The 72089-nt window shown below is 43.8% G+C and overlaps 2 protein-coding genes and 2 pseudogenes across 2 annotated transcripts; 1 reads left to right on the forward strand and 3 right to left on the reverse strand.

Moving 5' to 3' along the window:
- Nucleotides 1-19328: 19328 nt before the first annotated feature.
- LOC135886164 (olfactory receptor 5V1-like) lies at nt 19329-20261 on the forward strand. Its single transcript, XM_065414023.1, has one exon. It carries the CDS (start codon nt 19329-19331, stop codon nt 20259-20261), a length of 933 nt encoding a protein of 310 aa, XP_065270095.1.
- An 8083-nt stretch (nt 20262-28344) lies between these two features.
- On the reverse strand, nt 28345-38083 carry LOC135886165 (olfactory receptor 11A1-like). Its single transcript, XM_065414024.1, has 3 exons — nt 37144-38083; nt 34923-34996; nt 28345-28641 (listed from the first exon to the last, which is right to left on the reverse strand). The coding sequence occupies exons 1-3, from the start codon at nt 38081-38083 to the stop codon at nt 28345-28347; spliced, it is 1311 nt and encodes a 436-aa protein (XP_065270096.1).
- A 9095-nt stretch (nt 38084-47178) lies between these two features.
- LOC135886167 (olfactory receptor 6C4-like) lies at nt 47179-48186 on the reverse strand (annotated as a pseudogene).
- An 8154-nt stretch (nt 48187-56340) lies between these two features.
- Nucleotides 56341-57768, reverse strand: LOC135886606 (olfactory receptor 11A1-like; annotated as a pseudogene).
- Between the last annotated feature and the right edge of the window lie 14321 nt (nt 57769-72089).

The raw sequence follows: 72089 nt of genomic DNA on the forward strand, positions 1-72089 counted from the left end.
CCCTGACTGCCCCCTCCCGGGACCCCTGGCCCTAACCACCCCCCGGGACCTCACCCCCTATCCAACCCCCCCACCGATACTTGTCCCCTGACTTCCCCAACCCTATCCACACCCCTGCCCCCCTGGAACTCCCACGCCTATCCAATGCCCCCTGTTCCCTGTCCCCTGACTGCCCCCCTGAACCTCTGCCCCATCCAACCCCCCCTTCTCCCTGCCCCCCGGGATCCTCTGCCCCTTACCCAACCCCTCACCCCCTTACCATGCTGCTTAGAGCAGCAGGAGCTCGCATTCCCGCCACCTGGACGGAGCCAGCCATGCAGCCAGCGCACTGAGGCACTGAGGCTGCGGGGGAGGGGAGACAGCAGGAGTGGGGCGGGGGCTGTTGGGTATTGTTGGCTGAATACCTCTCAATTTCTCCTATACAAGCTGTTCCATTTTGTATGAAATAATTAAATATACACTGAGCAAGAAAGAGAGTGAGAACAAGTCTATAGTGCAGCGGTTTGAGCCCCCAACAGAGAGCTATCCTTGGGTAAATCCCCTTCCCTTCATCAGGGCAAAGGGCGAATTAAACTGGATTCATCCATATCCTGGATCACTACACTAGCCACTTGACTGAAGGTTGAAAGGGAGACCTCCTCACCCAACTGCTAAACCCTTTAGCCTAAACTCATGTGGTGCCTACATTCTCCATGTAAATGTTCCCCAGGTGCCTCTGTGTATGCCTCTGGGTATGTGCAGTGCAGTCTCACTTGGGGATCCATACATCTGCTTAAGCCCCAGCACAGATTCATGAGCAAAGATGGGTGTTCCTCTGTCTCACTCACTTGCAGGGCCTGATCTGGTAGGTGTGCTCAGAGCAGGCCTAAATCCATATATGGGAGAGGCAGGAGCAGGGGCTCACTTATAACTTTTAGCCTAGCGGTGGAGATATCCCTGGTTGAAGGCCCATGTCCCTCTTGGGGGGTGGGGGAAGAGGAGGAAGCTGAACAGGAAGCTGCCACCTCTCCAGTGAGTGCCTGAACCACTGGTCTATTGGGCATTCAGTTCTCGAGCTCCCTCAGTCTCTCCCATTGAGGCTGTTCCACTTTGGATAAATTGAAGGAATCATATGGACTCCTTCCAATGGAGGGGGCATTGTGAAATCCCATGGGGACTTGTGTGAAGGTGAACTGTTTTCCCCTAAACTGAAATGCAAAGCGGTTCTGGGAGGCAGGGGTAAGGGGCAAGGCAAAAAAGCAATTAGCCAGGTTAATAACTGAAAACCATTTGTTCTGCAGCTGTACATGGAGCAAGACCTCAGGCATCGAGGCAACCACCGGTGCCATCATGGGGGTGCTTTGGTTTACTTTTTGGTAGTCTACAGTAAGGCGCCAGGCCTGCCCTCCCGCCTTTAATACCAGAAAGACCAGGCTATTAAAAGGGCTATTGGTAGTTTGAAGTACCCCTTGTTTTTCCAAGTTGGCAATCACCCCTACGATGCCCTCCTCCACTGCTTTGGAATAAGGATATTGTTGTTGTGGGGGAACAGGGGACCCCACCACCTTCACCAGCGCCGTCTTATGCCTACCACATTTAGATGGATACTCTTGCACTGTCTGCCTTCAATATGCTTTCTTTTCTGCGGTTAGCGCAGCCACTGCAGTGGTGGCCAAACTTATCCCCTCGTCCCTAGGCAGGGGCATACGCCACTCCTGCCACAACGTTCCCCCTTGGTTGTAAGGATTGACTCACAGCCCCTGTTCTAGCATCCATGGCATTTCCAAAATTACCGTCTTCATAGAGGAGTGGTTAATAGTAAATGAGGCATGTAAAACTGTTCCTAGAATGGTCACTGGGATTTGGTTATGGGTCTGTCACTGTTGCGGCCCCAAATTGAAGGCAGAGACCTGCGTGGGGGACCCAGGGTTGCCCTTAACAGGGGTGAAATTTAACACAGTTATACCCTCCCCAGTGTCTAGTAGAGCCATACAGGGGTGCTCAGTGACTACAATGGCTATTTTGGGGCATCGGTTAGAGTCCCACATTGCCTTACCCCAATACTGCCAGCGGGACCCCTGGCCGGCAATGGGGCCACCCTAGTCGGAGCCCTCCCTGGGGCCCCCGGTCTGTGGGAGCTGATTGTGGGGCTGGCGGTACTTTTCCACCAGAGGGGCGGAAGGGGTGGCTACCGCCATGGGTCGGGGTGGGGGTGGCTGACTGCCCGCTGTGTGAGCCTAGGTTTTGCGGATACTGGTGGCCCGTTCACCCTGCCAGGCCAAGAGGACCAATAGCCGTTCTACCAACAGGACAGTGGGTTTTTTATCCCACCAGCTTATATCCTCCCCCCGAGCCCAGAGGGAGCGCCAAATTTGCTTATAAACCTCCATCTTTGTTTTATTTACATTTTCTTTAGTTAACGGTGAAAACCTGCCCTTCTGGGGGTGCCGGGTTGACCGGCCCTCGGCTGTCCCCTTTTCCCCTTCTGTTGGTACCCAACTGGTATACGCGGGGGTGCCTCCCGGCCCCGAGCTGGAGGACAGTCACATTTACGCATTTGATTTGCTTTCAAATTGCTTAGCAATTTGCATGATTTTACCCTTTAACGCTTCCCAATTTGCGGGTTCATCCTTGGCCCATAGTCCCAATTTATTCCTCCACCAATTATTTATTTTTTCCATAATCTTCCATAACTGAGCCACAGTCCACGGAAGCTGGCCCAAAAGGTGCTATTCCACGTCCGCCGGCCGGATTTGTTCCAAGACAACCACAATTAAACTTTGCTGGTAAAAGTAATTCAACCCGGTTTGCCCCAGGGCCTGATCTAGGTTGGACAGGAACTTTCGCTTCTCTTGAGCAGAGAAAAGGATGTTCACCACAGCTTGAACAATAAGCAACCGCTCTCCCTGCAAGTGGGCCACCGCGGTTTTCAGAGTGGAGGCCAGCTTCGGGTTGGCAGCAGTAAGCACCCACTTGATTTTTTGCTGGGACAAATTGTTTATGTGTATAATATTTTAGAGGGAAAGGAGCCAGGTAGTGGCCTTTTCTGTTTTAAAGGGGCCGAGCTCATGAGCCAACATGGAGATGTTGGCCGGGCCCAGCAGACTCTGGATTTTGGCTAAAATACGCTGAGTCTCGACCCAATTCCCATCCTGGAGTTGTTCTGTGGACCTCTTCTTAGTCTTAATGAGGGCCGCTATCGGGGTTCAACAAGGTTTCGCCCATGATTGGGGATTCTCGCCAAGGGAGAGATTAAAGCCCTCACAAGGGTCACCCGAATCATTCCCCATGAGGCTCGCCACCTGGATAGAACGCACAGCCAATTGGCGTTTCAACTGCTTAATTTTTTTTTATGGTGAGCACATTGCCATTGAGGCGTATTCTGGGTATGAATGGCCAAATCTTTGACAAGTTTCTGAAAGACTGGTACTTGCTTTGCCAGTACTTCCAGGCGGGTGCATTTTGCCTTTTTCGCCTGGTAGTTTTGTCTTAAGGCCTGCAACTTATTCTGGGCAAAGGCTTGGGTTGCTGCCTGGTTAGTAATTTGCACTTTTAGTTGCTTAATTTTCACTAGCTGTCGGGTACACATCTCATCCCTTCTCCCCAACTCCTCTTTCTGTCCCGACAACATTTGATACCACATGGCCGCCACAGTTCATATTAATTCCACAGCTGCCCCTAGATTTTTACCCTTTTGCTTTTTATACTCGGCATACAGGTTTAACAAATTCTGCCAAGTATGCACGCTTTTCTGTAGCTCTGCCACAGAGCCCCAGGGATTGTATCCCACTTTAGTGAGAGCCCTCTCCAACCGGGAGAGGTCCTCACTCCCCTTTGACAGAGGCAGCAGGGTTCTGTCTCTCTTTGCTGCCTCCCCTGTAGCATGGGCATCCAGTTTTCCAGCCACCAGTGACCCCAGCGGGCCGGGTAGCCAGACTCCCATGTCCGTGCTCCTTAATGCCCATGCGTCCAGCCGTGAACCCATTGATGATGCCATTGCCCATGACTGTGGGACTCCCGAGTCTGCAGCTGTACCCTTCTGTTTCCTAAACATGTTGTTACAATTCATTAGTATAACTTCTAAGATTTTTTTCAGTCACTTGAAATTTTACGCTGCCCACGCTGGCACCGGGGCTTACAATGTTTACCCCCTGGGCTGGAGGGAGAGACGCTAAGACTCCCTCTGTATTACTTGGTCCTCTACCACCGAGGGTCCATACACCAAATCCAAAAGCCCTTCTCGGGCAGAGCGAGAAACCCTACGTTTTTGTTTTATACTCAGTCATGCTATGACTGAGGGTGTATACACCGAGGATTATTTCTTTCACTTGGAGCAAGGGTCTCTAAGCCCTTCTCCTACTGCCCGGCACTTTTACGGCTGGGGTAGACCCACCTGCACCCTTCCCCCGCCGACTGGGGTGGAGAGAGGAATGCTAAACCTCCCTCCATTTCTCAGTCATACTACGAATGAGGGTGGGGCACACCTTTAATCATAAAATCCTTAACATGAAATACCAACCGTGCTGGGCAGAGCAAACATGAAACACCAAGGGCAGACCAGTTGGTGCACTCTGCAGCCCCCCCCCCACCCCGTCCACAATTCTCCACTAAAACTGTGACAGATTTATGTTACCAATCTGTTTGAGGCGTCAGGTGATCGGGCTCAACGGGTAGATGAATAAGCCCACCAATTTAAAACAATTGCGCATCATTTTGGGTGGAGGGGGGGCTTAATTTTATTCGGAATCATAATCCTGACTTTGCCACCCTTGCTCGCCCCTTATGGGCGTTGCTCAAAAAGAAGGTGCAGTGATGCTGGGGAGAGCTGCAGAAAACCACCTTTAAAGTATTAAAGTGAGCTGCCTTGCAAGCCCCGGCCCTCGCTTTTCCAAACACTGCCAAACCTTTTTACCTTTGGCTGTCATGCGGTCCGGAGGTGCCGGGGGGCGTCCTCTTCCAGAGAAATGCGGAGGGTCGGCTCATCCCAGTTGCATATAATTCCCGCATATAATCCCCGCTGCAACAGCCGGAGGTACAATATAGCCCCTGTAAAAAGGAGTGCTTGGCGGCAGTGTGGGCGGTTCAGGCTTTCCAAGCATACACCAAAGGGGTGCCAATAATACTGCAAACCCCCCTCCCAATTATATCTTAACTGGGTCCAAAATAAGTTTGGTCTCAAACACCCGCTTGGTACAGTGAACCCTGTTCCTCTACCAAAGGGGGGTGGCATTGGAGACTCTGCAGTCCCCGGACCTGCTCAGCGTGGCTCTGGTGGAGCAGGGCACCGAGCATTCCTGTAAGGTAGCAGAGCGGGAACGTACAGCTGCCCCAAAATGGAACCCCCTTTTAATTCTTCAAAATCAAACCCAAACTAATCACTTATGGTTTACAGATCAATCCTGCTTTTTCCACCAAGGAAATCGGTACGTCCAGTGGGCAGCCTTAAGTGGGGGGAAAGTAAGCCTCACCAAAAACCTGGCACGTGGTTCAGCACAAAATGCCAAAATAAAGGCAGTGCTGCAGGTTCTAAAATATGAGAGTCAGCTGGGGGAGGACTTTGCGGTATATCTAGTAGCAAACAATAAGTATGTTGTACAGGGGGTATCAATGTACATGTTCTATTAAAAAAATAATTAAAACACTGCAAACCATAAGCCCATCAAACATCAAAAAAAGTGGCAAAAAATAATGGCGTTGTATAAAGCACAAAAGGTGGAGGTCTACATTGCTTGGGTAAAATCGCATGCCCATAAAAACAATAAATTACTCCATAAATAAAATGAACAAGTAAATAAACTAACTCAGATTCGTTCGAGTAAGGTAGCAGCATTGGTCACAGAACTAGCCACCACCGAGCAGGAGGACATTGTTCAAAAATTGCATAAGTGGGCACATAAGGGGGTGAAAAAAAAACCTGTTCAAAGTCAAGCAGGTGGCACAGTGGCGAAAACAAAAACAAATGGTGCAAGAAATCATGAAGGATGTCTTCAGTGCACTCAGGTAAAACGAGGAGCTCAGCTCCCCATTTTACAGGGGCAAAAACCCCAGGGGGTATGGCACCATCTGCAAATAAATTGTTTTAATCTGCTACCAACAACAAAAAAAGGTTATAAATAAAGAGTTCCCAACCCAGGTTAATACGGTGGTCATGGCAGCCAAAAAAATCTTCTGCCAATACGGCACACCCCAAATTATTGGCTCGGACCTAGGGGGGGTGGTCTTTTGTGGAAGAGGTTCTTAAATCCTTGCTTGCTGCCCTAAACATCAAGCAACAAATACACATCAATTATCGGCCACAAAGCAGCGGCACTGTAAAAAGGCAAAACCAAAACCATAAAAACGCCCTCCGTAAAATGTGCTCTGCTTCAAAAACGAATTGACCCCAAAAGCTGCCAACTATTTTGGCAGGCTTATGTAATTCTAACCGCCTATGTACCAAATACACCCCTTATCATATCCTTTTTGGTCGTCCAATAATGTGCGGTAATCTGTGGAAATTGGAGGGGAATTTACTCACCAGTTCACCAAACGGTCGGTATATCGCCCAGCTGAGGGAGGAGCACTGTAAAACTCGCAAAGACTTAAAGGCTGCTTTAAATAAGAAAAGGCCAAATGAAAAGGGCTCGTCATTAAAAACATCCGGGAATGGCAAATTAAAAACAAGGTAATGTTGCAAACGCTGGAAAAAGCGGCCCACACCCTGAACATTAAGTGGGCGGGTCCATACTCCATTGTAAACCACATCTCCCCAGTAGTGTACCAGCTTCAGCTACCCGGTAAACTAAAATGGGTGCATGCCAATCAGCACAAAACATATGTTTCTTCCTAGGTTTCTGGTCATGGCATCGTGGGTCTCAGTTGTGGACCAGCCACCTGCCTGAACCATCCAGGTTTCCATCTGTCCATGGGATTATCTGGATAATTACAATTATGAGAAGGGAAAGTACCTCCAAAGGCTTTCCATGGTTCAAGCTACCGATGGGGCCTGAGCCACAGTGTGGCACAAGGCTGTAGGGGAGGAGCCGTGGGGGCAATGCATAGTCCGGCTAAACACCATAGGGCCACAGCAAACTATATGGTGGGTGGCCCTGAACCTTCCATAAATCCCAAAGGGACAAACCCTGTTTCTCATGCGGTGGCCTGGAGCAAAATAAAAAGCCCTTTGGCAAGCAAAAATCCCTAAACAAAATATTGCTGTTCTAACCTCCTAAACCAGGCAAACAACATCCACAACTAAAACCAGAAAGGACTGTAACAAAACAACTAATAACTTTAAAAGTTTTTATATGTGTCTCAGTTTCCCCAATAAATGCATTTATGTTGTTCTTTTTCTTTCCCTTTTGCTTTGTTAACAAAACAGGCAGTAATAGCAAAAGCCCAGGAACACCCTGAACAGAAGTGGTGGAACCGCTCTTGCTGCTTCAGGCCTGCAAAATTCGTCAGTGTAATACAATGTATGTATGGTGGAACATATCTGTAAAAATCCTCGGGTGTCCAACACTTTTGTCATCCTTTGTTAACTTTACCACTGTTCAAAATTGGCCATGGTAAAAAAAACCAGGTCAATTATCCATTGGCAGGGGGGCAATTGTGGCTTAGCATCCTGAAAATGTGGCATCACGTATTACCTGGGTATTTTTCCAGGGGCAGCCCCCTGCCTAAAGCCCCAGGTCCCCTGGCCCTGCATATCCCTCCCCAATTGAATCCCAAATGGGATTAACCCAAAAGGGCCCCGTACCTCATCAGGCAACACCATGTAGGACAGCACTATGTCCCATCGCTACCTAACCCCCCTCCCAAAAAGTTTGTGTCCACCTAAAAACAATGGCCCTTACCTTAAAAAAAAAAAACTCCATCCATACTGCCAATGCTTACGGTTCCACTGGGAAGGGGAAATCTAAAAAAAAATGGCTCAAGTAAACTACCTATGGGAGGGTACATGGGAAGGTGTTCAATGTCACAAAAAAGTTCAATATGCCATCCAAGTCAATGCTCCACATTGACAGCTGGCATCAAAATGTGGTTGCAGTATTAGTCCCCAAATGGTGTAGGGTTCAACCTAACCCCCACAGTTCCAAATGTTGGTATATCACGTATATCACTCACTCATCCGCACACACGACTCGCCAGTGTGGGGAAGTAAATATTACATGCCCCAAACAATTTCCAGCATCCCTTCTAAATTGTAGCCTCCTCTGCTTAGCCCCTAGTCTTCAAAAAATAATTCTAGAAAAGCACCTCCATATCTCCCCCCACCAGCGATTGTGGCAGCTGTTACCCACCACCAAATGGGAGGCCGCCACTCAACACTAAATCCTCCTAAATGCCACCTTGGGAGCTTTAAACATTTACCTGCCCCTAACACGCTTTCAGGTCCCCACCTTCCTTCCCAATTGTACTGGGGGGCCACCCTCCAACTTGCCCTCCTCACGCAGATGTTGTCCTTGTCCCCCCCAAAAAGGTGAACCTTAGTGGGCTCCTTGTGGAATGAGGCCAATATGGCAGCTAGTATTTAAAATATTCAGCAAGGGTCCATAAAAAACAAAGGGATAAAATAATTTTAAAAGGCCATAAAACTGGTCACAAGTGCAAATCTCACCCACCTTACAGTGGCCACTGCCCTTAAGCAGTATGCCCTTAAACATACTGCCAAATTGGCCCTCCACACGTGGAATACCTTGAGGGACTAATTAAAACCATAATTGAGGCCGGGGACCAACTAGCGTAAAATTCTGTGTGTTCCCAGCTCCGACAATATTTAACCCAACGAGTCCGTAGCATCCAAAAAAATGTGCTCCATAAAGCCTGGTCCGGGAAAATCCATTCCCACTCAGGGATTCCCTGGGAGCAATGGCCTTTTCGCTATTTCTAAAGGCTCACTAACTAAAAGTGCACAGGCATAGCCTGCTCCTTCACGGCCTTTGGTCCCATGAAAGGAGTGTGGGCCCCTGCTATAAAAATCCAACCAGGCCTTTGGGAAGGCTGCCTCTGGGACTGGGTTGTCCATTGCGATGTGTGGGAGGTGGTGCCCCCCAATAACAGAGCTAAGCGGTATGTACTGACTACATCTTCTGACTATCAGCACATATAAATTGCAAAGGGCAACACTTGGCAACTGTGGCCTATAAAGCCCCCTCAAATAATGTGTAAAAAAAGGCAATGCAAGGCCACTTTTATAAGGTGGGTCAGCTCATCTGCTGGGAAGGGGAGGTATCGGGATATGCCCCCACTAAGTCCCATGTGCTTACAATACCTCTGCGTGTGTTTGAAGGACCACCTACACCAGGGTGCCCCTAAATTTGTAGTTACACTCTCAGGCACAAATTTTTGGGGTGCATTGGCCCGCGGTTATGCAAAGTATGGTTAATATCTCTAACTATGTTGTGTTTAATTTTTCATAAATTACACCCAATTTTTTCCTGCCCTTAATGCACACTCAAAAACAACTAACTGTATTCCAAACAAATGCCTCCTCCTTTACAAGTATCAGAGGGGTAGTCGTGTTAGTCTGGATCTATAAAAAGTGACGAGTCCGGTGGCACCTTATAGACTAACAGACGTTTTGGAGCATAAGCTTTCGTGGGTGAATACTCACTTCGTCAGATGCACCTCCTTTACAGTGTTGCAGCACATGTCTAATCTAAAAAAAGCTGCCTTTGTCACAACCATCTGGATGGGGCATCTATGCCAACAAAAAATGTGTTATGCTATGTTACTAATAAAGCCAAAAGCCACTACTGGCTAATGTATGCAATTGTTGCCACCCTAACAATTTTGTTTGTGCTATATTGCTGTTTATGTAAAAAACCAACAGTAACCCTAGCCACCGTGTCAAAGGAAGGGTAAAAACCTAAGTGGTGACGCCTCACAACAAAATGCTGATTTGGGATCAAGGGGGGGAATGTCAAAACCCAGTGGCCCCCTCCCTCAGGGGGTCCCCTGGGGAGGCAAATCAACATTGTATGTTGCTAACGCTGTTGCAGGCATCACAAGGCAGTTTGGGAAGGGTTAAAGGTGTAAGTGTGAAGTAAAAGGTTCCTTTGCAGGTTACAAAAGGCCATAGAGGGAGAAAGGGAAAAGGGAATGGGTTAACTCAATGCTCCAGCTAGGTCCAAAAATAAAACGCTAACTCCAGCCCAAGGCAACCACACAACCAACTCTTGGCTGCCTGCCAAAAAACAACAACGGGGGCCTGAATTCCAACCCCAACCAGCCATAAAAAAAAAGTCAACTAAACAAAACTGCAGGGGCTGCAAAAACTAGTAAAACAGTAAAGGCCAGCAAAAAAAACCCCAACAGTTTTCACATCCCTAAAGCGTTTTAAAAATGCTAAAAAAGCCACAAAAAGCCAGTTCGAACTGGTACTAAAAGCACGGGGGACAAAGGTCCCTAAATAATATGCTCCCCAAACCCCCCCAAACTTAAACCCCTCCTAAAAGCTAAAGCAAATCAAAGATCAACAGTGGACCCTGAACGGCCTGTGCACAAAACAAAACTCTTGTCCATCTTTCCCCTTCTTCTTCTTATATTACACCCAGGCTTGGCCAGCCTTGTGTAGTGCGTGTGTTAGTATAAAAGTGGGTTAGGACACAGGTACTAACGCTTTCTTCCTTCCTTTAAGTAACGTGAAAAGCCCCCGCACTCACCGCTGTTATTTTATTAATAAAGCTTTAAAACTTAAACACTTGGTGTGCTCCTTCATCCCCTCCCCTAACAATCCTGCAGCCTCAGCCTGATCACCTGATGCCTCAGGTAAATTGGTAACATAAATCTGTCACAGTAGGAATAAGGGTGTGTGACTTCAGGGCCAGCTTTAGCAAGAGCAGGGCCCGATTCCTGGGGGCCCAATTCCGGGCCGGACCCGAGCCGAGCCGTGCCGCGGGGGCAGGGCTGGAGCCAAGCCGGCTCGGAGCCGCTGAGGCCGGCGAGCTCGGCCGGAACCGGGGCCGGACTGGGCTGCGCCTTCCCAGAGCCCTTCTCGTGCCCCCCGCCACCCCAGCTTACCTGGTGCTGCCTGCCCGCCCCTGCTTCTTTTCAGACTTCCCGCGAACCTCTGATTCGCAGGAAGCAGGGGAGGGGGAGGAGCAGGGGGTGGAGTGTTCAGGGGAGGGGAGGAGGGGGAAGTGAGCTGGGGGCGGGGTGGAGAGCTGCGGCGCGGGGCCCAATTCAGCCGAATCGGCCTAAAGCCGGCCCTATGTGACTTTTGCGGGGGCTGCTTCAGCTACCTGCATGGATGTTATGGCCGCTCCTTCATAACCTGAGACCCAGGAGAGGGATGCAACAAGGTGACTCTTGGCCTGGGAAGTGAGACAAAGGCCACAGGAGGAGCAATGGGTAGGGCAGGGGCCAGGCAGCTTGAAGCGAGTCAGTCTTGGCTGGCTTGCAGTGCAGGGGGAGGACCAGACCCCTGGCTCTGGGCTCCTCTCCTCCCAAGATGGACTTGGCTGAAAGTCACTGATTTCTGTGATAATAAATTCTGTCCTATGCTCTGTTCCTGTTGACTAATAAACCTTCTGTTTTACCAGCTGCCTGAGTGTCCCCTCTGACTGCCGAGTTTGGGTGCAGGGCCCTCTGGCTTCCCCAGATGCTCCGCCCAGGCAGACTCGCTGCGGGAAGTACATAGTGGGGAACACTCTGAGGTCTGACCCAGGAAGGTTGAAGCTGTGTAAGCTTCTTTCCCTGGAGACAGTATGCTCAGAGAGAGGAGGCATGCTCCACCAGAGTCCAGGCTGGTTTCATATGGAGTAGATCCAGAGCATCACACTGGTGACTCTGTGACTGTCAGTAATGGTGAACCCCTCTGATACTTGAGTAATGGTGAAAAATCACTAAAAATGTGAATTCTTTTTACTTAATTATTCAGATTTTTGGGTGCAATTTTTTCATAATCAATTTTATTTTCTGTTTATTATTCATCATTTCAGTTTAAAAAAATGAATATTTTTGGTTAGCTGTTTAGTCCAATTGAGGGATATTTTAATGAATTTTTTTTTATTTGAGTTTGATTTAAATATTTTTTAAAGAAAATATTTCTTTATAAAATGAGAAATGATAAAAAAAATATTTGTAATAAAATGTCATGAAACGTTTCAGATTTTAAAACTTTTTTGACCAAAAAAGTAAAATAGTAGTTTGAAATTTTTTTATTGGTGCTGATGTCATAGCTCAGTGGTTTGCACATTGGCTTGCTAAACCCAGGGTTGTGAGTTCAATCCTTGAGGGGGCCATTTAGGGATCTGGGGCAAAAATCTGTCTGGGGATTGGTCCTGTTTTGAGCAGGGAGGTGGACTAGATGACCCCCTGAGGTCCCTTCCAACCCTGATATTCTATGATTATCTGTATCAACGTGTCTTTATAGATGAGTATTATCTTGCTCTTATATAGTTTGTCTTTTCTCCATAGACCTCATGGCATTTCATAAAAGAAGAGAAAATCTTTATTCCCATTTGACATATGGGGAAACTGAGGCACCGAGACAGGAAGTGACTTGCCCAAGGTCGCAGACCAGGCCAGAGGCAGAACTGGGAAGACAACCCTGTTTTCTTGAGTCAGGTAGACAGAATTCCTGCCTTTCTATATGGCTAGATGGGAAAGGTGTCCTGAAATGTTTACTGCTGTAACATAGGGTCACAGCCTGGAAAAGATTAAGAATCAATGAGACAGAGAAATACATACACCCATTTGTTTCCCCAGGGTGTTGAATCTTATTTAAATAGATCACAAGGAAACAGGGATGATATGTATCATACACTATTCCCTTTCTCCTTCCTTTTTGTGTGCTGCCATCTAGAGGTAAAAACTACCCCATTAAACATCAGTGTACATTCTCAAAGTTGTTCAGGAAATGCTGTAGCTTCTAGAGCTCACTAAATATTTTGGACATAATAGTTTTCCAGCAGAAAATGCTGCTTGATCAAAATCAAAATGTTTCATGGGCACGTGTCAATTTCAACAATTTTTTAATGGAAAACTGAAACAAATCATTTCAGCTTTCTTGTTTAGTATCCATAAGGTCAGCATGTTTCATTTCAATAAAGTAAAAATATGTAATTTCAACCAAGGGTCATGGTGGATTCCTCATTACGGACCGTTTTAAAATCAAGATTGAATGGTTTTTTTTAAATAAATGCTCTAAGAATTATTTCAGGGAAGTTCTCTGGCTGGTATTTATGCAGGAGCTCAGGCTGCAGGATCACACAGGTCTCTTCTAGCCTAAGAATCTATGAAAAAAAAACCCTTAATTGTTTCATTTTTTGTTTAGACATTTCCTGGGCAAAATCATTGGCATTTTTCAATGGAGAAAGAAAAGTGAAAGCTGTTCCCTCCTCCCTTGAGTTCTTCAGTATACAGGCATCATTTTTGGCAACAAATAAGAATCAGTTTTATGAAAATTGACAATTTGTACTTGAAAGTGAACCAAAAATTGAAATTTTTTTTTTACTGAAAACCAAAAAAAGTTACAAAAAATGGATTACCATTTGTTCAATGTAAATTCAGACGATTTTCATAAAAGCATAGAATCAGAGAACATTAGGGTTGGAAGAGACCTCAGGAGGTCATCTAGTCGAACCCCCTGCTCAAAGCATGACCAAGCCCAACTAAATCATCCCAGCCATTGCTTTGTCCAGCTGGGCCTTACAAACCTTACAAAACAGATGGAGATTCCACCACTTTTTTGTTTTGGCTAAAAAGCTACTTTCCATCACACAGACACATACAGACTTGTTGAGACAAAAATGTCAGCCAGCACCAGTTACATCAGTGAGAAATGAATCACCCGACTCTGTCAAGGGTTTTAAATGATGGCAACTGGAACCGTATGTCGAGACTCAGATTTTAAAGAAATGAAGGGGATCTGGGCAGCCAAATCTCATTAATTTTCTTGTGAACTGGGCACCCAAATGCCTTAAACTCTGTTGAAAATCTGAACCACATTCTTCATTTGAGTCTCTGAGATCTCACAAGTTAAGCAGGGTTTGGTTGCTTGGTTTTTGGATGAGAAACCACCAAGAATACTTCAGTGAGCAGGCTAGGTAGCTCAGGTTGTGTGTGTGTGTGTGATATCCCCTTGGCCTTAGTGCTGGCTCGGATGCTCCAACCCAGCAGTAGGGGGCACTGTGTTGCAAGGTGGGGGCTCATTAGAGGTACCTCCCCTCAAGTCTGTACTGAACCCAGTTGCTTGGCATGATTCTAAGCGAAAGTTCTATGGCCTTTTGCAGTCACAGCTTTCCAGGATTGTGTCCCCCATCCTGTAAGCATTCTTTGTTCTGAGATGTATACATTTCTGTTTAGCCCTATTAAAACACAAAAGTTCTTCATTGGTTTCTTGGAAGATATTTGCATCTGCTTTGAAAACTAACAGGCTGAGCGTAATTGTCTATGTCTGGGATTTTCAGTGGAGCCCAAGGGAGTTGAGTGCCCAAATCGCACTGAAATTCTCTGATCCTGATTTTTAATCATCTCTGTGCTGCAGCCTTTTGGGAGTGAGACCTTGGGAGTGAGGTGTCTGGATATTCTATATTATAGATCTGCTGATGCGTCACTTCACCCACACTCTGCTTTGAGCAAAGATAGGCTTGGTGTGTGTTTAGGGGTTGGGTTTTTCCATCCTTTAGCAGATGTGGAGAGCGCACCCTGTCTCACTTCGGATAAGCAATGTGGGGCTGAGAAGCAAGTGGAAACAGTACTTATAACCAAGGTAAATGCTTCTTTATGAGCACTGAAGATGTTATCTTATTACAGCAGAGCAGAGAGTTAGATAGGGTCTTAAAGGGCCAGCATCCAGAGTTTCCAAAGGTATTTCAGCACCTAAAGATGCAGCTACTTACCCAATGGGCGTTTCAAAAGCAATTGTTTTCAAGAAGGGAGAGGGAGCCAGTGCTTACGGCATGGTTGTGGTTATGAGTGACCTGTTTTCAATTCCCTGTTCTGCTGCAGATTTCCTGTGTGATTGTGGCTAAGCCAGGTACATAATGGTTTAATTTACATTGGAACCAATAGGATTTAGGCACCTGCTTCCATGCCCTTGAAAATCCCACTAGGTGCCTAGCTGCATTTTTAGGCACCTAAATACCTTTGGAAAATTGGCCTTTGTTTCTCCAGATGTAAATATGGAATTCTTCCAGGCCTCACAAGGATCAATACATTTTAGATTGTGGGGCTTTCAAGTGCTAGGGATATGGAGCTCAGGTAAGTACCTAAGATAGGTAAATAGCTTTGAAAAGCTGGCTCCATGTTCTGATTTTGGTAGCCCTCTATCAACTCTGAAGAGATCCTCCAGATTCACACCGGGGTCACTGAGATCAAAACCTTGCTTTCCAGGGTCTGAGATAGTGGCCCGACTTCTGCAGTCTTTTCTCAGGCAAAAATCTCACTGGCATCAGAAGGAGTTTTGCCTAAATATTAGTGAAAACTGACCCTGCACTCCTTACTCATGTGCGTAGCTACACTGAAGAGAATCCCATATTTCTTGTGGCGTAAGGTATTACTCATCAAGAGTAAGACCTGGTTTATCACAGACTTTCTACCAGTATAACTATTTTAGTTATGACCATGTTTTTTTATCAATATAGTTATACAGTACCAACTCCTCGTGTAGACATAGTTATAGCTTATTCCTAGAACTGGTTTGAAACAATATGCTGTTTTGTCAAGACATATCAGTCTCCATGAAACATTCATCTGGAAGTTTTTTGGGTGCAGGGTACAAAGAAAGAGAGATTCAGTAGCGGTGTGCTTAGGGTAGGAGCTGGGGATGTGAAAAATTGATATTCAATCTGTCCTCTGCCTGAATTGGAATCCTTGGCTGGAAAAAAATTCTGCTGTGACTCATGCAGAATAGGACTCGAAGCTGGGTTTCTCCCATCCCAGACTGCTCACTAACTGCCAGGTGATACCCACCACTCTCTTAACACAGTTCTGTTTTCATTAAAATGTTCTGAAGGTTTTGTTTTCATAGTGTTATAGAAATGAGGCAGGAGTAAATATACTTAGACCATCCCTGATGGGTGTTTCTCTAATCCGTTCTTAAAACTTCCACAACCCCCCTAGATAACTTGTTCCAGAGCTCAACTACCCTTAGAGTTAGAAAGTATTTCCTAATATCTTCATTCCGCAGCATAAACTGATTCCTCCTTGTCCTAGCTTTAGTGGATGTGAACAACTGATTACTGTCCTCTTTATAACAGTCCATAGCTGCAATGATATATAGCACCTTTATATTGCTATAACTGTGTCCACACAAGCAAGAATTGTAATCCCTACATAGTACAACTGAGCATGACTGATTTTTTCCCCATCAAAACCATGTATTTTTCAATGGAAAATGGCTTTTCAATCAAAGGGAATTTTTTTTTTGCAGAAACAATTGTTTTGTCATAAAGTTGAAAAAACTAAAACTATTTTTTGTTTTGTTTTTGGCAAACCAAAAAATGTCCAGTGACAAATTCCAGCAGAAAAGAAAAATGTTCATTTTTGTCAAAACTATTGCAGAATTTTTTTTTTCATGATTCACCTCCAAAATCAAGCCCTAGAGGACAATTTGCATGAATGAGGGTTGTAGAAGTTTGTAACTTCTGGGATTTCTTTGAATCTGATGCTGATTCTCATCTGCAGTGTGCTAAAGGGGGCAGATAAAATGTAAAGTGTTATATAAACTGAACAGATTACGTTATTGATTATCAATTGCTAATCACTAGTATGTAACTGATATTCTTAATAACTACTGTTAATGAGCCATGTAAGCCTAATTTTTGGAGGGCTGATTTCCTTTCTGTGCTGGAAATGTAGGCTGGACTTCTCAAAAACAGCAAAGGGAGTCAAGTGCCCAATCTCATTTCTATTCTTTGTGATTGTGGTGCCTAAATCGCTTAGGTTATTTGGCTCCTGCAAGGCTCTGTTTCAATCTCAGCACTAGAGCTGGTCACGATTTTCCATCTAACACAATTTGGATCAAAAATGTCTTTTTTATCTTTTTTTTTTTTTTTTGCAGGAACATTTTATTTTCTGCAAAAACTGAAAATTTCTCAGTCAAAGCTTTTCTGGTTTAGGTAACATTCATTTTTGAAACATGATTTTTCAACAGAAAGCTGAAAATTTTCACTGAAAAGAGGTTTCTACAATCAATGTATTTTCAACAAAGGTAGTTTTTGGAAAGTGATTTTTTTTCAGGTTTTTATTTTTTTTTTTAAAGAAGGGGGAAGAAAGGAACTCTTTCACAGGAAAAGTCAACAAAAATGAAAATTTGTCAAAATTTCCAGCAAAATATAATCAACCATTTTGAACTAGCTTCACTCAGCATGGAACAGCCCAACCCCGTTGCTTAATGCAAGAACAGCTCGGCTAGCAAGGGAATCAGCACAGCTACATTCACTTATTATAAAGCACTTTAGCTTGATGGGACAGCACCATTAGCTTAATTCTTCTACAGGGAAACTGAGGCACAGATAGGGGAAGTGACTTGTCCATGGTCACACAGCAGGGCAGTGGGAGAACCAAGAATAGAACCTAAGGGTCCTGACTTCTTGCCTTCTTGAAGACCAAGGGATCAGCTTTTCAAAAGAGTTTAAGGCTTAGGAGCAAAATCCCATTGAAAGTCAGTGGGATTTGTGCAACTACATCTCCTAGGGGCTTTTTGAAAACTGCACCCAAGATTATTCCCCTCTTGATACTATTGCTAAGTGCTGCCAAAAGCTATGTCATAACAGTCACTAACAGACTCATCTCCTCCTGCAGCTCTGCACAGCGAGCGGCAGCCCCCGGAGCGAGTCTCAGAGTCTGAGTCGTCCACCTCCCTCACCAGGTTTCAGACCCCAAGCTTCCCTCTGAGCTGCAACATGCACATGGCTAATTTTAGCATCCTATCACGAGCCCTGTGAGACCAAGTCTGTCAACCGGGATCTGAGACTTGCTGCCACTCACAGTATAGATGTACCAGGGAATACCCTTTCATATAATAGTGCAGTGCCAGGGCAATAGATAATCTTTCTATAAGAACATAAGAACAACCACATTGAGTCACAACAATGGTCCATCTAGCCCTGTATCCTCTCTTCCGACAGTGGTTGGTGCCAGATGCTTGAGAGGGAATGAACAGAACAGGGCAATTTCATGTGATCCTGTGATCCTGTCCCCTCTTCTGGCAGTTGGCAGTTTAGGGACACCCGGAGCATAGGGGTGCATTCCTGACTAATATCCATTGAGGAACCTATCCTCCATAAATTTAACTAATGCTTTTTTTAACCCAGTTATACATTTGGCCTTCATAACATCCCCTGGCAATGAGTTCCACAGGTTGACTTGTGAGTGGTGTTAAGAAATACTTCCTTAAGATTGTTTTAAACCTGCTGCCTACTAATTTCGTTGGGTGACTCAAGCTCCTGTGTTATGTGAAGGGGTAAATAACAATTCTCTATCTATCTATCTATCTATCTAGGTAAAGACTAGAAGGGAGGGATAGCTCAGTGGTTTAAACATTGGCCTGATAAACCCAGGGCTCTGAGCTCTATCTTTGAGGGGGCCATTTAGGGATCTAGGGTAAAAAAAATAATAGTTGGGGATTGGTCCTGCTTTGAGTAGCAGGTTGGACTAGATGACTGCCTTCTAACCCTCATATTCTATGATCACTAGATTATGTAATTTGACCTTCTGTGTATCACAGGCCCTTAAATTCCACCCAGTTATGCCCCTGCATTGAGCCCAATAACTTGTGTGTGGCTAAAGGCTATTTTCCAGAATGGCATCCAGTCTGGATCTGAAGTCATCCAGAAATGGAGACTTCATTACTTCCTTTAGTAGTTTGTTACAATGGCTACTCAACCCCCACATCTTCCTTTTACAGGGATCTTAAAGCTCTGAACTCACAGTGAAATAAAGTGGTACTTAGACATCTCACTTCCTTAGATTCTTTTGAAGAGATGAGTCTTTTTAGACAAAAGGACATGTATGTCCAGCCCAGGACAGCTGTCAATATTATTGCATAGAAACAGGCATCGGAATGTGAAATTATATAATCTTGCTATTAACTTATAAAATCCTATAATATTGTATAACAGTAGGGAGGAATGTCGGTGCATTGAATTTTACAACCAGCTCAGGGATGTGTTTTGTATCAATTCTACACTCCAATGAGGGACAACAAATTATTTAATACAAAGGATTCTGATTTTAGTTCTGCAGGAAAAAGGACCATGTGGTGAACTAAGGTATGCTTATGTGGATCCAATTGCATTTATTGGCAATATCTGGATGAAAATTACACCTCTGCAATTTCCAAAAAGGGACTTCCATTGGCAGAAATCAATCACTCAGTCAAGCCGATTGGCCAGCCTTGTAGGATCACGATTATCAGGATGGCAGATGCAAGGAACCAAACAGGTGTGTCCGAGTTTATTCTGCTGGGTTTCTCTGACCACCCTCAGGTGCAGCTGATACTATTTGTCGCCTTTGCATCGGCCTATGCCGCGGCCCTTCTTGGGAACGTCTCCATCATCACAGTCATCTGTTCACAGCCTGGACTCCACACCCCCATGTACTTCTTCCTGGTCAACCTCTCCCTGCTGGACATTGGCTGCGTGACCTCGACCGTGCCACAGATGCTGAAGAACCTGCTGGCCCAAAAGAAGGCCATCTCCTTCCAAGGCTGTCTGGCACAGATGTACTTCTTCACCGCCTTCCTGGCGACGGAGCTGCTGCTGCTGACTGGCATGGCTTTCGACCGCTATGTGGCCATTTGCCACCCCTTGCGCTACTCCCTTGTCATGAGCCGGAGGACCTGCTGCTGCCTGGCCGTAGGGATATGGGCATCGGGCTTCCTAATCTCTCTGCCACATACTCTCTCCTTGCTCCGCTTGTCCTTCTGCGGGCCCAACATTATCAACCACTTCTTCTGTGAGCTACCACCGCTGCTTCAGCTGTCCTGCAGCGACACAGGCTACAACCAAACCTTGGCCCTGGTGACGGATGTGTTCCTGGGCATAGGCTGCTTCCTCCTCACCCTCCTCTCCTATGTCTACATCATCTCTTCTGTCCTGAAAATCCGGTCTGCCGCAGGGAAGCTCAAGGCCTTCTCCACCTGCTCCTCTCATGTGATGGTGGTGACGCTTTTTTATAGCACTGTGATTTACACTTACGTCCGGCCCCCCTCCACTTACCTGGACAGAGACAAAGCCGTGGCTGCTCTGTACACTATGGTCACTCCCCTTGTCAACCCCCTCATCTACAGCTTGCGGAACAAGGAGGTGAAGGAGGCCTTTAAAAAACTTATGGGTGGAAACAAAGGCTGAGATTTTCCACTCCATCAAGGGCAGCATTTCCAAGCATGTCCCTTCTCCTTTAGGAACAGTAATAGAGGGCAGGGAAAGCATGGCCCATTGGGTGGGGTACTGGCTTGGCTCATTGAAGAAGAGGGTTCAGTTCTTGACGCCTACAGCCTTCATGTGTGACCTTGGGTGAGTCAATCAGGGAGATGTTTCCAAAGGCATTTAAGCACCTAATGGGGTTTTCAGAAGTGATTTGATTCCAAAGAGAGTTAGGGACCAGATTTTAAAAGATTATATTAAGTCCATGCATATGACCACCACAGGCACTTCCTACCAAGTGTTACTTACATAGATATAAGCGACCAAATTCAAAATATGCAAGTAACAGGGTACCTTCACCATTAGGCCACCTCCTTGTGGCTGGGTCTGGGGATTAGCTCTCACCTGGGCTGGCATTCCTTCCCGGTGGATGCTTACACCTTGGCCTCTCTCTCTCTGGGAGTTCCCTCTTCATGACATAGACCTCTGTCATGATGGTCAGGTCACTGTTTAGTTTTCCCCTTCCAGGATGTCAAAGTCGCACTGGACAAGTTGTCCGTATGCCATGTCAGGCAGTCTTCCAGTCCACGCCTATGTCTGGAACCACTTTCCTAATTGATGGTAGGGAAACCTGGGCCCACCACTACTCTGGGACGCAGCCCAGGGACTCTATGACCCACAACCACAGTCTGCTCAATCTCAGATCCTGTTGCTGTTACCCTGGGATTGATCCTAATTCACCTTTCTATCTCCTGGCCCACCTCTGGGTTCACCAGTCTGAGCATCCTCCACTCACAGGGGCTACTTCACCCCTCTCAGCTTCTCACCAAACTATGCAGTCCAGGGCTGGATCCTGGGGCTCACTCTCCCCCTAGAACTCCTCCTTGTTCCTAGCCAACTTCCTTTCTCTATGGGGAATAGCTGCAGAGCTCCTCCTACAGCCCCTTCTTGCTCTCAACTTCCTAGATTTGTACATGCCCAGCTTGGCCCTACGCAGCTGGGCTTCATCACCAATTAAATTTTATCTGACCATGACTCTCCTACAGGTGCAGCCTATAAGGTCAATTGGACCTTTTCAACATGCTCAGATCTTATCTGGGGTGACACCCCATCACAATGCAGGAGCACAAAAATCAATCATCATTAAGGCTATGTTTTAGTCATGGGTATTTTTAGTAAAAGTAATGGACAGGTCACAGGCAGTAAACAAAAATTCACGGCCAGTCCTGTCCATGGCTTTTGCTATATACCCCTAACTAAAACTTGGGCTGGGGGTCAGAGGTACTGGAGGGACAGTATTGGGGGTGCTCCTGGGAAGCAGCGACCTCCCTACCCAGCTCCTGGGAAGTGGTGACCTCCAACTCCTAGCTTCACGTGCTGCCTCTGCTCCACCCCAAGCCCCAGGTCTGCAGCTCCCATTGGCTGGGAACAGAGGCAGCACATGGAGCTAGGAGCTGAGTTCCTGTTGCCCTTCCAGGGAGCCCCCCCCCCAGCATCACCCCGCACTCCAACCCCCAGCTCTGAGCCCCTCCCCCACCCAAACTCCGGGTCAGCCGCACAGGCCACTGCAGAAGTCACGGAGGTCATGGCAGGTCACAGAATCATCCATGACCGCCGTGACCTCCATGACAAACCCAGAGCCTTAATCGTCATTAATATCAATAAGTGTTTAGAATTGAATTGTGCTGACAAACCCAACAATGATACTACATAGGGGCTTCCCCAAATAAGACATCTTGTCTGTTCTGGGTCTGTCTTATCAACTGGGAGCTCTTGTGGGGCAGGGGCTGACTTCATGACTCTGATTTCCCACCCGTGAAGTCAGTAAGACTTTGCCATTGAGCTCAGTAAGATTAAACTCCATGTCTGTGTTTCGGGCAAGAGGGAACATGTTGTCAGTGCTAAGGAAATAAGAAAATACAATCAGTACATAAATCATAATGGCACTAACCTAATGATATGAATGACTTTGCATGATATTATATTGATATAGATTTAATAGTAATGCCACTAATAATAATTACCGGGTTGCCAGTATTTTTGTCTAGCTAATATTATTATTCATCTTTTTTTTCTTTAAATTTATAATGTTGTTTAATAATTGATTGGGAAAGAGATATATCCTTGAAAAAAACTTGAATTAAGTTTAAGTAGCTCTGGAATCCCTTGTATAAAAGGTAAAGGTGATGTATTATTTTGGGTATGGGTGATCTAAGGACTATATTGAATGATGTGACAGGCAAGCATAGTCCTTTGGGACAATACGGGTGAAGTAAATTTCCTGGGAAATACTTCAGCAGAGGTGAATACAAATTCCTCCCCCACCCAGTCATGCCAACACCAGCCTCCTGAAGCTCTGACCTGAGGAAACAACCATTGTCTAGTTCTTACATGTTCCATGAATTTAAAGATCAAAGGCCTCTGGTGTGGGCTCAGATCCCACTTCTTACACCATCTATGTCATAGTACACAATACATCTCTGTTTCCCTGCCATGATCCTGCAAGGGCTACCAGCTCCTCAACTGTCCCCTCTTAGAGGCACAGGCCTGCATTTCTGTCCCTCCTGACCAGTGTTTCTCCAGAATAAATATGTATATTCAAGGATTATGAGGAGCATAGATGCTTCAGTAATGGGGTCTAACTGATCAACATGTTCGGGGTCTGGAAGCAATTTTCACCAGGTCCGATTACCAGAGACCCTGGGAGTTTTTTGCCTTCCTCTGTAGCATGCATCACTTGCTGGTCTGAACTAGACACCTAGCTCACATTGAATTTCAATAAAATTTTGGGACTTAATTGCCTTTCCTTTGACAGCCCCAGATTGTGGGAGAATAACCACTGTTTGGTTCACTCAGATTTGGGGAGTCAGATATTTTTCTATTGATCAAAGTGCTGGGGAAGGCTCTGACCTATTTTGTGATGAGCAGTTGAAGAACCATGAAGCCTGCAATCTGGTCTTAGGTCTGACTCTTAGGGTGAGATTTTTGCAAGCTGTCTAGTGCAATAACAATTAAATTAATGAGACTTGTTCTCAGAAGATCTAGGCATCAGTGAAAAATCTGAGCCTGGCTTGGTTTGCTAAGAGCTCAGGCTCTATGACACCAGGATAATGGGTGGGATATACATTAAGGTTTTCCAAAGATGCCTTAGGGAGTTTGATACCCTAATCCATATTCAGCTTAGTCACACAAGCCCTTAGGCCTGAAACAGGTTGCCATGACATGTGGACCAAAAGATAACCCTGTAATTATGAAGTGTACGATTTCAGTGAAAGACGTTAAATCATAGAATCATAGAATATTAGGGTTGGAAGAGACCTCAGGAGGTTATTTAGTCTGATCCTCTGCTCAAAGCAGGACCAACACCAAATAAATCATCCCAGCCACGGATTTGTCAAGCCGGGCCTTAAAAACCTCTATGGATGGAGATTCCACCACCTCCCTAGGTAACCCATTCCAGTCCTTCACCACCCTACTAGTGAAATAGTGTTTCCTAATATCCAACCTAGACGTCCCCCACTGCAACTTGAGACCATTGCTTCATGTTCTGTCATCTGCCACCACTGAGAACAGCCTAGCTCCATCCTTTTTGGAACCCCCTTCAGGTAGTTGAAGTCTGCTATCAAATCCCTCCTCACTCTTCTCTTCTGCAGACCAAATAACCCCAGTTCCCTCAGCCTCTCCTCATAAGTCATGTGACCCGGCCCCCTCATCATTTTCGTTGCACTCTGCTGGACTCTCTCCAATTTGTCCACATCCCTTCTGTAGTGGGGGGACCAAAACTGGACACAATACTCCAGGTGTGGTCTCACCAGTGCCGAATAGAGGGGAATAATCACTTCCCTCGATCTGCTGGCAATGCTCCTACTTATACAGCCCAATATGCTGTTGGCCTTCTTGGCAACAAGGGCACACTGCTGACTCATATCCAGCTTCTCGTCCACTGTAATCCCCAGGTCCTTTTCTGCAGAACTGCTGCTTAGTCAGTCGGTCCCTAGCCTGTAGCAGTGCATGGAATTCTTCCTTCCTAAGTTCAGGACTCTGCACTTGTCCTTGTTGAACCTCATCAGATTTGCTGATGTTCTGGAAACTATGCAGATATTGACTGGAAACTATGCTGCAATGTGCCAGTTAATACCACAAGATGCCCATCAGTAACATTTTGTGGGATTCTGTAATAACATCAAGATGCTATGGGAACTCATTGATGTAGATGCTAGTAAGAAGAAGAGGAACTAAGTGGAATAGCCATTGAGAACTGGAGAACCTTTAAATTAGCGAGGTATGGAAGTATGGATAAGGAAAAAGGGGTTGGAACCCTTATGCATAGTGTGAGCCTTAGCAGGAGTAAGCATAACTCAGGATCAAAAGGTATTGCCCAGCCTATGTGCTGGGGGGAAATGAAAGACGCCAGCATGACAATCACAGTGATGGTGATGACAATGAAGATGACGATGGGGAAGATAATGACTGACACTCCAGGGTCTCCCAGAAGGAGAGGTGAGAAGTGAGTGATTCTGGTCCTAGGGCTAACTACTTTGGACTATCTGTCTATCTTCTGTTGTATTTCAGTGTTTGTGGGATTGTTTATTTGCTTAATGGATTTCCTAATAAAGGGACTTCTGACAAATCACAGTTTTTTCTTGTGTGTACTTAGAGTCTCTCATTCTAATGATACTGATAACAATATCCCTGATACTGTAGCCATCAGGAGACTGAAACTTTCTTGACCGCTGTGCTCTAAGAGATGACTCAATAATCAATATTAATTAATCAATTAATCAATCATCTGTCATCAATCATCAATAAGGCTACAGAGTGTAATTCAAGAAGAAGAATATGTATCAAAAACATGTTCAAACTATGTAACTAGGCAGGGTTGATGAACAAGGTTTTCCCAGACAAAGAAATGTTGGGTTATGTGAGGGAATAGGCCTGGCCGGCCTCCCTTATGTCACTCGGGATACCGGCGAAGGCTCACTATACAGGCCTTTACAGGCCACAGGCCTGAACTAGACTAAGTGACACAGCCTTCTGCCAAGTTCAGTCAAGGGTTATGATCAGAGGAGGGAGGAAGAAAAAACATGAAAAGCCCTAGTAAAATAATAGCTTGTGTGTTTATGGCTAACGAAATATAATAACCACTTGTTGATGAAACATAATAACCGCTTGTATGAAGAAATTGATTCTAGCTAAATGCAAACTTCTCCTGCAGCTCCAGCTAAATGCAAACCTAGCCAATCATATATCTCCTTTGGGCGTCCTGTAAAAAAACCCCGGTACACGGACAGTAACACCCCGGAAGGTACTATACACCCTGCCGAGAATATACCCTAACTGGTGCCAAGTACTGCCCATATTGGAAACCACCAAGAAGCCCTCTACCCTATATGCACCCAATTCTCGGAAAAATAATAAGGAAGGTACCGGGAAAGGGGGCAGACCCTAACTCTTTATTTTTCGTAAATGACGCATAACTTGTACTATGTTTGCGGTTTGTAAGAATAAAAGGAGCCTGCGAGCTCTGATCGGGGATGTAGTTTCTAACTGCAACCCCCAACGCATTGGTATGTATTGCAATAAACTAGCCTCAGGCTTGAGTCTGTGAACTAAAATCAATGCGTGGGTGACTTTTTCCATGACAGTTACCTGTCTGCCTTTGTCTGTGATGCAGCATAAGTAGGATAAATCAGATGGAAGGGGCATTCATCTGCATCTGAAGTCAACAGGAAAAGCAAATTAAGAAGAGAAGAGGATGGACTATAAGGAGGAAAAGGACATTTTGTGGTCCCACACTGAGGGACAAAAAGCACAGTACTTTTTGCATCCATGAAAGTTGAATACTGGTCCTGGTGGCTGGTGATGCTGAGGGCTTGCTTTAGGTGAGCAACTTAATTTTAGGCAGATTTTTAACCTGCTCAAGTCATGTTTAGTCACTTAGAAGCGTGTTATAATTTGTAATCATATCTGTTTCCACTATCCTGACTCAGCATCACTTCAATCTCTACCTTGGTTAATAAACTTCCATTTGTAATGGTAAGCAAAGTGTGAATGCATAGCTGGGCCAAACAACCTTGTGTGCAGTCTTTGGAGGCGGCAGACTTGGTAATTACTGTGTGTCCAGTGACAGGGGCTGAACGCTGCAGGGAGCACTCCAAGGACTCAGAGGTTGGTGTGTACAAAGCACTAGCCTGCACAGGAAGGGTGAGGTCTCAGAGACCTGGAAGGCAAAGCTTGTGGGGCCAAAGGCTGTTGGTTTCAAGGAGCTGAAGCACAATAGTCATAGACAAGATTGCTTCATGCTAAGGGCAGGCAGTGATAAGGTACCTCACAATCTTGAGTCCCCCTGGGAAGTGTTACCCCCTCCCCTCACACAAAGGACAGCTGGGGATTAAACTTTTTGGAAGGATGTCCCATTATACCCAATATCTCAGTGGTTAGAGCACTCAGGACCACAGCCCTGCCTGACTTGGAGCAGGGGCTGGAGCCCATGTCTCCTGTCTACCAGCAGAGTGCCCTAACCACAAGGAACTTGGCTAAAATTGGGTGGGACAGGGTATCTTTCTAGTTTTAGTTTTGTTTATCTGAGAAAAGCCTTACCTGGTGTAGCCCAGCCAATTTGAATTTCACAAGTACCCACAATCATTCAATTTTAGTGCAGGAATGGCGAGTGGTTCCAGTCTCTTTTGACCATGGAACACACACCTGGGGATAATAACACATCAGGTAAATGTGCAAATTGGGACAGTTGTAGATGCCAGTACCTGGAGTTACTCCAGTTTGGAATAAAGATACCACAATGTAGTAAAGCTGCTCAGACTAAAAGCAAACCTTCAAGTTTATTAAGAGGACAATTTGAGAGTTAACAAAGATTCCTCATAAATCTACACACAATCTTTTCATTATAGCAATACAGCAAGTACTATGCAAACAAAACAATAATAGTATGTAACATACAGATTTCTTCAGTACCAAAAGGTACACAAGCAACAAGTCTATGCATTTAAAACATACACCACGGATTTGGCATTAACGTCCCCACACTGTCCTGAGCTGAACAAGCAGCAAGCACCCAGTTCTTTGAATAGGCTGGTATCCTTCTCCTTGGGGTATCTTCTTGCTGCAATTAGTAAAAGCAGGCCTGTGAGATTCAGCCCTCAGGGCAGAGATCTTCACCTCCTCTGTGGTCTGTCTCCCTCCCTCTGGGTCAGTCTGAGCTAACTGAAGAGTTTGGCACCTTTGTTCTTTATTCTTGGGAGTGGAATTGGCCCCCAGCCCTGCACCATTGACTCTGGTGCCTGCTCAGGGACTCTCAAATCTGACTACTTCTTTGATGGTCACAGAGTATTCTCTCCTGATCACTGCAGCTCAGCAGTATGGCTCGCACCTTTGCTTCAGCATGAAGACCCTCACCCAGCTCCAATGCAGCCCTTTAGCTCATCTGCACCTGGTTGCTTGACCTTGGCACCATCTGCCTCTGGCTCAGTACCTGCCCCTTCCATGGACCAACTCCAGATCCCCACTACCACATGTTACAGGCACACAGGAATATGTCTATACTGTTCCCAGTACAGTGATCCTGGCATGGGTCTTGTTCAAGGTCTCTGGGGACCCTTCCAGTACTACATCACCCTGATTCTTCAAGTACTCCAAGTAATCATCTTACTCTGAAGTTGGCTCTCAGGTTTCCCGATACCAAGAGCTTAGAGCTAACTCATAGAATCATAGAATCATAGGACCGGAAGGGACCTCGAAAGGTCATCTAGTCCAGTCCCCTGCACTCATGGCAGGACTAAGAATTATCTAGACCATCCCTGACAGGTGTTTCTCTAACCTGTTCTTAAAAACCTCCAATAAAAGAGATTCCACAACCTCCCTAGGCAATTTATTCCAGTTTTTCCTACTGTGCAGCATAAACCACCCTTGCAGCAATTTAAGCCCCTTACTTCTTTCCCCTGTACTTAGTGGTTACAGAGAACCATTCATCACCTTCCACTTTATAACAACCTTTTACATATTTGAAAATTGTTAACATGTTGCCCCTCAGTCTTCTCTTGTCTAGATGAAACTAACCCATTTTTTTCAACCTTTCCTCGTAGATCACAACAGAAGAGGACCCGGTGGCCGCTGCCATGAGCAGGCACACCTGTGGGCTCATGACCACTGTGTAGCGCAGTGGTTTGCAGATGGCCACACAGCAGTCATGGACCATGACGGCCAGAAGCACGGCTCCAGTGCTGTCCAGGAAGTGGAATAAATGGAGCTGTGCCAGGCAGCTGGTGAAGGAGATGGCCTGGCACCCTGAGAGGAAGCCAGCCAAAATCTTGGGCATGGTGACCATGGAGAAGAAGATGTGCTTGGAATCCTAGAACATTTACAGGAAGCTGCAATGAATAAACCTAATAACAATCCAATTGGATATTTCCCATCACATCTCCTATGATTTGTAATACTGTAGCAATTAGCAGTGCCAACTGAGATTACAGCCCCATTTACACTGTATAGACACATGGTGAGAAATAGCCCTGCCCGAGTCCAGTCAGCTCCAACCTAAGTAAACAGGAGAGACAAAGGGTGTGTGGGAAAGAAAAGAGAGGAAACAATATACCCAAGATCACACAACAGTTGAGTGGCTGAGCTGGGGTAAAATCCAGGTCATTTGAGTCCTAATTTGGCTGCTTGTTTTAAACTGAAATGCTATATGCTATATCTCACATACAAATTATGCAGGAATCATCTGATGTGGTTCTTTGGCACATGTTATACATTTGCTTGGAAGCATTAGTTTTTTGTCAGTAAATGTCGACGAACAGCTATTTCAGTGTACACACACAAACTGATGGAAAAATATTTCCATTGACAATAGATTTTTAGACACAGTAGAAGTTAGAAAAATGCTGCTTGAGAACTTATTAGAGTCCCACCTTAATGTGTATAAAAAGTATTGTAATGAATGCTGCATAATTAGCTTTCTTTCAGTAAATGTCGATTTCACCATACAACACACAAATCAATAAAAAAAATGTTTTGATTGTTAATAGAAATTTACAGCTAGGCAAAGTAAGAAAAATGCTGCTTGAGAACTCATTAGAATTTGGTTTAAAGCTAGTTCTGTTGTATATTTTGATGTGTGACATTGACAAATTTGTGTTTTAAGGGTTATAAAGCTTAAACTTTTTGAATCTCAGTGTCCACTGCCATTACATAATTATTGTCTGACCTCCCCCCCATAAATTTCCCACAACTGTGAAAATTTAAATTGATAAAAATGTTTACAAATTGATATTATCCATCAAAATATATATTAAAAAAATTGAAATCTGCCGAGCCTAGTTATACAGGATATCAGACTAGATGATAATAATTGTCCCTTCTGGCCTTGAAATTCACAAATCTATGCAACCTGACACCTTCTTAACTATGCTGTGCTTTGAAACTCCTAGTCTAGAAGACTACCTTAATTTTCAGAGTAATACCCAAGTTTCCCAAGCACTTGCCTTGCGGAATCAGAAGCTTTACAAAAGGAATCTGAGGCAGTTTGAAAATCTTATCCTTGGTGACTGTTGCATGCTGTTCTCTCACAGCTCAGCCATAGGCCACTCTGGTCTTCCTTGTAATTGAAACAGTAACAATCACTGGAGTCAAAGGGTGCTGAAGAGAAAAAGCAGGAATATCTGTCTGTTCAGAATAGAAGAGAGATGCAGGATCCTATTGACTTGAACTTTTGGATGTCTGTACTGAATCTGTGCAGCAGGTCTGGCTTCTAGGCAGGGGGGCCACAGGGCTTAGCACGCTGCCCCCACCCCGAGCACCAGCTGCACACTCCCATTGTGCGGGAACCAGCTAATGGGAACTGGGGGGGGAGAGTGCCGGCAGGTGAGAGTCACGCGGAACCGCTTGCGCGCCTCTGCCTAGGAGCCAGACCCGCTGCTGGCCGCTTCTGGGGCACAGCGTAGTCCCCGGTGCACCCTGGCTGCGCCACTGACTGGGAGCTGCCAGAGGTAAGTCCACACCCCAACCCCGTGACCCAATCCCCTCATCCCCAGCCCAGAGCCCTGACACTCTCCCGCACCCCAACTCCCTGCCCAGCCCTGAGCCTGCCCCAAACCTGGAGCCCCTCCTGCACCCCAAACCCCTCATCCCCAGCCCCACCCCAGAGCCTGCACCCCCAGCCCTGAGCCCTAACCCCCTCCCACACCCCAACCCCCTGCTCCAGCTCAGAACCCCCTCCCACACCCTGAACCCTCATCCCCAGCTCCATTGGGTTATGGGCATCAGCAATTTTCTTCAACTGGGTCCCCAGAAAAAAAGTTTGAAAACCACTGCACTAGAGCTACCACCTCTCTGGGAGGTGGGTTAACTAAGCTGACAGAAGAACTCTCTCCCATCGGCTTAGAGAGTCTTCATTAAATTGCTACAGAGGTGCAGTCTCAAACAAAGTGTTTTCTGTCCTTTACACTGTCTTGATGCCCTGATCAATCCTCTCATCAACAGCCTGAGAAAAAAAGAGGTAAAGGAAGCCCTGAGGAGAGCTCTGCAGAAATGTCAGGCATTCGGAGAGGTTGATTTATATGGTAATAAATCAATTTGCTGGTCAGAAAGGAACAATCTAAGTTCTAGTCAGTCCAAACATCCTGAATTATAGGAAGAAGATACTGAGGACTTTTTAGTGTCGCCTCTCCCTTTCAGTTGTATTTATTTAGATGAATAAGGGCAGTGCCTGAGCTGGTGTAAATTGCCACAGCTGAATTGACTTTTATCCCCAATGTTATTTCAGTGTCTCTAACACTGGCTGCCAGGGGTTCTCCTATTGCAATGAGAACTAGGAAGAGTGGAGAAATTGGTAGCTTGGGTGTGAATGTGTGAGATTTTTTTAATGGCATGTTTATTGGTTTTATATAAAATATAAGCACACAATGAAACAAAATTTATATAAATACATGCACAATCCCCTTTTCCCCAGACCAGGTGGAACAGCACCCACCCTCCCTCCCCTTGAGGTGGCAAAATACCAGGTTTTGGTCAGGACCTGCTATGAGCATTGTACTAGACACTCCTTTCTGGGGGGCCTGGGAAGGAATTTTTCCCTCACCACCAGATAAGCCTAAGTGGAGTGGGGGGTTCAGGGAGTGCTTTGTTATGGTGTTATGATCACTTCTTCTCTAAACGGACAAGTCCAGTATCAATTGATCTGTTGTATTAGCGATAGTTGAGTGAAATTGGTAACAGTGATGCATTATTCATCCAAATGTATTACTTATTTATCCCTTTCTTTGTGCAACTTTATAATATATAGTTTTTATAAAGCATTTTAGGGTATGTTATTTTAGGTCTGATAATGTGTTAAAGATAATGTGTTGAAGATTATCCATCAAAACTGCTTTTCCTAGAAAATGCCACATTTTCATCAGAAACCATTTCAGCCAAAATTTTGGGAAACAATGCTCTAGTGGGAGAAGGGGTGTGGCCCCGAGTCTGTTGCATAGGCCATCCCTAAGTAGATCACTAGAAACAGGAGGAAGAAAAGAATCCACCATTCAGGGAGATTCTCAAATCCCATCAGGATGAATTGTGTGATAGATGTTTGGTTGTCCCCTTCTCTTTTCTCCATGAGGTGCATGAAGGTTTCCATTTCCACCGTTCTCTGTGTGATGTACCTGGTGACTGAGAAAAAGCAATACTCATTTAGGGAGTTTGCTGTACTATTAAACTCGGTCGATTTCCATCCATTTCATTCCATAAAAATTGAGATTGCAAGCTCTTGTCTCAGCTAAGGAACTGATTCACTCCCAGGTGTTGCAGAGGGTATTGGAATAGAGGTTCCCTACCAGCCTACCCAAGAACAGCAATACGGTAAATATATCTTTCTTCTACCCCTGTCCCCACATTTATTCAGTTATAGATTCATAGATTTAATGGCCAGAAGGGACTATTTGATCATGTGGTCTGACCTCCTCTACAACACACGCCATAGAATTTCCTCAGTTACCACAGCACTGAGCTCAATAAATTGTGTTTGGCTAAAACGTAATTTCAAGAAAAGGTCTAACGGCCAGATTTTTTAATGTATTTAGGCACCTGGTTAAATTTTCAAGGTAATTAAACTCATTGATTTAAATAAGTGTCGAGCACCTAAATGGTTTTAAAATCCATCTAGGCAACTATATACCTTTGACAATCTGGCCCAGAATGATTTGCACAAGGCTATAAAGAAAGGCTGTGGTAGAGCAGAGAATAGAAACCAAGTCTCCTTAATGACAGGCTAGTGTTGTAAACATCGGAGTATCCTTCCTCTTCAAAACTAAGATGGAGCAATAAATAGCTAGGCAAAATTTGTCTCACAAGTGCCACTATTTCCAAATTGGTAAGGATTTCCAGTCTCTATCCAATGCATTTCTAATGTACACTGTAGCCTATAAAAATGACAATTACTTATGTTCCAGAGAAATGTGTTGAAATATAAGGCCCAAAACATCCCTTTCCTAAAAATATGCTTGACAATTGTCAAGTGAGGCTTGATAAAATATGAGAAAAGTGAAGTGAGACAATTCAGAGGCAAGCTAGAGATAATTTAGGGCATAACCCTAGGCCATGTTTTGGTCCTAACTGGTTTATACAAAAGTTTTAAATAAAATGTGAATGTTTAGGAAAATGTTATCTATATTGATGGTTGTTTAAGGGGCTTGATAAAGAGATAGAAAAGTAGATGTGTGTAGATAGATAGATCTCCTTTATGTTTCATCAGTTTCCCTGGCGATACATCACGTTCAGATTCTAAAGTCCTTATTCAGGCAAAGCTTCCAGGGAGTGAGGACACTGTCCAAGAGGAGTGTCTTTCGCATTAAGGGCTGTGTCTGAGGAAGAGAATGAGATTGTGCCCTGAGACTTTTAACCCTGATCTTTAATCCTCATCATGAAGCAGCAACTTCCCCTTCGATGGTGACCAGGTCTGGCCTCACAGTCTTGTCCTCTCAGTACCTATGTAGAAACCTATATGTTGCTGTTGGGGTTGGTCTCTCTCTTTTGCTGCTCATCATGATTGTTTGCATCACACAAACCGTTATCTGACTCCTGCTCTGGATCCTTGCAGGGTTTATCAGGGAAAGCAGCCATCCCCTGGCCCTTCCAGCTGCCGGGATCTCCCGTGGGCTCTGCTGCTGGTGAGCACTGAGAGTTACCTTCCCAAGGGAATTAACATGGTGGTGTTTGTTAAAACAGTGTCACACCAAAACTGATGCCACTGGCATTCAAATCCCAAAGGAAACCTCCCTTTCCCCACATATACTGTATGTGTGCCAAGAGCCCAAGAGAATGGGAAATACATTTCCATGCTTTTAATAATCATATCTAGCTCTACCAGATCATTCGCCATGTGTTGATCTCAAAGCACATTACACAGGAGGACTGATAGCATTATCCCTGTTTGACTGATGAGGAAACTGAGGCAGAGAGAAGGAAAATGAGTCCCAAATGGTCATGAAGCAGGCATTCACATATCTGGGAATAGCCCCCAGGCGTCCTCAGTCAGAGTGTATTACCCTGGCTGCTGGACCACACAGACTGAGAGACTTTGTCTATTACCTTTCAAAGATTTGAAGGGTTAGACAAATATCATAGAATCATAGAATCATAGAATATCAGGGTTGGAAGGGAGCTCAAGAGGTCATCTAGTCCAACCCCCTGCTCAAAGCAGGACCTAATCCCAACTAAATCATCCCTGCCAGGGCTTTGTCAAGCCTGACCTTAAAAACCTCTAAGGAAGGAGATTCCACCACCTCCCTAGGTAACCCATTCCAGTGCTTCACCACCGTCCTAGTGAAAAAGTTTTTCCTAATATCCAACCTAGACCTCCCCCACTGCAACTTGAGACCATTACTCCTTGTTCTGTCATCTGGTACCACTGAGAACAGTCTAGATCCATCCTCTTTGGAACCCCCTTTCAGGTAGTTGAAAGCAGCTATCAAATCCCCCCTCATTCTTCTCTTCTGCAGACTAAACAATCCCAGTTCCCTCAGCCTCTCCTCATAACTCATGTGCTCCAGCCCCCTAATCATTTTTGTTGCCCTCCGCTGGACTCTGCCAGGGATGGTCTAGTGTAATGGTCCCTCGCTCTCCTGGTCGGAGGGAGGCCAGTCAGGCTCATCCGGTCGGGTCAGGGCCAGAGTCCATCAGACTGGCAAGAGCCTCCCAATAGGGCTGCGCGATTAACAGTCCCAACCAGGCTTTAGCTTAGGTCGCTCAAGTAGGCAGCCCTGAAACGCAGTTTATCAGGGCCGACATTGGCCTGGGCGGAGCTCAGGCAGCCAGCAAACACACAGTCTCTAAGGGGCTGGCTTTAGCCTGAGTGGAGCTCAGGCTGCCAGCAAACAAACAGTCTTTATAGGTGAGTGGTAAGGGAGCTCCTGTCCTGGGCTAGAGCCTCCTTGCACTGTGTAGGGGTCAGCCACCCGGGGTGGGATGGTAGGGGGATGCGGGCCCACCCTACTCCACCGCGTCCCATCTCAGGGCCCTGGCAGGGGCAGGATTGGCTGCCCCTGCATCAGCAGGGATCCAGACACAAGACGCAGGCTGAGCCATGCCAGGCTCTGCAGCCGGCTGCTCCGTGGCTGCCCCTGGGCTACTTCCTGCCTCCCTGGGGTTTGGTACCTGCGGCCTCCAGGCGTCTTTTGGCTCTTCCGGGTAAACTGCAGCAGGTACTCCAGGCCAGTCATCATCCATGTCTGGGGATCGGGAACAGCCAGGTGCAGGTTCCTCTCGGGACCTCTGGAGAACAGGCCAAGCGTCCTCCTCCGGCACAGGCTCTCCCCCAGCTGAGCTGCAGGGCTGGCCTTTTATACTTCCAGCCTCACCCCGGTCCTTCCGGCGAGGGGGGCGGTGCGATCTAGGCGCTACCCTCCAAGGGGCGTGTAATGGTCCCTCGCTCTCCTGCTCGGAGGGAGGCCAGTCAGGCTCACTACATCTAGGTAATACCTAATCCTGCCATGAATGCAGGGGACTGCACTAGATGATCTCTCAAGGTCCTTTACAGTCCTACGATTCTCTGATTTCAGTATCTATCTGATTACTGCCCATCACCATTGTATTTGGAAAACTTCAACATAAAATCAACAGGGGAATAGCAACGTCCCTTGTAGATTTAATGAAGTCTCTGGTTCTTCTCCCTTTGGAGGTAAAGAAAAAAATCCTCTTTAGGGTAGGGTTTTTGTTTTTTATTTTTTAGATTTGATTCATTTCATTTTTTCAGGGTGGGGTGGGAGTTTTGAGATAGAAAGGGGAGTCATTTTACATTGTTAAATAATATCCTGGTCAACACCAGCAGAACTCACCAAAAGCGCAAGGACTATTACTATTTGACTATGGTGATTCCTTAAGGACTGAAATAGAGGTGGGGTCCCCATTGCGCTGGGTGATCCATAAACCCATATAGGGAGAGAATGTTCCTGCCCCATAAAATTTACAATTGAAACAGACAAAAGGGGAGTTGGGAAAAAAGAGGCCAATGGCTTTTCCAAGACCCCATCTGAGGCAAGAAAAATAACAGAAGGCAGGTGCTCTGATTTCAAGTGCAATGCCTTACCCGCTGGAGCACTGTGTAAGATACGTGGTGTCACACAATGTCTCCGTAGCTCAAGCATTAGAGCGCTGGCTTGTAAACCCAGGGTATCAAAGCAATTTGGGGTATTTTCCAAAGATGAATGGAGAATCCAAGAAACACAGACCACAGGATATCACAAATGGAATAGGATTCTGGCAATGCAAAAAGACTTGGGAATATTATTTAGAAATAAAAAAATGAGAAATAAAAGAAAAAATATTTAAAAATCCCAAATATTTAAATTTAATACATAACCATCTTTTGACAGGGCTGGTTGGTCACTGGTTAGCTCAGGGGTTCTCAAACTGGGGGTCGGGACCCCTCAGGGGGGGTCATGTGGTTATTACATGGGAGGGTCATGAGCTGTCAGCCTCCACCCCAAACCCCGCTTTGCCTCCAGCATTTATAATGGTGTTAAATATATATATTACAAAGTGTTTTTAATGTATCGGGGGGGTCGCACTCAGAGGCTTGCTGTGTGAAAGGGGTCACCAGTATAAAAGTCTGAGAACCCCTGGGTTAGCTGGTTTGATTTTCTGCAAGAAAAGTGCATTTCTGAAGCGATTACACATTGTGGATGTATAGTCAGAACCAGAACCCATTTAAAACCAATATTTTTCAGGCTGAGGTTTTTAGTTTTTGTGAAAATATCCTGATTTTTAAAAAAAGTTGTGAAATTTTCCATAGGTGGAATAAAAATCATCCATGACTTAGGAAATGTAGGAACCAAATCCCACTGATTTTGAATGAGGGTTGGAGGCCTAATTTCTCTACCCCATCTTTGAACATTTCTCCTATTCAGACTAGGGTCATATACTTTCCCCACTCTTCCTGTTTCTCATAGAATAGAAGAACCCTTGCCAGCCAAGGTAAGAGAGACTGAAATAATTCTGGGAACAACAGTAAAGAATGTTTTCATTTCCCACCATGCACTTAGCTATGCTTTTCATTTTGGCCAAGATGACTGGAGTTCAGGATGGAATTTTTGAAAACATATTTGGGGGAGATCATTGTCTGGTTCCAATCTCATTGCAGCACTGAAATAAATGAATCTATCGAAACGTATACTAGCTGAGGATCTGCCATTATTTACCTAAATAAATACAACTGAATGGGAGATACAACTCTAAAAATATCCTCAGTATCCTCTTCCTATAATGCAGGATGCTTTAACTGATAAGAACTTTGCCTATGTAGATGGATCCTTTCTGACTAGTGCATTAATTTATTACCATTTCTATCAATTTCTCTGAATGCCTGGGAACACCCTACATTTCTGAAGCACTCTCTTCAGGGCCTCCTTGACCTCTTTGTTTCTCAGGCTGTAGATGAGGGGATTAATCAGGGGTGTCAAGACCGTGTAAAAGACAGAAAACACTTTGTTTGGGGCTTTCAGGGCACCGGTGTTTGGTAACATGTAGACAGTTATTAGTGTCCCATAGAAAAGTGTAACCACAGTAAGGTGTGAGGAGCAGGTGGAAAATGCCTTTTGCTTCCCGGTGGTGGAAGGGATCCTCAGGATGGTGGAGATGATACAAACATAAGATATCAGGGTCAACAGAAATGGGGGAACAGTGTCTATGGAGGAGAATATTAGAGTCACCAGGGTAACCAGACTGGTGTTACTGCAGGAGAGTTTAATCACTGGGGTGAGATCACAAAAAAAATGATCAATTTCATTAGGGCCACAGAAGGCTAATTGTGACATAAAAGATATTAACGTGGTAAGAATTATGAATGAACTTAGCCAAGATCCGGCTACTAGCTGCATACAGAACCTGCCATTCATACGGATTGCATAGTGCAGGGGGTTACATATTGCTAAGTATCGATCGTATGACATCACAGCTAGCAGAGAGCACTCAGCAGTCACTAGGAAACCAAACCAGTAAAACTGCACAATGCAGCCGGTTACAGAAATGGTTCTGTCCCCAGTCAGGAGGCTGGCCAGCATCCTGGGCAGAATGGCTGAGGTGCAACAGATCTCCAAGCAGGACAAATTCCCCAGGAAGAAATACATAGGGGTGTGAAGGTGCTGATCAGCCACAACTAGCACTACAATGAGCGTGTTCGCAGTCATGGTGACAATGTAGATCCCCAGAAAAAGGAGGAAGAAAATAAATTGCAGTTCAGGGAGATTCCCAAATCCCAGCAGGATGAATTCTGTGATAAATGTTTGATTTTCACCTTCTCCTTCCTCCATGAGGTGCATGTAGGTTTCCACCTTCACAATTCCCTATGTGATGTAGCTGGTGATTGAGAAAAAAGGAATAATCATATAGTTAAACTCAGTGGATTGCCATCCATTTGATTCCCTAAAAATTGAGTTTGCAAACTTTGATTAGAGTTTATATCCTTTCTCCAGCGAGGAAATGCTTCACACGCAGGCATTGCATAGTGTATTGGGAAAGAGATTCCCTACAACCTCACCCAAAAAGCAACAACACAGTTAATTTATGATGTATCCACACCTGTTCCCATTTTTTTTCAATTGGAGATTCATCTATTTAAAGGGCAAAAGGGACCAAAAGATTGTTGCAAGGAGGAGGCGGGGAAATTGTTCCCCTTAAACTCTGAGGACAGAACAAGAAGCAATGGGCTTAAATTGCAGCAATGGCAGTTTAGGTTGGATATTTGGAAAAAACTTCCTAACTATCAGGGTGGTTAAGCACTGGAATAAATTGCCTAGAGAAGTTTGGAATCTCCATCATTGGAGATCTTTAAGAGCAGGATAGACAAACACCTGTCAGGGATGGTCTAGATAATACTTAGTCCTGTGACAGGTGGAGGACACTAGGCTAGATGACCTGTTGAGGGCCCTTCCAGTCCTATGATTCTATGCTTCTATGATTATCTTATCTGACCTATTCTGCAACACACACCAAAGAAGTTCCCCAGTTATCCCTGCACTGAGCTCAATTAACTGTGTTGGGCTAAAACAGATTTTCCAGAAAAGCATCCAGAGCCAGTTTTTTAAAGATATTTAGGCTCCTAGTGGGATTTTCAGAATCATCTGGGCAATTAAAATTCATTGATTTAGATGGTTTTCAGGCAGCTGGGTGCTTTTGAAAATCCCACTAGGCACCTAAATACCGTTAAAAATCTGGCCCAGGGTGACTAGCTCAAGGCTATACAGGAAGGCTGTGGGAGAGCAGAGAATAGAAACCAAGAGGAATATAAAGTGGGATTGTTTAAGATGCTCAATATAGAGATATATAGTTCTGTAGGAAATAACTAAGTAGAGTGATGTATAAGGGGTTCAACAGAGGGATAGAGAAATAGATGGTAGTGTAAGGGGCTTGTCCAAGAGATAGATATGTTGGTGTCTGTGTGGATAATTAGATCTCCTTTATGTTTCACCAGTTTCCCTGGCAGAATATCATGATGAGGTAATAGAGTCCTTATTCGGTCAAATAAGGGAGGACACTGCTAAAGAGGAGTGTCTTTCAGATTAGGGGCTCAATCTGAGGCAGAGATTGAGGGTTTACCCTGAGACTGTTAACACTGACCTTCAATCCTCATCTCGAAGCAGCGACCTCTCCATCGGCAGTGACCGGGTCTGGCCTCACAGTCAGTCTTGTCCTCTCAGTTCCTCCAGAGACACCTACAAGTTGCTGTTGGGATGGGTCTCTCCTGCAGCTCATTATGATTGTTTTGCATCACACAAACCCTTATGTGCCTCCTGTTCCGGATTCTTGCAGGGTTTATCAGGGAAAGCAGCCTCCCCCCAACCCATTCTGCTGCTTGGATCTCCAGTGGGCTCTGCTGCCAGTGAGCACTGAGAATTATCTTCACAAGGGAATTAATGCTGTAATTTTTGTTAAAACAATGTCACACCAAAGCTGATGCCACAGGCATTCGAATCACAAAGAAAATCTCCCTTTCCTCGCATGTGCTGTGTGTGTGTCAAAAGCCCAAGAGAATGGGCAGTAAGTTTCCATGCCTTTAATAATGGTATCTGGCTCTCCAGGCCATTTTCCAGCCATAGATCTCAAAGCGCATTACACAGCATGGCAAGGGTCATTATCCCCATTTTACAGATGAGGAAACTGAGGTACAGAGAAGGGAAGTGACTATCAAAGGGTCATGAAACAGGCATTGGCATAGCTGGGAATAGCACCGAGGCTTTCTGAGTCGAAATATAGCACCCTGGCTGCTGGATCACACAGACTGAGACACTTTGTCTATTAACTTTAAAAGATTTCAGTAGATATCCCGGGGATTTATATTACATCTCTGTCGTATCTGAGCAGTTGCAACATAAAACCAACAGGAATAGCAAAATCCCTTATAGATTTAATGGAGTCTCTGGCTCTTCTCCCTTTTAGAGGTAGAAAAACCCTTCTGTGTTGGGGTAAGGATATTGTTTTTGACTTTTTAGATCTGATTCATTGCTTTTTGGGGGTGGGGTTTTGGTTGGGGGACTTGGGATAGAAGGGGGAGTCATTTTATATTGTTAAATAATATCCAGCAGAAATGGCAGAAAGCAGAAAGGCTGTTATTATTTGATGATGTTGACTCCTTAAAGTTGCAAATTCTCTAGGAATTATTTTGGGAAATTTTTATGTCCTGTGCTATACAGAAGATCAGAGGAGATTATAACAATTGTCCCTTTTGGCCTTGGAATTTATAATCTATTATTAAGACAATAATTGGCAGAGCTCCTAGGAGGAGCTAGATCTCAAATCACATATTTATTCCTCCTGCTTGCCTCTGCCTCTGCTCAGAACATACTGAGCTGTTCTGCAACTGCAGTTTACATGTCGATAAAACTGCTGCTCTCTGAGGACAGAAGTAATTCCTGTCTCTTTCTCTAGTAGCGTACCTCATAGTACCCACCATAGTGCTGAAGAGGTCAAAAGCAGACCTTGCAATGCAACCAGGTGCTGTGCAATGCAACAGGGTACACCGATTTTTGGCTTGGCAGCCACCTTCTGCATCAGTTCCAGCTTCCAACAGGCTTTAAGATGTGTCCCTATGTGGAGAGCATTGCAATAGTCTGGTCTAGGATTTTAAGAGACACAAGGTGCCAAAATACCACTGAATTTCAATGCCTTTTTCTAAAAAAAAAAAAAAAATCCAGTAGGGACTAGCAGAGGGTGATAGAGGGGGAAAAGTTTATCGTGTTAATACCCGGCAGTGGGAGGGGAGGAAGGGAGATAGAGACAGGTTTTAAACTCTTTCCATTGACTTCACTGTTGAGCTTGTTGGGGGGGGGGAATATATTTCCACAGAAAATTTTGAGTTGCACCACAGTGTCCCCTCCTGGTGGAGGGAGGTGCATAATGGCAGTTGCATGGTGGTGGTTCATCAGGGGAAATGGCATCCAGCCCGGGAGCCTGGCACATAGAGGGGTATGGGAGCATCAGGCTACAGAACTACAACTCCCATGAGGCACTGCAGTTGTCTTTCAGCATCAAAAGATTTCAGTTTTGGGCCAAAATTGGAATTTTTTTTTGTTTATTTGTTTTGTTTCCAAGTGTTCAGCTTTTTGATGTTAAATCTGAATTTTCCTTGGAAACCAGACATTTTTCATGAACAAATTTTTATTCAGACAAAAACCAATTTTCTATTAAAAAACCCCAGTAAAGTAGGAAAATTTTCAACCAGCCCTACTTCAGTGATCTTCGGATCAGGCCCCAGTTGCCAGGAAGCCTAGCCCTCTTGGGCCCCTTAGAAAATCCCAGGAACAGTGACTTGCCAAAAGTCATCCAGGAAATCTGTGGCAGAGGAAGGATATGAAGAGAGGTCCTAGTTTCCCACAGGCTCCTTTGGAAATTTCAGCCCTAGTCCCCAAATAACAAGGGCACGGATTCCTAGATTTTAAGGATAGAAAGAATCTTGATATCATCTCACCTTGTATAACACCCATCCAGACAGCTTCACTTAGTTATCCTTGTGTTGAGCCCAGTAGCTTGTGTTTGTGCCAGAAACACATTCAGTCTAGATTTGAACAGACCAAGAGATGGAGAATCCATCATTTCCCTGGGCAGTTTGCTCCAATAGTTAATTAATCTCACTGTTAAAAAAATGTGCCTAATTTTATCGTGTCTTGCGTTGATGGGAGTGTCTCTTCTCTCTGTCTCCCAACACAAGAACAAAGGGGCAGTCAATGGAATTAAAAGGGAAGGAACTGAAATTGTTAAAGGGAAATACCTTTTCTCACCCCCAGAATGCCCTCAGCTTCCCCTGGACCCCCATACCCAGGCCCCAGTTATCCCCCAAATTTCAGCTTCACTGAGACACAGCTACCCATCACCCAACTACCCCAAACTCCTCCAGTTTCTCCCAGACACCCCCACCCTACACCTAGATCCCCCTACACATCCGCATTTCTCCTCCCAGCGACCCCCACCCAGCACTAGCTTCCACTCTTTGTGCCAGGTGCTGTACAAACACAGAAAGAGACAACCCTTGCCTTCAAGCTGTACATTGTTAAGAGTGGGAGTAACTAACCATGGGAGTAACTTGGATGGATTCTCCATCACTGACAATTTTAAAATATAAAATTTTAAAATTTAAATTTTAAAATTTTAAAAACAATATTGGATGTTTTTTAAAAGCTCTGCTATAGGAATTATTGGGAGCATGGGGGGAGTTCTATGGCCTGTATTATTCAGGAGGTCAGATTAGATGATCTATGAATCTTTGAAAAGCTTCTTATAAATTAAAGGCGCAACCAGACGAAGATATGAGATAAAGATAGACATTTTTTGGTTCATACCTTTTTTTTTTTTGTCTCAATGGAAAATTGATTTTTAAACTAAACAAAAGTGTTCATGGCAAGCATTCACTTTGAGGGGCATCATTAAGGAAAAAATCGGGGGGGTGGGGACTAAGTTGTATTAGGATCCCCACTTTGACCTCCTGGTGCGGCTGATCATGGGGGATTAGTAGGCCAGTCCCGACGGGAGGGGGCGGGGGCAGACAGATCATATCCCGAATAGTGGGAGGAGGGTTGCTAGGGTGTGTGTGTGTGTGTGTGTGTGTGTGTGTGTGTGTGTGTGTGTGTGTGTGTGTGTGTGTGTGAGTGTGTGACTAATGGTTAGCCTGGGACAGGGATCCAAGCTGAACTTGCTCCATGCTCAGCTCCAACACAGGTCACCACTATTTGTTCCTGTCCAACCAGCGGAGATGAGGGGGTAATACTGACAGAGGCCTCTGGAGACAATCTGTGACACCCCACTCTTTCATAGGCCTAGGGTGGAAAATTTGGCCCGGCTTCCCCTCTATCATGACAGAGGGGTGGCCGGGCCAAATTTGAGTGGTGCCCAGTGTGTGCTCTGAGCTGCACCTCCCACTGGTCTGGGGGAGACACCATATAGATGACTGGAGAACAGTCTTGTGGAGGGCAAACCAAGGTCTGAGAGGGGCAGTGCCCCACCTGCCCCATTACAAATGATGTCCCTTATAACTTTCCTAGAATTTTTTCCATCTTTGTCAGAAAATAAAATCCTCCAAAATAGTTTTTTGGGGTTGAGTATATGAGTGTTTTGTTTCTGGATGGAAATATTTGAGTTACCAGTGACAAATTGTTAGATTTTGGCAGTTTGTCAGGGAAGGAGATTGGGTTTTTTGGTTTTGCTTTCAAGTTTTTAAGGAAAACCCAACATTTTCTATTAAAAAAGTAGATGAAGACTAAAAAAACTAGCAAAGAGAATGTTTAGGGGTGACTTGATTTCAGCTTATAGGTAGCTACATGGGGAAGAAATATTTAATAATGGGCTCATCAGTCTAGCAGAGAATGGTGGAACACGATCCAATGGGTGGAATTTGAAGCTAGACAAATTTAGACTGGAAATATGGTGTAAATTTTTCACGGTGAGAGTAATTAACTATTGTAACAAGTGTCATGGTGGAGTCTCCATCACTGAGAATTTTAAATCAAGTTTGGATGTTTTTCTAAAAAGATCTGCTCTAAAAATTATTTTGGGGATGTTCTGTGACCTGTGTTATTTGGGAGATCAGATTAAAGGATCCCAATGGTCCCTTCTGACACTGGAATCTATGAATATATGGAAACTTTTGGTTTCACTGAAATTTTCTGGGGGAAAAAAAGAGAGAGACTATGGGCTTGTCTTCACTATGGGCTAAATTGGTGCTGCTGCGATTGATGCAGTCACATTGAGTTAGAGGGTCTCGTGAAGACACGATAAGTCAACAGGGGAGCACTCTCCCGTCAACTTAATTAATCCACCTCAACAAGAGGCTGAAGCTATGTTGATAGGCGAGCATCTCCCACTGACATAGCGTGTGTATACACCACGTTAAGTCAATGTACGTTATATCGCTCACGGGCGTGGGGGGGTTTACACCCCCAAGCGACGTAACTTACGTCGACTTAAGCAGTAGTGTAGACTGTCTATATAGTGTGTCTATAACTCACAAACTAAAAGAGCATTGTGAATAATTGCCAGATACGGTGGTCATCTAAATTGGCCATACTGGAATTAGTAGGGCCAGATCCACAGCTGGTGTAAAACAGCTAGATCTGTAATAGCACCTACAGCTCCATGAGAGTCAATGGGTCACATCTGTCAATATGTCTGGAAACTCTAGACAGGTGTTTGTACATGGGCTGAATATGAGGGCAATGGACACTTATGCATCAAAGAGAAGACCTTGCAAAGGAGAGACCTAGGACACTGAGTTGTGATTGGCTACGAAGAAGTCTTATTCCCCTACTATTAAGCCTGATTCTCACTTAAACCAGTCTGAAGCTGGTGGAACAGCACAGGGTTCGATGGTGTTACTCCAGATCTGCACCAGTATAAGTGAGAATGGAATCAGGCACAGTGACCTCAGTGGAGTATCTCCTGATTTACAGTGGGCAGAGTGAGAGGAGCAGGATTCAGCCCTATGGCTGGGATTTTCAAAGACGCGTAAGGGAGTAAGGCACCAAAATCCCATTGAATTTCATTGGGAGCTACTGAGGAGCACTTTGAAAAATCTGGCCACCTATTTAGATGCCCAAATGGATGCTGAGTTCTCCCCACTCAATCTCACTACAAAGGTCATGCCCATAGTCGTATAGTGCATCTGCGACAGATCTGGAATGGAAGCCAATTTTTCCTAGTGCCATGTTACTGTGGGTACGTCTTCACTACAGGGGGGGGGGGCGATTTAAGATAAGCAAATTCAGCTACGCGAATAGCGTAGCTGAATTCGACGTATCGCAGCCAACTTACCCCGCTGTGAGGACGGCGGCAAAATCGACCTCCGCGGCTTCCCGTCGACGGCTCTTACTCCCACCTTCGCTGGTGGAGTAAGAGCGTCGATTCGGGGATCGATTTCTCGCGTCCTGACGGGACGTGATAAATCGATCCCCGAGAGGTCGATTTCTACCCGCCGATTCAGGCGGGTAGTGTAGACCTAGCCTGTGTTAACCACAAGTTCATATTTCTTGTTAATTATAGGTCAAGCCCTATAATCTATCTATCTATCTATCTATCTATCTATCTATCTATCTATCTATCTATCTATCTATCTATCTATCATTTAATATTTCCCTAGTAGCACCTATTGGTCTCAACATTTCTTATCACATTGGCTGCAGGGCAACCAAAGTGCAGCACTGCCTAGTGGTTTGGGCACTGGAGAAGGAGTGAGGCAATCTAGACGCTACCTGTCTTCGATTCCTATCTGTATCTGACCTGTTCTGTAAACTTGAGGAAGTCACTGTCAGGGTCTCTCTGTGCCTCAGTTTCCCCCACTCTCAGATGAAGACAGTGGTACTACTTCTCTTTCACCGTGAAGTGTTTTTCAACCTATGGGTGTAATGCACACTACTAGGGCTAAGTGTGTTTAGCTAATGAAACTGAAGACTGAGAGATGACTTGAATGCCATGCATAAGTTCATTTATGGGGAGATAACAAGAGGTAATCTAATGGAAAAAGCAGAACAAGAACCAATATCGGGAAGATGAAGCCAGAAAAATTTAAATGAGAAGTAAGGCACATTTTTTTAGCAATGAGGGTGATTAACCATTGGGAAAAAAACAACCTAGTGCAGTGATGGATTCTCCATTTCTTGAAGTCTTCAAGTACAGACTGATTGCCTTTCTGGAAGTTATGCTTCAGTCAAGCACAAGTCATGTTTTAATCAAATGCAAGTTGTTAACCTCAATAGAGGGGGAACTGAGTGAAATGTAATGACGTGTTATGTACAGACCCCATAGAAAATCTTCCTAGTTCCTTTAAAAATCTCAGCCACAGAATCTGTCAACTTCTAAAGTGCTGAAAAGATTTTCTCCCACCAGAAGCTTTTGATTCCAATGTAGTTAAATTAACATATCTCTGGAATAAGTCACCCAAACAGGCCCATAACGTTGAAATGTATTTTGAAAGAAAGAGGCCAGAGCCCCACTTAGTGTGAATCAGCGCACCTCTGTTGACCAGTTCAATAGTTCTAGGGGGAATCGGAGACACCGAAAAATGCAAAAGTTGGATGGGAAACATATCTGGAGGGTTGTGTCTTCTGGCCTGTGTCATGCAGGCTAGGTTATCATTATGGTCCTTTCTGGTCTCAAAATCTGTGACTCTACGAAGAAAACAAAGGTCCAAGACTTATTAATATATTTGCTAAAAATTTAATCCCCCATCCACCAACAACATTTAAATTGCCTCTGAAGTCAGACTAATTTTTCTCATTCATGAACCACAGTTCTCCCCTTCCTCTCCAAGCTCCCCTCCATCACCTGGAAAGGAAAAGTCAAGATATCAGCCAATGTCATATGAAGGCTCATTCCCTAGTGACAACAGCCAATGTCAGTCCTAAAATTCTGTGAAATCTGTGTTTGTCTATGTTTTAGCGCAGGATTTTCAAAGAAACCTAAAGGAAGTAGGTGATCAACTTCCATTTACTTTTAGTGAGTTTTAGGTGCTTAACTCCCTTTAAATGCTTCTAAAATCCCACCCGAAGGGTATGTCTACATTCATGGCAGTGAGTCTCAGAGCCTTGGTCAATTGACTTAGGCTCATGGGGCTTGGGCTGCAGTGCAAAATATTGAAGTGCTAAAACTTGGGCTGAGGCTCTGAAATCTCCCCTCTTCATGGGGTTTCTAAGTCCAGGCTCCAGGCCAAGACTGAAATGTTTAGCCCCACAGCCCAAGTCCCATGAGCCCTAGTCTGTTGGCCTAGGCTATTGCAGTGTAGATGTGCCCTAAGTGACATTCCAAAGATCTAAGAATGGAATACAGTGCTCCTAACACTCAGAGGCCCCTTTTAAAATCTCAACCTTGTTTTACAACCCCAAAAGGTCTTTTTTTCCCCTCAGAATGGTGGCCAGAGGCGTGGATCTTCCAGAATCTACTCCCATGGGTCACCAGATCTCTTAATCCCCATCTCATTACATTTTACAGTCTGAAACCTTGCAAAAGCCAGAACCTTATTGAGAGCTTTTCTCAGGGCCTCCTTGACCTCTTTGTTTCTCAGGCTGTAGATGAGGGGGTTGACCATGGGGGTCAGGACTGTATAGAAGACAGAGAACGTCTTGTGTAAGTCCTTTGAAGGGCGGGTGTTTGGAACTATGTAGACAAATATCAGAGTCCCATAAAAGACTGTGACAATGACAAGATGAGCGGAACAGGTGGAAAATGCCTTTTGCCTCTCAGTGGCGGAAGGGATTCTTAGGATGGTTGTGATGATACAAACATAGGATGCCACGGTTAATAGAAATGGGATCAGTGACCCGATGGAAGACACTGTCAAAACCGTTAGTTCTAGAAGCCGGGTGTCACTACAGGAGAGTTTTATGATGGGGGAGAAATCACAAAAGAAATGGTCAATTTCATTGGAGCAGCAAAATATCAGTTTAGACATTAAAATGATTACTATGGTGCTGCCAAGAAAGCTGCTTGTCCAGGAACAAGCCACTAGCTGGAAACAAACTCTGCCGTTCACTAGAGTGGCATAACGGAGTGGATTGCATATCGCTAAATACCTATCATAAGACATTGCTGCTAGCAGATAGCATTCTGTAGCTGCGAGGATAGCAAAACAATAAAATTGTGTCATGCAGCCCCTAACAGAAATGGTTCTGTCCCCAGTCAGGAGACTGGCCAACATCCTGGGCAGGATGGTGGAGCTGTAGCAGGTCTCCAAGCAGGACAAGTTCCCCAGGAAGAAATACATGGGGGTCTGAAGGTGTCAATCAGCCACAACTAGTGCAACAATGAGGATGTTCCCAGCCACGGTCACAATGTAGATCATTAGAAACATCAGGAAGAGAAAAATCTGTAGTTTAGGGACATGCCCAAATCCCAGGAGGATGAAATCTGCAATGGACGTTTGATTTCTACAATCTGTGCTTGCCATGGGATGTGTCTAGGGGACATAAAGCAAAATCATCAAGAAGAAGATAAACTCAACTTTTAATTCAATTCAATGTGGAACTAGATGAAAATTAACAACCTTTGCAAAATAAGTTGAAGAACATTGCGCTGAACTGAAATTTCATTCGGTTAATTTCAGCAATACCCAAAATCCACTTCCCCTCTTCAGGGAATTCCCATCGCTGGAGATTGCTAAGAACAGGTTAGAGAAACACTTCTCAGATGTGGTGTAAACATACTTGGTCCTGCCTCAGCGTGGTGGGGGTGAACTAGTCATCCTCTTGAGGTCTCTTTGAATCCCCACATTTTATGATTTTATGTTATTTGTTCATACCTCAGACCAATTGTCCCAGTGGCCTGGTACTGTGATATGTTAATTAAGATGTTGGTACCTACTTTCTCCACTATCAGAGCAGATAATAGCTGTGTTTATCTGGACACCCCACTACACTTATGAAAGATCGATTTTAGGCATGTAGGTGATTTTGAAAAACCCATTAGCACCTAAATACACCGCTACCCCAATATAATGTGACCCGATATAACACGAATTCGGATATAACGCGGTAAAGCAGCGCTCCGGGGGGGCGGGGCTGCGGACTCCGGTGGATCAAAGCAAGTTCGATGTAACGCGGTTTCACCTATAACGCGGATTTTTTGGCTCCCGAGGACAGCGTTATATCGGGGTAGAGGTGTACTTTTAAAATCCTAAGTCACTTTTGAAAATAGGACTTATAATGTTAAGCTGCTTAGCTGATTTTGAAAATGTGACCCCTAATTCTGATTTAACTTCAGCAATAGTTGAGTGTCTAAATCCTTTTATGCTCTTTAAGAATCACAGCCTTTGGCTACAATAAAAATTCCTCTGTGGCTGAATAATTATAAATGATTCTGTAACAAGCAATCAGTATTAAAATAAATAAAGAAATAAACTGAACTTTTACAATAAAAGAAGGAGATGAAACTAGTAGGTTTCTCTTTAAAAAAAACTTTAAAAGCCCATAGACTTTAATAGAGAATGAAATCATTGCTTTAAATTTTTTAAACCAACCTAAGAAATAAATCTCTGCTAGGCTGGTTTAAAAATTACTCAGAGAAGTTAAAACAATGAGGAGTCCTTGTAGCACCTTAGAGACTAACAAATTGATTTGGGCATAAGCTTTCGTGGGCTAAACCCCACTTCATCAGATGCATGAAGTGAAATATACAGTAAGCAGTATATATATATATATATATATATATATATACAGCACATGAATATATATATATATATATATATATATATACAGCACATGAATATATATATATATATATACAGCACATGAAAAGATGAATTGAATTGAATTGAATTGGCCTCCTTAGCACTGACCCCCCCACTCGGTAAGGCAACTCCCATCTTTTCATGTGCTGTAAATATATATATATACTGCTTACTGTATTTTTCACTCCATGCATCTGATGAAGTGGGTTATAGCCCACAGAAGCTTATGCCCAAATAAATTTGTTAGTCTCTAAGGTGCCACAAGGACTCCTCGTTGTTTTTGCTGATACAGACTAACATGGCTACCACTCTGAAACCTGTCAGAGAAGTTGTAATTTCTTCAGTGCCTTTAGCATTAGCCCATAAGGGAAAGAAAATAAGATAATTAGTGAAAAATATGTGGGTCCTGATTCAGAAAAAAAAATCCAACCACCCATCATGATTGCATTCAGGACATCACTGACTATGTGCTTAAATTTAATCATGTGCTGAAGTCCCATTGGAGTTAATGGTTGAAACCTTGACAAAATGCCTATTGATTTAAATAGTGTCACTGAATTTGCTTAAACAGGACTTACGCATATATTTAGAGTTAAGCATATCCTTAAATTCTGTCCTGAATTGGAGCCATATAACATTCAATTTTTTCAAAATGATTTATTAAAATCAATAATTCATTCATTTTCTCAGTAACCATGTGATAGATTTGTTATTGTAGCACAGAAACAAAGAAAGAAGGAGGGGAAATACAAAACTGAAACATACCAAAAAAATTTTGGTAAGAAAAAACTGGAAACAATTTTTATTAAAATTTTCATTTTGGGGGAAAAAAGTAATGTTGATTGAAAAATGTTGACCAAATGTTGAGTGTATTAAAAATTCCCATAAAAGCAGTGTAAATTGACAAATACACACTTTTGTGAAGGTGTTTAATGTGCTTAGCAGGATATTCAGAAGCACCTAGGTACCTACAACTAGGCAAATAGATGTCACTGAAAATCCCAGTAGGTGCTCAAACACGTTTTAAAATCTGACCCAAAATGACCTAATGTGGTCATCTATTTCCATCTCCAAATCTGATTAAAAGACTTTAACTTTAAAAAGTGACAAAGATATATTTACCTCTAAGACAGGCCAGCTGCACTGTGGAAGCTTGAATATCAGATATCACCTTTCCATGCACCAGGATATGGTACTGCAGACTATTTTCTATCCCGATTCCTTCACACACCTCATATCTATATGATAGGAGACCAGCATATTCCTGCCCTGTTTGTATCATTTTGTCTTGTATCCATTTCCACAATGTTTGCAACTCTTCTGATTTATTGTTTCCCCCCTATGTGAGAAGGTAACTTATCCCTTGACAATGCTTGAAATGGCTAAGAAGGGAAAGAGACCAGTTCAATAATTTTCTAGACGGAATACACATCAGTGTTCATGTGACGAAAATGCTACTCTCCATGGTGATATTCTCAATGGAGAAGCAACTGAGAAAGCAAAACATCTAACTTCAGAGGAAAAGTAGTGGGGAAAGACACATTTTGAATCTCAAAGGAAAAGAAATGAAGAGAAGGAAAGTTCTGGCCTCAGAACAAATGTTTTCTGGTGTTAGACATAATGTTATTTTCATGTTATCTATTTCCCATAAGCCCATGTTGAGTGGCATTCATTATATTATACTCATTTCATGCTATTTTTAATCAAGTCCCTTGTCAGTCTCTCCATCAACTTGCCCAGAATCTATGTCAGACTGGCAGGCTTATAATTACTTTGGTTATACCATTTACACTTTTTAAATATTGGCAAACATTAGCTATCTGTCTGTCTTCTGGAACTTCCCCAGACTTATTGAAAATCAACACAAATGGTCTAACAAACTTCTCAGCCAGCTCTTTTTAAACTCTTGGATGCAAGTTATCCAGACCTGCTGATTTTAAAATGTCTAACTTTAGTAGCTGCTGTTTATCCTCCTCCTGAGATAACATTTCAATGCAAAGGTTGTTATCATGTGTCATGACTTCATCATCTGTTTTCCCCCAATATTGAACAGAAATACTTGTTGAACATTTCTGCAGTTTCTGCATTATTATTGATAATTCTACCATTTCCATCCTAGTAATGTACCAATACTATCCTCAGGATTTGTTTTGTTCCTAATATACTTAAAAAGCTCCTTCTTATCATTCCTAACTCTGCTGGCCATATTGTCTGCTTGCTTTATTTCTCCTTTTCCCTAGTAGAGTTTGTTGGGTTTTGTTCCATCAAAATTTCATGGAATGACATTGTTATCCTGCTCTAGACTTTGCTTTGAAATGAAAAGTCATTTCAAAACAATCAAAATGTTCTGTTCTGGAGAGATTGGTGAGCCACTTATTTATTTATTTATTTTGAATTAATTGACCTTGACACATTTCCACAAAATGTTTCACTATTAAATAATCAGCATTTTCTGATGGAGAAACGTTACACTAGAAAAGTTCTGGTCAGCTCTGTTCACCATCTTCATCACAGAAATACAGGTTTGGAGGGGAACTTGAGAGGTTATCTAGTCCACACACCCCCTATTGCCAAAATTCCAATGCCAAAATATATTGTGTGAATTCCTGGCCTCCACTGAACTCTTGCAAAACTGTCATTGAGGTCAAGATTTATCTATTTTGACCAAAACAGGAATGGATAGTTTCATTTCAGTGCTGAACAATACCTGGGTTCTGAAGCTGAACTTCCTTCCTCCTATTGGGACACTTTCCTTTCTTCACCTTATTTCTCCTCTTTCCTGCTGGTGGTGGCTGGATATATTTTTTTGTTTTGTTTTGTTTTGCTTATCACTCCCTGGAATATTTCAACTTTTTCTTGCAAAACTGAAAACTCCAAAATATCCTAGCTGAAAATTGGTAAAAACTGAAAAAGAAAAAAAAAACAGCTGAAAACATTCACTGAAATCAATGGAGTTACACTGCCATAAATCTGGAGTAACTCAGTAGTTAATCAAGCACACGTTTCCTTCATGTCTTGGGTATCTTCATGGCGTTGATCATATTGCTGTGATGCGCTGTGCAATAGAAATGCAGCCTGGATTCTATGAGCACTCTCATTGGTGAAGGAAGTCATTTATTGTCTTACAGGACGGGGCACAAAGAATTCTCACCTGCTATGGAGTTGATGTAGGGCCAAAGACTTTGGTGGAGCTATGCAGATTTACAACAACAGAGGAAATGGTCCTTTCTCTAAATACAAATACAACAGTTCCTTGCTGTTTTACTTTTGGGACAACTTTCTTTCTTTAATGTTGATTCATCCAATTCAGTGCTAAACTAGCCAATAGGAGATATTGATGACTGGAGTTAGACCTAAATACTGATCCTGATCCCATCAGGCTGCATGGGGGGGTTAGGAGAGACAGGGGGAGACTGGGAATGACTCCATATGCTGGTGGTTCGGGCACCAACATGGAATCAGTCTTCTCTTCTCCAGACTAAACAAAACCCAATTCTCTCATAGGTCAAGTTTTCTAGACCTTGAATCATTTTGGTTGCTCTTCTCTGGACTTTCTGCAATTTGTCCACATTTTTCCTGAAATGTGGCACCCCAAACTAGACACAATATTCAAGTTGAGGTCCAAGCAGTGCAGAGTAGCATGGAAGAGTTACTTCTGGTGTCTTTCTTACAACATCTCCTGGCTAATACATCCCAGAATGATGTTTGCTTTTTTTGCAACAGTGTTATACTGTTGACTCATATTTAGCTTGTGATCCACTATGATCCCCAGATACCTTCCCGCAGTGCTCTTTCCTAGACACATACACATTTTGTATGTGTGCAACTGATTGTTCCATCCTAAGTGGAGTGCTTTTGCATTTGTCCTTACTGCATTTCATCCTATTTACTTCAGACAATTTCCCCAGTTTGTCCAGATTATTCTGAATTTTAATCCTATCCCCCAAAGCACTTGCAATCCCTCCCCGCATGGTATCATCCGCAAACTTTATAAGTGTACTTCAGTGCTACATTGACCTACAGGGACACCAGGGTGAACTTCATCCCTCACTGATCAAATTCAGAATGGTCTAAATTTTCCAAAGAGATAAAGGGATTTGGCAAGCCTTCCATATGTGGTGTCCCAGATCTGGTGCCTGGTTTCCAGACAGCAAATGGCTCAGAAATTTCTCAAAATCAGAACAATCTGTCTTTAAGTGGGGCAAAAGCAGGCTATATGGGTGGGGCTGGACAGAGTTAACCCAAAAGTGCCTTAGGCACTTTTGGAAACCCCAGTTGTAAAACCCAATCTACACTTAGCTGTTCTTTCCCAACATATGAAATTTGCTTTGGTTTTGTCAAAACTTAAGATGATGGGAAGTTTAACGCAAGTTAACTAACATAATTATAAATCCATTAAAGTGTTTTTGATTTCAACCAAAATATGTTTTTGAAAAAAAAAATGGAAATAAAGATTCAGTGATATCCAAGTAGTCCATTGTAACTGGAGTCAGGCAAATAATGTATTTTTGTATTTGTTGTGAAATTGAAAATATATATAAAATGGTTTGGGGTTAGACTGAAAATGAACATTTTTTTAAAAAAATTGACTAATCAAAAAGTCAAAAATATTTTTGTGTTTTGATGAGTATCATTTCATTTCAACATGGTTTTGACCATTTCTAAACGTTTTTTAAAATCTTCAAAAGAAAACTAATGGACATTTTTTAAACAAAATTCCCTTTAAAAAATATTTTCTTTCAGAAAAATTTGAAATATTTTTTTATATATATTCCAGATTGCTTTGTCCAAAATGGGCAATTTGGTGAAATTGACATGAATCTGTAAAATGTTTGGCGTTTCTCAATCTGACTTTTTTTACAAAATTTTGGCCAAGAAATTTCACCAAGCTCTAAACAGAATGTTTCTTTTGTCTTTTTGCTCTACAACAATTATCATTACAAGATTTGAAAATTTCAGTTTTAAAAATATTTACATATATATTTTAAAAGTCAAAAACAGAATAAATAGTGATTTTATTCAAATAAGTTTGGAATGATCCAATTTTTTTTCAAAAAATGTGTTTAACTGGAAATTTTGAAATATTTTGTTTTCACCCTTGTTCAGAACAAAAATTATGCAATTGCAGAATCCCCATGAAGTGAACATTCTAGATCCCACTCAGCTCTACTATAAAGTCCTTTGTGCACCCTCAGCTGACAAGCGCTCTCTGAGCCAGTACCAATGAGTACATTTAATATCATAAACTCCGCCAACACACTCTGCAATGGTTTGAAGCCATGAGAAGCCAAAGCTGAAAAATCTGCATCTGATTTCAGAACACCAGTTGTAGAGAAGAGGAGGTTCTGATTTGAGCTTTCAATTCAGTACCTTCCACATTAGCCAGATGGTGTCAGTTTTGAGGACAGTGTGGAGCTGCTCCACCCAGGTTAGTTTGGGCCATCCTTTGCCACTTGAGAGCAAGGAAGACTACAAAATCATGGAGTAGTTCTTCTCCTCTCCGCTTGGGGTAGCCCTCAAGGACCACTGTATATGACATTCAAGTCCCTTGCTCTCACTCCTGTGGGTGACCATGAAGAAACCAGCCATGATCTAACCTTGGGCAGATATGGGATAGTGGCAAATCTCTGATCTCAGTCATGATTTTCACCCACTCCCTAAAGGTTATTGATGTTCTGAGGACAGGGTGTGTTTTCTGGAGGAAAGGGTGTCATCCAGCAGCCAGGTCATTGCTTTAGGAAATGAGTCAAGATGGGTTCTAGCCCCTGCTCTAATGGAGCGGTTTTTATATTGGAAAATGTAGTTTTGATGCAATCAACACAGTTCGTGGGAATGTGTTGATTTTGTTGAAATGTTCTCTGGGAAATAATTTATGTTGCAATATTTAAATTTGCCTAAAATCTGACATTTTGACTTTTCAGGATGAAACCAAATGTTGAAATCTCAGGATTTCTCACAGTGTGGAAATTCCATTTTTTCTCCAACCTTAATAAAAAATATGCACCCTCCTTTGAGAAGCACAGTTATATCCATGGGCTGAAAACACAAAATGGGTGAGTGAGAAAACAGAATCAGCCCTGTTAAGAACTCTCAGTCAATAAATAAGGCCATCATTCCTAATAGGATTACAGTCGCATAGTTATTTAATAAACAACGTTTTCCTTGATTTTAAATTAAACTTTTTAACAGGTCATTATTTCTGAAGGCAAAAGATTAATTAACTTGGTGGAATGAAGATTTATTTAAGTACTCTTTCTTTCTTTCTTTCTTTCTTTCTTTCTTTCTTTCTTTCTTTCTTTCTTTCTTTCTTTCTTTCTTTCTTTCTTTCTTTCTTTTCAAAGGAGACACTCCATTGGTCAGCATTGTTTACATTAAATGTACATAAGAACATAAGAACAGCCATACAAGGTAAGAACAATGATCAATCTAGCCCAGTATCCTGTCTTCTGACAGTGGCCATTGCCAGGTGCCAACTTCAACATATCTTTCCCAGAAGAGCTCTTTAAGTCTGTTTTATCATGGTCTTTGCACGGGTGGTGGTGGATTCTCCATCACTGATAAATTTTACATCAAGATTGGATGTTTTTCTAAAATATCTGGTCTAGGAATTATTTTCAGGAAGTTCTATGGCTTGTGTTGTACAGGAAGTCAGATTCGATGAGCACAATGGTCCCTTCATGTCTCGAAATCTATTAATCAATTATAGATAGATAGATAGATAGATAGATAGATAGATAGATAGATAGATAGATAGATAGATTAGATTTCCTTTAATATAAAGGGCACTTCATGCAGACTGAAAGTATATGATTAGAGAAAGTCACTGAGCCCATCTCTGATTAAAAAATAATAATAAAAAGAGATAAAAAGTCATCTTCACAGCTTTCTTGTGGCCACTAATACTGTACTAACAAGCCTCTTCAGAGCCTCATGAACTTCCTTGTTCTTCAGACTATATACAATGGGGTTTATGATTGGAGTCACCACCATGTAGAGCAGAGAGGTGAACTTGTTGAGCACCAGAGGGTGGTCTGAGGAAGGCACCACGTATGTTGCAATCAGAGTCTCATAGAATATGGTAACAATGATAAGGTGAGAGGAGCAGGTGGAAAATGCCTTTTGCCTCCCAGTGCTGGAAGGGATCCTCAGGATGGCCCTGAGAATACAAATGTAGGATGCCAGGATTAAGAGGAATGGGATCAGTGATACAGCTGATGAGAAGGAGAAAACCATGATCTCAAACAAGTAAGTATCGGAGCAGGAGAGTTTTATCAGGGATGTAATATCATGGTTTTCTCCTTCTCATCAGCTGTATCACTGATCCCATTCCTCTTAATCCTGGCATCCTACATTTGCATTCTCAGGGCCATCCTGAGGATCCCTTCCAGCACTGGGAGGCAAAAGGCATTTTCCACCTGCTCCTCTCACCTTATCATTGTTACCATATTCTATGAGACTCTGATTGCAATATACGTGGTGCCTTCCTCAGACCACCCTCTGGTGCTCAACAAGGTCACCTCTCTGCTCTACATGGTGGTGACAAGCACATATCACAAAAGAAATGGTCAATCTCATTGGGCCACTGAAATTTAAATTAAACAGCAAACATACGATTATTGAGGTGTCTATGAAACTACTTGCCCAGGATCCAGCTAGGGTGACCAGATGCTAAGTTGAAAATATCGGGACCGCTGCAGGGGGGGCGCCTTTTTAATTGTTACAATCACCCGTCCGGGTCTTCGGCGGCAATTCGGCGGAGGGTCCTTGAGTCGCTGACGGTCTTCAGCGGCATTTCGGCGGTGGGTAATAAACCTTGCCGCCAAGAACAGAAGCACCCACCGCCGAAATGCCGCCAAAGACCGTCAGCAACTGAAGGACCCGCCGCCGAATTGCCACTGAAGACCCGGACGGGTGAGTGTAAAGAAAAAAAAAAAGGCCCGAAACAAAATATCGGGACAAATGGCGTCCCGACCGTACTTTGGTCGGGACGTGGGACAGACTCCTCAAAATTTTATCGGGACGTCTGGTCATCCTAGATCCAGCTGATAACTGAATGCAAACCTTGCCGTTCATGAGCATCACGTAATGCAGCGGCTTGCATATAGCTAAATATCGATCATACGACATGACAGTGAGAAGGAGGCATTCAGCAACAACCAAGGCACCAAAGACATTGCACTGCACCATGAAGCCTGCGAATGATACAATGTTATTCTTGGTTACTATGCCAATCAGCAACCTGGGGACAAGATTGGTTGCATACCAGATTTCCAAGAAGGATAAATTTCCTAGAAAGAAGTACATAGGGGTGCGGAGACTGCGATCAGTCAACACGGTAATTACAATGAGGAGGTTCCCAATTATCGTCACAAGGTAAGTAGCTAAAAAGACCCAAAAGAGGACAATCTGGAGTTTTCCAGTATTTGAGAATCCCAGGAGTATGAATTCTGTGATGGTTGTTTGAATTGCTTTACACTTCTTTGCCAGATGAACTTTATCTGGAGAAAATAAAATGATTGAAACAATTCAGCATAAAACAATTATTAGTATTACTGGTACTTGGCAGAATTCAATTTTCATTATTTTATGATTTCAATGGAAAATATGTATATTAAAGGGAATTTTTATTTTTATCAATTTAAATTTTCACAGCTGCAGGAAATTATGGGAGCTCAGATAAATGGGGCACTAGAAAATAATTATTTAATGACAACTGATGCTGAGATTCAAAAAGTTAAATCTTTATAACCGTTAAAACACAAATTGTCAATATTATATGCTAAAATATACAAAATTAATAACATTCAATCAAACTAATTATTTTTCAAGCAGCATTTTTCTTACTGTGCCTATCTGTAAATGTTTATAATTATCAATGGAAATATTTTTTCATTGGTTTGTGTGTGTATGGTGAAATCAAATTTGCTGACATTTACCAATAAAAATTCTTATTTTTCCAGGCCTTCTCATATTGCAGTTGCACCTAACTAGGTGCAGGACGTAACCAACATCAGAGCCCCATTGCCTTAGCTGCTGGAGAAAGACATACGTGTGAGTAATGGGGAAGAGCTCTGTGTAAGTTCAAAAGCTTCTCTCTTTCAGCAACAGAAGTTGATCCAATAAAATATATTCCCTCACCTACCTTGTTTCTATAGCCGTGCAAGAGCGAGACCATCTTCCAAAAAGCTTATGGTCTAAATAAAAAGAGAGTCCTATTATGGGAGAAAGCATGCTTTTGTCCCCATTGTAAAGATGAGGAACTGAACCACTGAGGGCAGATTTATGGCAGTTAGGTACCTAACCTGCTTAAGTGCTTTTTCTCTACTGGGCACCTATTTGCATCTTTAGGCATCTAAATACCTTTGAAATGCTGGCCCAAAGTTACTTGACAGAGACACATGGCAATCTTCAGCAGAGCTAGGAAATGAACCCACATGTGTTGACCACAAAACCAAGTTGATTTTGAGACTAGCATATTGAGACTATAACTACACACATGCCTAACCATGGTGACTGGTGCAGAAGAATTCTAATGTTTTTCTTACAAAAATACTTCCCTTTTATGCACTTTTTACTGATCGATATCATCATACTTTACAGAGGAGAGGAAACACTATTATTCCCATGTTACAGATGAGAAAACTGAGGCAATTTGTGCAGATTTTAATCTCATACAAAGTAAGTGTAGAAAGCTACCTGGCTGTATCCTTCCACTCATTTACACCAGGGCCCTTTGCAGTCACTTTCCACAGTTGTAAACGGCTCCACAAGACAAAAAGCAGGGGAGAATGTGGCCTGTAGTGCTTAGTTAAATCAATTCATCCCCAAAAATGAGCAAGCAGAGAAACTCAAATAAGGAGTTTCCCCAATGAATAGGGCAGTGTGCTGCAAGCAGAAGTCGTTAAAAAGTGAAAGTGTAGTTTTGTGAAAAATCTCAATGTTTAGAAGTGTCTTTTGTTCTGAAAGGCTTGAAACGGACCAAATATTCTGAAATTTTCACTGAAAATGTGGTCGTAAACAAAAGGCACAAATTGCAAGGCAACAATGCCAAATTACACATAAAGAACTAGGCCCTCAGGAGGACGTAACCTTGAATCTCTCCATGTAAAAGCACAGGCACAGCTTGACTTCCATGACTACATCTGTCTGTTGGAAGCAGCAGCAGATTCATAAAAGCCACTAGAACAGATACAGACCAGCAGTATGTTAATGTGGGCTGAAGAAAGAAAGTGACGTCCAGTCATGGAATTCATAGAGTGGAATGGGTTACTTCACTGAACTGGGGGAGGTAGGCTCATGAGGTGTGGAGGGGGTTCAAGGTAGCTATGTCAAGGATTGGTGCCAAGTGTCCTTGCACCCATTCTGTATTTGATCACTTGTCTACCATTTTTATACAGCACCAACATCCGTGAGACCTCGGTAGGGAGATTAGGGGAATTTCTAACAGCACACAGAATAAATACAACATATGAAATTAAGATCACCACTGAAGAAAAGGTACCCATGTTGTGCATATGAGAAGAAGGCAATTATTGACAGCTCTCTTTAAAGGCAATGGTTTTTTTTCCCACTTGCCAGCGGAGGTTTTCCAAAGATACTCAGATCCCATTGAAATCCCCTTGAAAATACCAGCATTCAAGAGGAGTAGGATCAGGACAACAGGACATTTTCAAAGTTCACTAAAGGATTTAGACATATAATTCCCATTATAATTCATGGAAGCGCTATGTCTAAACACCTTATTCAACTTTTAAAATCTCAATGATGGTGCATAGCTGGGTGCCTTACCCACTCCTAGGAAAATAAATGAGAATTATAATTGACATCATCTGAGGATCTGAGGCCAGAATTTCCATGGCATCTAGGTGCCAAGTGGGATTTTCAAAAACATCTCAGTGCCTAATACCCATTGAAATCAATGCATTTAGGTGCTAGGTGTTTTTGAAAAACAAAGTAGGTACATAAGTTCCTTTAAAAATCTGGCTTCTTGCATTTGATGTGATTACATTTCACAGACTTGGGTTTGACTGGACTATAATTCTGCTCTACACACCCAAATGCTGTGTTTCCTATCACTGCAGTGGGGATGTTTACCTTTCATTCTCCTTAGTAATATCCTCTCCTTCATGGACATTCATTGGCTACCTTAGGGCTTCTGCTGTCCTTCTTTTCTTGTATACTCCCATCCCTGACTTAGCGGCTTGCCAAACATCTTCTCTTCTTGAAATAATGTGCTAGGACTTGTCACAAGCCTCCAGTTACATACCTTGTACAGGGTCATATAGCTTCTCTTGTGCTAACCCCTTTGGGGTAATTAACAATGTTATATTTTCCAGTGTACTTCATAGATCAACAAATTAAGACTCTAATTTCAAAGGGAATATTTGTCATTTGGCTCACTGGCACTCCCCAGAAAGCCTCAGCTTTCTTCCCAAAGATTTATTGTTTGTCACATAACTGATAACCCCCAACAGATTTTGGGGGGGGGGGGGGGTTGGTCATAAGATTATTTTCATTCCTTTGTTTTCTGTTTGTGTTGGGTCCCAAATTTTGTGGTTTTAGCAGTTTCTTTCATTTTTCTTTAGTTGTCATCTGCAAATTTCTTGGACATGGGGGAAAGTGTGCTCCAGGCCTTCGGAACCACGGGAATCCGGCTGCACCCCACTGTGGAGTCTGTAAAGAGGTTTTGCCCTATCAGGGCTCTTCCAACAAGAGCAGCACCAAATGAAATCATTATCCAACATGGTGGGCTGCCTGAGACAGGGCTGAAGGTCAGAGGGCCTGAGCGTGCTTCAAGTTTTAAAATCTACCCAGCCATTCACCCATTCCCCTACGCAGCTATCCAGTTACGCACCCGTCCATCCAGCATATCTGTATTCAACCAGAGAGGGAGGATAGCTCACTTCCCTGCTCTCCACAGACTTCCTGTGGGCCCCCACAGCCTTGCTGTGTTCCTCAGTTTCCCCACCGGTACAATGGGGATAATAGTGTGAATATATGCATTAATGATGGTGAGGCATTCAGGCACTACTGGAAACAGGACTGGAAAAGTACCATGGTTAGAAACAGCTACCTGAGGGGGTGTTACAGTATCTGAGGGTACATTTATCCTACAGAGGCTATGAAACCTTTGTTTAATACAGGAAAACCTCGTGAAAAATAGGAGACAAAATTTTATTTTAGGGAAAACCCATTTCCCTCAGCAGATCATGTATTTTTCCCTCGTGTGCATTTTTACTGCCCTCAAGTATCCCACACAATTCTTAGAAGCTTCACTGTCATGTTTAAAATGATTCTTCTGAGCAGTTTTAATATATTTCAGGACATCTTAAAATAAGGGATGGGTGGTCACCCTAATGGACAAGTCAGTGAACTCAGGGACAGTCCCTTCAAACAAGGGCTGAGCATCTCCCTGGCATCGCTCCCTAGCATAGCAGCAGCCTTGGCTGACAGAAGCAGTTTTTCTGCCACAGCAGGACCCCCACCTTCCCAAATGATGCTAGCCACGCTGCACTCTGCTGGTGGCACAGCTGCGGCTCTCCTGGGGGTTCTGCTGCGTCACTGGGTCGCTGGCAGGGGGAGTGACACACCCCTGACCCACAAAGCTGTGCCAGTATAAAGGTGACGTGTAGACCAAGCCTAGAAACCAGCAGCCATGGAGTCGGAGAGTTCCATTAATAATGCAGCATGGGCACCCTCTGACTCCCCATGCCTCTAACACAGAGGGCCAATCTGTTCCTCAGGGCTATGTTGACAGCTGCCTTAGGATCCCCCAACTCAGCAGTTGGTCCTCAACCCTGGGCAGTTTTTCAGTGGGGGCCGCCGCCCTTGCAGACTCTGGTGCCGAGAAGAACCTGCCCAGCCCTGGGCAGCTCTGGGATGGCAGGGAGCAGCTATGGGGATGGGGGCAATCAGTGGTGGATAAAATGGAAGCTGACCTGGGCCAGACTCAGACTGTCCTCAGAAGATCAGGCACTCACAGAGGCTGACCGTTCATATAGGCGAACTAGGCAGTTGCCTAGGGTGCCAAGTTAAATGGGGCACCAAATTCGAAGAAAAGAAATCAAATTTAAAAAACAAATGAAAAAAAATGAAAAAGATGAAAAAAATACAAATAAAATAATGAAGATGTCATTATTTCAATCCTCGTGTGTGTATGGAGGGAATATGAATTATAATTCATTTCTCTACATTTCTGATCATTTAGGCCTGGTCTACACTAGGAGTTTATGTCAAATTTAGCACCGTTACATCGAATTAACTCTGCACCCGTCCACACCACGAAGCTATTTAGTTCGACATAGAGGTCTCTTAAATTCGACTTCTGTACTCCTCCCCAAAGAGGGGAGTAGCGCTAAATTTGACATGGCCATGTCGAATTAGGCTAGGTGTGGATGGAAATTGACGGTAATAGCTCTGGGAGCTATTCCACAGTGCACCACTCTGTTGACGCTCTGGACAGCAGTCCGAGCTCGGATGCTCTGACCAGCCACACAGGAAAAGCCCTGGGAAAATTTGAATTCCTTTTCATGTCTGGGCAGTTTGAATCTCATTTCCTGTTTGGACATCGTGGCGAGCTCAGCAGCACTGGCAACGATGCAGAGCTCTCCAGCAGAGATGGCCATGCAATCTCAGAATAGAAAGAGGGCCCCAGCATGGACTGATCGGGAAGTCTTGGATCTGATCGCTGTGTGGGGCGATGAGTCCGTGCTTTCCGAGCTGCGATCGAAAAGACGGAATGCAAAGATCTACAAGAAGATCTCTAAAGACATGGCAGAGAGAGGATACAGCCGGGATGCAACGCAGTGCCGCGTGAAAATCAAGGAGCTGAGACAAGGCTACCAGAAGACCAAAGAGGCAAACGGACGCTCTGGATCTCAGCCCCAGACATCCCGTTTCTACGAGGCACTGCATTCCATCCTAGGTGCGGCCGCCACCACTACCCCACCAGTGACCGTGGACACTGAGGATGGGATATTGTCGACGGCCGCTTCCTCGGACATGTTAGCGGACGGGGAAGATGAGGAAGGAGATGAGGAGGACGAGGCAGTCGACAGCGCTTACAACGCTGATTTCCCCGACAGCCAGGATCTCTTCATCACCCTTACAGAGATCCCCTACCAACCGTCCCCAGCCGTTAACCCGGACACAGAATCAGGGGAAGGATCAGTCAGTAAGTGTTTTAAACATGTAAACATTTATTTTTAACAGAACAGGAATATTAACAATATTAACAATGGGTTTTGCATGATTACTTTGCCCTAGGCGCTTAACGTTTCAGTCCTTGGCAGTGCAACTACTGAAAAAAAATCTAACAATGTTCGGTTTAGCATGATTGTTCTGCCCTAGCCGCTCTACTGTTTAGTCCCTGCCAGTGCAGCTACAGTAAAATCTGGTCTATATGTCCAGGGATAGAGCTGAAATCCTCCAGGGACATCTCCATGAAGCTCTCCTGGAGGTAATTGGAAAGCCTTTGCATGAGGTTCCTTGGGAGAGCGGCCTTATTGGGTCCTCCGTAGTAGGAAACGTTTCCGCGCCAGGAGACAAGCAAGTACTCGGGTATCATTGCCTTGCAGAGCATGGCGGCATACGGCCCTGGTCTTTGCAGGCTTTCCCGAAGCATCCTTTCTTTCTCCGTCTCTGAAATCCTCATCAGAGTGATGTCGCTCATGGTGACCTGCTTTGAATTAGGTAGGGGAATGTTAGTATTGGGACTGCTTGCCTGTTCCTTTACAGAACTGTAACCGGCGGTTTAGAGCCACACGGTGGAGGCGGGAGGGGGGCAGCATACAGGGATCTTTCCCTGGGACAGCCGCGAGGGGGTGGGACAGGGGTAGAGTTCATGCTTGCCGGATTGCCGGCAGCAGGGACTGGCATTGCTTTGAACGTGAAAGGAGGCCAGTGCTATTATTAAAGTTTTAAGCAGCCACAAGTCTACGGCTTACCATGTCGGCCTGCTACACAAATTCCGGTGTCCTGCCCCGCTTCTCTGATATGCACTGCAAGACCCCAGGCACTGAATGCGAAGGCCGAAAATTCGACCTTGTCCTGAGTGCGCATGTGATAGGTGCTGTGCATGGTCTTGTTCACAGAGAAAGACTATGTTCTTTGTTCACAACTAAATTTATCTTTCTGAGGAATTCACTCCCTTTTTCCCATCCCACAGCTGCGACTGTCTCCCAACCTAGCCTGGCATCACACTCCCAGAGGCTAGCGCAGATTAGGCGTAGGAAGAAGAGGACATGGGAGGACATGTTCTCGGAACTTATGGGCTGCTCCCGAGCCCAGGCAGCCCAGCAGACCCAGTGGAGGGAGAACTTGTCCCAAATCCACCGATCACACATGGAACGGGAGGAGAGGTGGCAGCAGGAAGACCAGCAGGTGACTCAAACGCTGCTTGGACTAATGAGGGAGCAAACGGACACGCTCCGGCGCCTTGTGGATGTTCTGCAGGACCGGAGGCAGGAGGACAGAGCCCCGCTGCAGTCTATCTGTAACCGCCCTCCCCCGCCACCAAGTCCCATACCCCCCTCACCCAAAGTCCCAAGAAGGAGGGGCGGCAGAGTCCGTGAAAACTCTCACTCCACCCCTGCAGACTGCTCAAGTACCAGAAGGCTCTCATTCCCCAAAATTTGATAAGTCCTTTCCTTCCCGCCTCACCCAAGCCCCCGTCCAAGTTTCATCCCCCAGTTTCATGTGTAGTTGCTAATAAAAAATACGTTTCTGTTAATTACTGTTTCCATCATGTTCTTTTAGAGGAGAGTCTGTCTGAAGGGGGGGAAGGGGGTTGGTAATTGGACAGGACAGTCACCTTTACCAGGGTACAGAGGCGGGGGCAGGTTCAGCAGCAGGGCACACACACATTGCAGTCACTAGTTACCCTGGTCAGTCTGGGAGGTGGTTTTCATGTTCTGTGTGTGGGGGGGGCTATGTGACTTTGTGGCGGGGGAGGGCGGTTAGAGATCTTATGCAGCGGTCCTTATCCTGGATCACAGAGCCATGCAGCAGGGGATCTGTAACCGTCCTCCCCCTGGCACAAAGTCACATAGCCCCCACACACAGAGTCCCGAACAGGAGGGGTGGCAGGTTCCGTTGAAACAACCAGTCCACCAGTGCGGAGCCTGTCATTCCTGGAGTTTAGAAGCATCCTTTGCATCACTACACTACACCCGCTCCCCACCACAGTCTGTGTCCCAGGTTCAACACTTTACCGAGAAAACAGTAATAAAGAAAACGGTGTTCATTAACAAAATTCAAGTGATTTTATTTTTAAACGTGTGTTGGAAGGGGGGGATCGGGGTGAACGGGGTATGTAACTGGAGAGGATAGTGAACATTTACTGGGTAAAGAAACAGGGGCAGGTTCAGCTTCTCTGTAAACAAACTTAATAGTCACAGGTTACCCTGCTCACTCAGGAACCTAGCGTTCAAACCCTCCCGGATGCACAGCGCATCCCGCTGGGCTCTTCTAATCGCCCGGCTGTCTGGCTGGGTGTAATCAGCAGCCAGGCTATTTGCCTCAACCTCCCACCCCGCCATAAAGGTCTCCCCCTTGCTCTCACACAGATTGTGGAGCACACAGCAAGCTGCAATAACAATGGGGATATTGGTTTCGCTGAGATCAGAGCGAGTCAGTAAGGTTCTCCATCTCCCCTTGAGACGTCCAAAAGCACACTCCACCACCATTCTGCACTTGCTCAGCCGGTAGTTGAAGAGTTCTTTTTCAGTGTCCAGGGCTCCAGTATAGGGCTTCATGAGCCAGGGCATTAGCGGGTAGGCTGGGTCCCCGAGGATCACTGTAGGCATCTCCACATCCCCAAGAGTTATTTTGTGGTCCGGGAAGTAAATACCTTCCTGCAGCCGTCTAAACAGACCAGAGTTCCTGAAAACACGAGCGTCATGAACCTTGCTCGGCCATCCGACGTTGATGTTTGTAAAACGTCCCCTATGGTCCACCAGTGCTTGCAGCACCATTGAAAAGTAGCCCTTTCGGTTAATGTACTGGTTGGCCTGGTGGTCCGGTCCCAGGATAGGGATGTGAGTTCCATCTATAGCCCCACCGCAGTTTGGGAATCCCATCGCAGCGAAGCCATCTATGATGACCTCCACGTTTCCCAGGGTAACTACCTTTGAGAGCAGTAGCTCAACGATTGCATTGGCTACTTGCATGACAACAACCCCCATGGTAGATTTGTCCACACCAAAGTGGTTCGCGACTGACCGGTAGCTGTCTGGTGTTGCAAGCTTCCAGAGGGCTATGGCCACTCGCTTCTGGACACTCAGGGCTGCTCGCATCCGGGTGTCATTGCGCTTCAGGGCAGGGGACAGCAACTCACAAAGTTCCATGAAAGTCCCCTTCCGCATGCGAAAGTTTCGCAGCCACTGTGATTCATCCCAGACCTGCAGCACTATGCGGTCCCACCAGTCCGTGCTTGTTTCCCGGGCCCAGAATCGCCGTTCCACAACATCAACATGACCCATTGCCACCATGATGTCCTCGGCGCGGGGTCCCGTGCTTTGTGACAGGTCTGTGCCACTCTCAGACTTCAGGTCCTCACCGCGCTGCCGTAGCCTCCTCGCCCGATTTCTCAGCATCTGCCTCTGGGAAAGGTGGATGATAAGGTGCGAGGTGTTGACAACGGCCATAACTGCAGCAATGGTCGCAGTGGGCTCCATGCTCGCAGTGCTGTGGTGTCCGCGCTGTCACTGACCAGAAAAGTGCGCGAACTGATTTCCCGCCGGCGCTTTCAGGGAGGGAGGGCGGGAGTGATGGTTGGATGACGACAGTTACCCAAAAGCACCCTCGACACATTTTTTTAGCCCAGAAGGCATTGGCGGCTCGACCCAGAATTCCAATGGGCAGCGGGGACTGCGGGAACTGTGGGATAGCTGGCCACAGTGCACCGCTTCCAATGTCGACGCTTGCCCCGTTAGTGTGGACTCACAAAGTCGAATTACTGTCCTTAGTGTGGACACACACGTTCGACTTTGTAATATCGATTCCACATATTTGATTTAAGTAAAATCGAACTACTCTCGTAGTGTAGACATACCCTTAGTAATATGTCTGTCATAAACATACAGCTACGGGTAGCATAAAATCCCTCCTTTACCTGTAAGGGGTTAAGAAGTTCAAATAACCTGGCTGGCACCTGACCAAAAGGACCAATAAGGAAAGAAGATACTTTCAAATCTGGGGGGGGGGGAGGTTTTTTTGTGCTCTCTTTGTTTGTTCCCTCTGGTTAGAGACAGAGAGACCAAGCAGGTAACCCAGCTCCTATGGAAATGATACATCTAAGATTACAGAAATTGTAAGTAATAGCAAGGAAATGCATTAGAATATCATTTGTTTTAGCTTGTGAATTTTGCCTATGCTAAGAGGGAGGTTTATTCCTGTTTTTGTAACTTTGAAGTTGAGCCTAGAGGGGAATCCTCTGTTTTAATCTTTTTATTGCCCTGTAAAATTACCTTCCATCCTGATTTTACAGAGGTGATTCTTTTACTTTTTTCTTTATAATAAAGTTCTTCTTTTAAGAACCTGAATGGTTTTTAGTGTCCTAAAAACCCAAGGGTCTGGTCTGTGCTCACTTTGTTAACCTATTGGTTGGTATATTATTCTCAAGCCTCCCCAGGAAAGGGGGTGAAGAGGTTTGGGGGGATATTTTGGGGAAATAGGAACTCCAAGTGATCCTTTTCCTGAATCTTTCTCGAAATCACTTGGTGGTGGCAGTAATACCATCCAAGGACAAGGAAAGGATTTGTGCCTTGGGGAATTTTTTAACCTAAGCTGGTAGAAATAAGCTTAGGGGTCTTTCATGTGGGTCCCCACATCTGGAGTGGGGAGGGAACCCTGACATGTCAAATCTTTTATTTACTGCAAAAATAAATAATATTTTAGCAATTTTTTTTTAATTTGTGATGTAGGGTCAAGATGACCTACTCCGCAATTTTGATAAGCAATAACTCAGACACAATTAAACACATCCACCAGCGGCAAGAGCCACAATGCTAGTGACACCTAACTCGACTATACATCAAGGTCGCATAGCTGGAAATTCATGTAGAGCGGAGATATCATGAGTTGATACATGTCAAATGGTCATTTTAACACATGTCGCAGGTAGATGGTTAAGAATTGAGTGAATACTGTGGGAAATTGTGTTTCTTGGTGCCAAAGAATAAAGAATAACAACTTTCAGCATTATAAATCCAAAATGTGAGTATCTTTAAGCGTTATTAAACCTTAGCATTATTATCGGGCTGTATAATTATTAACTTTTCTTTGTTATAACTGGTTCACATGTAATAAATAAGGTCCATAAAAGAAAAGTAACAGCATTAACGCTTAATAGACTACGAAAGTGATGATGTCACACTCCAAGCGGGTAACCGTGAGGAAGGGGATTACTTTCCAAACAATCGATGTCGGGTTATAACATCACAAAAGGCCATTTTGTTTCCATGTAAACACTGCAACTAACTGTTTTAATAGGTAAGTGAGTGCATGTTACTAATCATTGAACCTTTAAGCAGTGAAAAGACGTGCTGAGATGGCTGCAATGTGGTTTAAATCACCAACCATGTGGTGTGTCAGCCATCCTTAATGCTATAATGCTTGCAGTCGGGAGCACAGTACATAACAATATTCAAATGCCCCATGGTGGAAAGAGGAAAAAGAAAACCCTCAGGAGCTGAGTATCGTAAACGAAAGGCTGAGAAGGAAAAGGACCAAGCAAAACAGAAGAGATCCTTCCTGAAATATCTTCTCTTTAATCCAAATAAAGATGGAAACAGTTCACAGTATCCAGATGAAAGAATTTTACTTGGAGAGGAGGTTAGCTCACATCCGCATGGAATCAGTTTGGAACATCAAGATGAAGGTATATTACTTCGAGATGAGGGTAGCTCTCATCCACAAAAAAGCAGTTTGGAAACTCAAGAGGATGGAAACTTACTTCTAGATGAATGCAGCTCACAGCATCAGACTTATATGGAAGTGGAAAAAATGTATTCACCTTCAGAGAGACATGCAGAAATTGAAGTAAATTAAGTAGAAGGAAGAAAGGATGAGGAAGTTACAAACAAGTTACAGTCTGGGGACACAGCTTCATGGCCCAAATGTGATGACACTGTGTGGCAAATTCTTGTGGAACATGGACCCGAACAAGTTCATGAATTTCCCTTCCCTAAGGATGGAAATAAAAGAAAATGCTCTGCTCAGCATTACAAGAGAAAACTCATTAATGGGGAAGAAATTCATCTAAACTGTTTACAATATTAAATGTCAAAGGACTCTGTGCTTTGCGTTTCCTGCATGTTGTTTAGAAATCAAGCAATTGGTACATCACTTACTGAAAATGGTTAGAAGGATTGGAAAACCATCTTCAATTCTCTCTTCACATGAAAGAAGTATAGAACATTTGGAATGTTTTCAAAATTGGAAATAACTTGAATTACAATTGAAAAAAGGAAAAACTATCAATGAAGAAAATGTATGTGTGATCAAGGAAAAAGAAGAATATTGGCAACAAATATTAGATCATCTGATTGCTTTAGTGAGAGTTCTCGGTGGGCAAAACTTAGCATTCCGCAGCCGTGGTAGAAATGAAAAAATATACGCTCCAGGTAATGGAAACTTTTTAAAATTTGTTGAATACCTAGCTTTGTTTGATCCAGTCATGAAGGAGCAGCTATGTAAAATAACTGATCATGAAACACTGGTTCATTATTTAGGAAAAAATATGAAGAATGACTGATTCAAGTCCTAGCAAATGCCATTAAAAAGAAAATTGTAGAAGCTGCCCATTCTGCAAAATACTTTTCAATAATACTGGACTGTACACAAGATGTGAGTCATGTTGAAATAATGACAATGATCATTCGTTTTGTGGATATGGAAAAGTCTGCAGATGAAGATAATGTTGAAGTGCTCATAAAGGAACATTTTTTGGGTTTTGTACCACTGAAGGAGACGACTGGAGCATTTATGACTGAAACTATTCTACAAGAGCTTGAAACAATGTCATTGTCTGTTGAAAACTTACATGGCCAAGCCTATGCTAATGGGAGTAATATGAAGGGTAAAAACAATGGTGTGCAAAGGAGGAGGATGGAAATCAATCCTAGGGCCTTTTTCGTTCCTTGCAGTGCGCATTCTCTGAATTTGGTTGTTAATGATGCTGATAGATGCTGTTTGGAGACAAGTAGTTTCTTTGACCTCGTGCCACGTGTTTATCTGTTTTTCTCAGGCTCAACACACCATTGGGAGATTCTGACTCGCCATGTGAATTCTCTAACTGTGAAACCACTTAGTCAGACAAGATGGGAGAGTCACATTGATGCTTTGAAGCCTCTTTGCTATGAACTTGGAAACATTTATGATGCCCTAATTGAAATTTCTGATGATACTACCTTTACTGGATCATCTGGTAATACGTCACTTTCAGATGCAGAAGCTCTTGCAAATGGCCTTTCCAAGTTCAAATTTGTGACTTTACTCATTTTGTGGTATAATATCCTTTTCAAGATTAACCTCACTAGTAAGCAGCTTCAGGAAAAGAACTTGAACATACATTGTGCTATTCAAAAACTGCAGCAAACTAAAAATATTCTGGAGGAATTCAGAAGTGATGAAGGGTTCGAAATAACACTGGTAGATTCTCTTGAGCTTGCTGAAGAAATAGACTTTCCGACAGAATTTAAACCAGAGCCAGTTCGCATTCGGCAAAAGAAACAGCAATTTTTGTATGAAGGAGACACACCCATTCAGAACCCAAAACAAAGGTTCAAAGTGAATTTCTACTTCACAGTCCTTGATACTGCTATTCACTCGGTTGATGAAAGATTTCAACAGATGCAGCAGTTAGAGTCAGTATTTGGCTTTATATATGATATCCACAGCTTGCAAAAGAAAACAGGAAAACAGATAAGAGAATTTTGTATAAAACTGGAGTCAGCATTAACTCATGAAAATTCAAAAGACATTGATGTTACAGATTTGTGTAGTGAGCTTCAGGCTTTTTCAAGACGACTTAAGAAATATTCCACTCCTGAAGAAGTACTAAAGTTTGTTTGTGAAAATAAACTCACAGTTTTCCAAACATTTTTATAGCTCTACGCATTCTTTTAACTTTGCCAGTTTCCATAGCTAGTGGGGAACGTAGCTTCTCAAATTTAAAATTGATAAAAACATATCTGTGTTCAACAATGGTGCAAGAGAGACTTGTTGGACTTGCCACAATGTCAATAGATCATGAAATAACTGGAAAACTGGATCTAAAAGAACTAGTGACTGAATTTTCAAAACTTAAAGTAAGAAAAGTCATGTTTTAAGAGCACAGAGTGTTTTTTATTTGGAGTGTTTTGTAAATACAGGTTAAAGTTCATTGAACAATTTTCTTATTTTTTAATGGCAGGTAAAGCAGGATAGCGTAATGGATGATTTTGGATTTTTAATAATAAAAATTAGAATTAACATTTTTAATGCATTTTTATTTGAAATCAGACTGAAATATCATCTAGCTGTCGTGTACAAATCTATTCTGAAAATTTCGTATCTCTATTTTATCTGATCTCAGAAACATTGGTTGGAGAGAGGAACGGACAGACAAACTGAATAATTAAGCC

Source organism: Emys orbicularis, chromosome 12 (assembly GCF_028017835.1).
Source record: "Emys orbicularis isolate rEmyOrb1 chromosome 12, rEmyOrb1.hap1, whole genome shotgun sequence".
Lineage (NCBI taxonomy): Eukaryota > Metazoa > Chordata > Testudines > Emydidae > Emys > Emys orbicularis.

Excerpts from the sequence above, each read along its gene's own strand:
- LOC135886164 (XM_065414023.1), top strand. The coding sequence starts at position 19,329 with ATGGCAGATGCAAGGAACCAAACAGGTGTGTCCGAGTTTATTCTGCTG.
- LOC135886165 (XM_065414024.1), bottom strand. The coding sequence starts at position 38,083 with ATGCACCTCATGGAGGAAGGAGAAGGTGAAAATCAAACATTTATCACA. Across the intron at positions 34,997-37,143 it reads GAAGAGAGTGCTTCAGAAAT|ACATGGATGATGACTGGCCT; the intron begins GTAGGGTGTTCC and ends CCCGATCCCCAG. Across the intron at positions 28,642-34,922 it reads AAGACGCCTGGAGGCCGCAG|GATTCCAAGCACATCTTCTT; the intron begins GTACCAAACCCC and ends TAAATGTTCTAG.